A 72,089-nucleotide genomic window follows, 5' to 3' on the forward strand; every position below is an offset into this window, starting at 1 on the left:
ATTAATCATCCTATCAAAAGATTCATACATTTTGAGAATCGCGCTGTACGTGATACAAACAGACAAGCAATGTAGCGTATAAAGGTAAAAATAAAAACTCCCATCACTCAAAATCATATTTTTAATTATTAAAAAAGTTATTAAAAAACGAAATTGCTCCACTCCTATGGTTCGAGCTGCCTTTTTGAACGATGATGAAGAGGAGCAAACCTCTTGAAAAAGGTCTGGGTTGGAACAAGGTCTAATACGACTTGTGCTGAGGTTTAGCCTAGTTCAGGTCCCAGATTTAAAAAATAGCCCATTAGTGAGCGCAGTGCTCCAGATACCTGGCGTCCTCCGGTTCTATCTTGCCTTATCTGTGTACTCAGAACTTTGTGCACGTTGACCTCTTTTTTCCGACACACGTGGGGCCAAAAATGAGTGAAAAACAAAAAAAAAATTAAAAAAAATGGAGGTCGGTTTGCCAAACAAACTAACGGAGGTGGCTTTCGACCACTGCTTCACCATCGAGCGCACCTCTACTGCGCTCCACCAGTGACAAGAGGAAGAGGAGGCTTCAGCGATAGGGCTGGTCCCAGCACGAGTGGGAGCTGTGGGTCAATTCTGTAAACCCCACTCCGCACCAACATCAGTCAGAAGGGGGTGGCACCTGCTTTAAGATTTAACCGGCAGGTGTCTGTTGAGAAACCAGGAAGCTCAAAACAGATTGCAAATATAGGTGAAGAGGGACTCTCTAATCATGTCCGTCCGTCGAAGCAGTCCTTTTATGAAAAGAAGGCGGATAAATTTTGCCTATGTCATCCTCTTCAATTTGAAAATCAATCAAAATGTAATGGTCACGCTTACCTTTGATTGTATTATTATTATTAGAAGGCCATTGCGCACTGCGGCCAGAGCTGATCTATTGTGAAAGGCCTATTTTTGTAACCCTAGAGTTTTAGGCTTTTTAAAAATTTTAGCACAATTTTAGGTTTGTTGTTCCAAAGATTGCATGGATATACTACGATACCACCAAGGTGATGAAGTCTCTGTCTGCCCAACGCAGGACATTGACAAAGCACATGCACTGAGCTTTCTATGTCCATTTCGCAAAAGCGGCAGACATTGGTCTCAGGTAGACCAATATTATTTGGATGATACCTCAGGCTGCAGTGACCTGTAAGATATCCTGTTAAAAGACGCAGATCTACTCTGCTTAGTGAGAGTAGCGTGTCAGATATTCCTTTGTTGGGACTTAGAAACAGTTTGGCTTGACGCTAACCGGCACAGTTTAGCCAGTGTGCAGCAAATTTCCTTTCTTCCCATTTCCCAAGGAATTCCTTAAAGTGGCTTTTTGTGAGTCCACAGAAAGGCTCAGGACCAGTAAGTTGTATATTTGCTCCTTGTTTTGCAAGGTCATCAGCCATTTCCTTTCCCTCATGTCCTTCATGTTCCGGAATCCAGCCTAGTGTTACTATGTTGAGGTTTGCTAACGTGTTGAGAAGGTTTAGACAATCATTTACCAATTTAGAGGTGATGGTTGTTGATAGAAGGGCTTTTAAAGCCGCTTGGCTATCTGAAAGTATGTAGATGTGAGTACCTCTCATTTTCCTGCTAAGGCATTCTCTCACACATATTTCAATGGCATGTATTTCTGCCTGGAATATTGTTGGGAAGAGTCCCATCGGAATCGATTTTTTGCGTTTAGGCCCATCGATTCCTGCCCCTGTTCTACCATTTTCCAAATTGGACCCATCAGTAAACTATAGCTGAGAGCCAGGTTTGAAGGTGATAGAATTAGTTCTCCAGTCTGTGCGTTCATTAATTACAACTTGGAAGTACCTGAAGAGTATTGGTTTGGGTGATAGTATAATAATATATATCATCCCTATAAAGAATGGGACTATGTAGGAAGTCTTCTAAGATCTTTAAATGTCCTTTCATATCCCCACTTTTAAGTTCAGATATACCTTTTAATCTTAAGGCACTCGAGCGAGCTTCCCGGCGATGCAGTTTGTTTAATTCGTTTACTGCGTTTCTTTGCTTGACCTTGGGCCACCATGCTAAGGATGCATCAGTGCCTAAGCGTTTCACAACTGTGGTGAATGTCCAGAAGGTCATTCTAGGTCCCCATGTCTTACCAAAAAGCCTTGTGCAGGCAAAGAATGCCCTTGTGGCTTTTGAAGTAACCCTCTCAATATGGGAATTCCACGTCAGCGTTTTGTCAAGACTGACGCCAAGATAGTTCGCTTCTGTCGAGAGTTGAAAAACAAACTTATCCAATGTTGCTACCCAATAAAGCACTCACTCGTTGTGAATGCGTCGGCTTCTCCAAGATGATGCGCGGATTTTTCGATCCTCAAATGCAATATTATGTTGGTTAGAGTGGCCGCCTTCTTGAAAATTATGAAAGTTTCTGACAGCTTGCATTGAAGGTACCAGATTATCTGCCTGTGAAGTTTGCTATTGTCTGAAGCTAATGGTGAATCACACAAATTTGTAAGTCGAGTTTGTCATCATATTTTTAGATACTCTGATATTTTGTCTCCTATGCTTTTCACAACCAAGTACAGGCTAATTAAGCTAAGTCAAACTTAACTGAATACGAGGTCTTCTTTTATTTAGACAGTGAATTTTCTTTGATGATCTCGATTAACGATGAACACCAGCACTGGAAAGATTGATGAAAGAAAACAACAAAATAGCAAAAGTAACAGAAGTCGTCAGGTTGCAGAATTACCAAATTTATATGGCCTGAATATAACTCATATTAGGTGAAATCCCATCTGGCAGCGGGATAAAGCAACGAAGAAAATGGGAGTGTTAGTGGGCGAGCTATAATTTTAAAGTAGTAAGTGACTTGGAATATTTGGGAAGCACCGATAATAATATCAGCCTTGAAATTTAACAGAGAAGCTCGCTACTTTGGGCTGAGTAGGCAATTGAATAGTAAAGTTTTCTCTCGATGAACAAAACTAACGCTTTATAAGACTTTCATTATGCCCGTCGTACTGTATGGCTTAAAAGCTTCGATGATGAGGACATGCAATGAGACGTCCCTTGGAGTATTTTAGATGAAGATTCTGCGATAGATTTTTGAAACTTTGCACTTTGGCGATGACGAATATCACAGAGGATAAAACAATGAGCTCTATGAATTTTACGGTGTCATAGATAGATATAGTGCAGCAAATAAAGATCCAGCGGCATAGTTGGTTGGGAAGAAGAAGAGAATGACCTCCTGTGCTTAGGAAGAATCAGATGGAGAAGAACTTGGCTTCACTTGGTGTGTCCAACTGGCGCCTATCAAAAAGAAGAAAATCTGTTAGCAAAGTCTTAATCTGGAGTTGCAAGGCTGCCATTCTTACTCGACGCTAAAGTAACTATGCCAGAAGGCTGGGCATTTCTTACACTTATTTTGCAAAAGTTTTATTAATGAGACTGAATCAGTTGACCATAATATTTACAGATGCCCACTCTAAGAGCATTAATAATATTGTAATAATAATAATTGGCGCTTACATCCTTTGTTGGCTGTTTGACCGAGCTTCTCCTCCAATTTCTGGCGCGCATCTTAATGTTTTTTCGACAAATGGAAAGGTTTACAGTTCTAGGCCGCCCTCGAATGGCAGCTGGTTTTTTATGAGATCTTTTTCACGCCAAAAATACTCTCAAAGAAATACCTTTTTCTCTATCAGTGTATGACTACCATTCGGTTGCCTCGAGTTCGTACCTACAGTGGGTTTTGAACCCATTCGGGTACATAGCTCAATTTAATATTGTGAATTTATCTCAGGCGGTCGCGGTAGTCAATTGAGATGATGTGTGACTACCATTCGATGGTGCCCGGGTTGGAAAAGTTTTCAAGATTTGATAGAAAAAGTTGATAGGGAGCAAAAAAGGTTTGGTAAAAAAAGTTAGAGTCCCCCTTTGGTAGTCCTTAAGATATCTCTGAGTGTATTTCTGTCATGAAATATATATATATATACATATATAATTGGCGCGTATACCCTTTTTGGGTGTTTGGCCGAGCTCCTCCTCCTATTTGTGTGTGCGTCTTGATGTTGTTCTACAAATGGAGGGACCTACAGTTTTAAGCCGACTCCGAATGGCAGATATTTTTTATGAGGAGCTTTTTCATGGCAGAAATACACTCGGAGATTTGCTATTGCCTGCCGAGGTGCGACCGTTATTAGAAATTTTTTTTTCTTAATTTTGGTGTTTTCACCGATATTCGAACCAACGTTCTCTCTGTGAATGCCGAATGGTAGTCACGCACTAACTCATTCGGCTACGGCGGCCGCCTCCCGACTAGAAATTTTGGTAAGGCGGTGATTAGGCTCAAATAAGGCAGACCGCCTTCCAAATATGCGCCTCATAAGGCAGCCAAACTAGGCCCAAGTCCCGAAAGGTATCGCCACACATCTGCCTCATTAGGCGCAGGTTCGAAAAACCGAACTTCGGTAATACTCCGGATGCCCTTCTACAAATCAGTTAGGGATTCCAATTTATGCCTAAGTGAGACACTGCCACAGATTTTTGTGACCACAACCAAATTTGGTATTGTTCTGGCATGCGAATCTTTGCCTTGCCTAACGTGGGCCTGGTAAGGTAATAGTGAGGCGTGCCTCAGTAAGGCCTGCCTAATTCGGGCCTAACTGATTCTTCGGCATGCCTCACTGTAATTCTAGTCGAACTGATGAAAAAGTTTCACTTAAAAAAGTTTATGCCGCTTGGAAGTGGAATAAAACTGTAGGTCTCTTTAGTTGTGGCTTCTCTCTCTCTACCTGCCACAGATTGGAGAAATAAAACAGGCGCAATCTTAATCTGGAGGCACACAACACAATCGTGAATTTTTGTATGAGAAAATCAAATATTACATTTATTAATTTAAAAATTTAAAAATTAGTTCGTAAAAGCTTTAATTTTTATAATAATTTTCCCATTTCACTCTCTAAACTAACTTAGGCCAACTGGCCTAGTCAAAACTCAGATCAAATACACCCGCTGCATATTTCGTCTCACTCATACATACATACAATCTTCCAATAATTTACAGTTACACACTGTAACACTCACACACATACACGCACATCCCATATAATTGTAAACACCAATTTAAGTGTGATTTGTAGTAGTAGTAGTGCGTAAATGCGATTGATTTCCACTTGACGAGGGCGGCAAGGGCGCGTAAAATTCTTTTGTTTCTTATTGGAGCACCGGCTTTACGGCACAAACAACAACGATACTACATTAAAAACGTTACAGTTATAAGGTAGGCAGGAAGGCAACAAAAAAAAAGCGCTTACACTACCAACAAAAACAACAAGCAACAGCCTTTATATGCGCGCGAATATTTGCTTACATTATACCAACAATTTGCCAAAGTTGAAACAAAAAGGGATGCAACACAACCGTGCCACAGACACAACCATGCCACGCAAAAACTGCCCCAAAATTACAAACACACAGCTGTAGCCTAGTCGCGTTGAGCAGAAGTAGAGTTGGGGTTGGGAGTTTGGCGCCTGCGCACTTGCGCCCTTACGCTGTCGTTCCTTCAATCGTTGCTTTAGTCGTCTGTTGTCGGTAAGTGCGATTTACGTTTACACATGACCACTAGTGCTTGTTGCTTGTGTTGCTTCAAGCTTACGCATGCTTGCTAATTTTTTTTCTAACCATCATTACGTGGCAAGTGCTACGCGGCAGCAATGCTCCATTTTGTTAGCCAATTCGGCGCGTTGAACACTCGCAGGCAAGTGAATTTTCAATGAGTTCAATTCAGCGCACTTTCCTCCGCCAGTTATGACCGTCGAGGTGGCGAAGAGTGAAATAGTGGAAAATGTGCAAAATATTCATTATGTGCAAATATTGCCGCGAAATATTTATTTTACTAGCGGATATTTTCGATGAATTAAAGAAATTTAAAAAAGTATAGATTTCACTTCTCCCACCCTACAAACATACATACCTACGTACCGTTAGAATAATGGGGAGCAAAAAGAATTCTATTAACTTTTACTGCTGCCAATGCATGCGTCATTGCATCGCATTTCCGTTGCTAATCGATAGTTGGTTGCATGTGGCAAACACAGCCGCTCCCACCCATGAGTTCAATAATACGACACATACATAGGCACATATATGTCGCTGCTTTGTGTAGAACACGTGCAACTCGCCACCACTATTGCGCAACTGGAACAACACTAACAAAACAAGCCGCTCACTTGCCACCTTCATATGTACGTACGTGCCACTTGCCACAAGCTAACACAAAAGCTTGCAACTATATTTTTTTATGATGCCCGCCAGTCTAGTGAGTCTGCCTATATTATTTCTAAACGCCTGTGGGTAGCTCAACTTAGCAGTTTGCGGTCACGCAGTGGTGTGTGTGTTTGTTATTGCTGCTGGTTGCATAAAAAATCATCAGAAATTAATTCCACTTCATAAAAATGTCAGTCGCCGTGACGCGTTGATTCATTCCTCATTTCCATTTCCATTTTTTTTCTTCTACTTACATTTTATGCTTTGTTTGTTTACGTCGCCTCTATTGAAATTGTCATTTTTTACATGTCCGACATCCGGTTGTGATTTTTGCTGCAAGATTGAATCACAGCGTGACCACCAATCATCCATTGAAAATGGCCAAGCACAGCAATTCATTGATTTATTTAACCACGAGGGTCGTTTAAAAAGTACTACTGTGGACAAAAAGTAAGGTGAATTTGGTTGTAAAATGAAAAATCTTTATTTATTCTTGTAAATCAATTTCGACTCGAAACGCGTTCCCCGGAGTGGTCTCTTGAGTTTTGGGAATAGCCAGAAGTCACACGGAGCCAAATCAGGCGAATACGGTGGTTGCGGAACGATATACGTGGAATTTTTGGCGAAATGGTCACGAAGAACGAGTGCAGTGTGAGACGGTGCATTATCGTGATGCAAAAACCAAGAGTTGTTGGCCCATAATTCTGGTCTTTTTAGTCGAATTGCTTCACGTAAATGACGCATAACGCTCAAATAATATTCCTAACAGTTTGTCCAGGTGTTCATAGTGCACCACACCACGAAAATCGAAAAAAACTGTCATCATGACCTTTATTTTTGAACGACTTTGACGTGCTCTTTTCGGTCTGGCCTCGCCTTTAGCACGATATTCGTTTGATTGGTCGGTTGTTTTAGGGTCGTAAGCATAAATCCAAGTCTCATCTCCCGTAATGATGCATTTGAGCTTGTCCTGATAGTCTGAAAGCATTGTTTCACACACATCAATGCGACGACTTTTTTCCAAGAAATTGAGAGTTTTCGGTACCAAACGAGATTTGACCTTTCGTAGGCCCAAATGGTCTTTCAAAATGGTTTTCACAGATCCTTCTGATATTCCGATCATATCAGTAAAGTCTTTAACAGTCAACCGACGATTTTTGAGCACTAACTCCTTCACTTTATTGACGTGTTGGTCATCTGTTGACGTCGATGGTCGTCCGGAGCGCTCCAAGTCATCAACACGTTCTCGACCCTCTTTGAAGTCTTTGTACCACTTATAAACATTTTTCTGCGATATGGTCGAATCACCAAATGCCTTCTGCAACTTTCTAAACGTTTCCGCAGCCGAAATTTCATTCCGCAAACAAAATTTGATGGCACTTCTCTGCTCAATCAAATCAGACATTGTAAAAATCGAAAAATGCTCTCTTGGTCGTTTGGTAAACACAAGCGTAAATATATTACTGATATTGACATTCACATGAAAGTTGGCCCATATGTTATTAACAGTGATGCCAACTCATGAAAAAAATAACTAGAGCAAAATTTTAATCCCGCGAAGTTTGACAAATAAATTCACCTTACTTTTTGCCCACATGCGCTAAAATAAAATCCACCTAATTCTTTGGAGTAAACAATTTTCATTTTTCGACAAAGCCTCCTTTTAGCTTATACACTTCGTGCAACGCTGTTCTAGTTTTTTGATCCCTACCGAATAATAGATTTGTGAAAAGTTTGTAAAATAGCCATTCGTCTCTTCGACAGTCAACTCCTCGGTTGAATAAAATCTTTTTCCCGCCAGCAATTTCTGCAATTTGGAGGGTATCGGAGCAAGCCAAGTCTGGATGGTTGGAGGGAGTGTCAAACAAAACGGAACCTTATTCCCATTAATTTTGCGGCCACAACTGGTGCGTTGTCGTGGTGGGAAAGGAAAATCACTCGACTTCCTCCATTCAAACGAATGCCAAACGCAAAGAAGTATACCGGTCTGGCTGAAACTTGGTGTGTGCTCTTCGAAGAGATTTTTGTTTGTTTTTGTTCTTCCTTGTTCACTCCTCTCGTAAGCATAGGGCCTCGACAAGTCTCTTCCATCGTACACGGTTCTGTGCTGTTGTTTTCGCAGCGCCCCATGAGATGTCGACATCTGCTAGTTCGCGCAACATCGACCTTCTCCAATTGTTTTTTAGTCAACCTTAACCTCTGCTCCCTTTCGGGTTCCAGTCCAGAGCTATTCTCGTGATGATATCTAATGGTTTTCTAAGCGTGTGAGGTATACATTGCCACTTTCTGTATTTGATTTGCCTAAGGATGGGTTCCTCATTCGTTAATCTCCACAGTGTGTCGTTACGGATGGTGTTTGGCCAGAATATTCTGCAGATGATGCGGAGGCATTTGTTGACAAAGGATTACAGTCTCTGTGTGATGGTGTTAGAGACCAGCCATGTTTCAATACGGACGTACAACACAACAAACTTCATGCATGAGCCGAATATTCATTCGTAGTTTAGTGCGCCTGGAGATTTGCGAACGCCCCCATAAAGTATGCATTCGCCCGAATGCCGCCCTTGCTTTATTCAGTCTGCACTTGCCATCTTCATCTGCTCCACCATCTGCCATGATGATACAGCCGAGGTAGCAGAAGCTTTCGACGAATTCCATCGGGTATCCGTCAACAAATATCTGTCTTGCGTTCTTGTGATTAACTCTCATAGCCTTGGTCTTGGCTATGTTGACCTTCCGTCTGACAGTGCGTGCCAGCACAACTAGTCTGTCCGCCTTCGCTTACATGTCAGAGAGTTTGTGAGAGAGGAGGCAGATTTCATCGGCGAAGTTCAGGTCCTCAAGATGTCTGTTTGCTCATGACGTCATCAAGAACGATGGCGAAGAGAGGAGGGGACAACCTTGCCTTAAGCTTGCGTTGGTAGTAAATGGATCGCTGATATCGCCTTTGTGAAGCAGTAGTTCGGAGTTCTCGTAGAGGGCTTTGATGAGGCGGATTATCTTGGCGGAAACTCCCTTTCTACTCAGAGCCAGCCATATAGTGTCTCGGGGGATAGTGTCCAACGCCTTCTTGAAGTCTACGAACAGCATGTAGAGCGGGGAGCGCCACTCAACTGATTGTTCTACTATAATCCGAAGTATGTTGGCTTGGTTGACACAGCTTTGGTGAGGGCGAAAACCGTCTCGCTCGTCTCTCAAGGAGCGTTCGATATCCTTGAGCCTGCTTTGTATGATCACAGCTACAATTTTGTAGATGATGTTAAGTAGGGTTATTCCTCGCCAGCCGCAGTCACGCAGGTCGCCTTTCTTGGGCAGCTTCACTATGATGCCTTTTGTCCAGGACGGAGGCAGCTTTTCATTGCTCCAGAAGGCGGTGATGAGTGGATGAAGAATTTCCGATGAAATTTGCTGGTCGACAATCATTAGTTCAGGCTATACGCCATTTTTGCCCGCAGCTTAGTTGAGCTTCAGCTTCCTAGAGATGCCATTAACTAAACATAGTCTCGACACACGCCAGTATTGCCATCTCTTTGACCTTGCACGGACTTTTCAAACGACCGTCGTATATGCAGTAAAACAGTGTGTAGTGTGAAACATAAGCAGCTTCTCGAATTTTTTCGGATGATTCATTTTCGACACTTCAACTTTTCATCCTCAAATTGTATTCAGAGAACTATAAATAAAATATAAATAATTGGCGCATACAATACAAATACAGAAATACACTCGGAGGTTTGCCATTGCCTGCCGAGGGCCGAATGAACTGAGTGTCTATGAACTATGATGGTCTTCTAGTTGAATTTCTCATAATTAATAATAATAAATAAACAAAGAAGCCTTTAGTAGAGCAGGATCCGGCCTTCTGGCATAGGTAATTCTAGGTAAGTCTAGTAAAGAATGCAACGAGTCTTGAAATGAGTGCGCAGCGTGAACATATTTGATCTTCCCAGCCCTATGATGGTGCTATTTTCGCATGACATTTTGCTGGGATCCAATTCTTGTTTGAGCCGATTATCGTTCTCGTGGATATTTCGTTGACCGGAAAGGCGAGTTGAGTTTAACGAGAGTTGATTGTAGACGCTATTTAATGGAGTTCTGCATTGCTTGGTTAGATTTCGAAGGACACTGGAGCCGCATGGTTACCCAAATGTCTGAATAAATAGTGACGCAATCAGCTTGAGAGACTTTCAATGCTCCCCGAACGACATTCTTCGCCAGTACCAACCAATAACTTCTATCTGGAAATCACTTGGAAAATCAGGCAGATGGAAGGTTTGCTTTTAATACAAGGGAGTTAAAGAAAACCCCAGCAATTACCAGACGGTCCATATTGAAGCCGTCAAAATATGTTATGAAAAATTTTACGTTTGAAAAAGAATCGCAAAGCGAATGTGAAACTCTCTTTCGGTACACTTAATCGGCGAGAGATCAGAATCCAAAGATCTTGGGACTGATTAAATTCATGCAGAGCTCGATGTATAAGAGCGTAGGATGCATAAATAATTGTAACTCGCTCCAGGAAGAACATATCCTGGCTCTGAAAACTTCTTTGAATATAGAAGTAAATGCCTTTAAAAATATATGGGCAGCCGAGCACTTACAAATGGCCAAACTACTTTACAAAGATTTTAGGCTCAAGTGCGGAATAAAACTAAACAATGGTGTAATCCAAGTGACGCTGAAACAAAAATTTCGAGCCAAAGATAACAAATAGAACAAAAATTTTATTCACAGTGCTAAGACGCGAGTTACTAATGAAATACGAGCTGAGAATTACTGGCCGAGATTTTGAAAATGGGAACATTTTTTATATATTTCAATTGACACAATACAATCACATTCCGTGAGTTCTAACTGCAGCTGAATTGATTCAGAACGGGTCGAAGTAGGGTTAAAGATTTGCAGATTGTAAGCAAACAAAAGAAAATGTTTAAGGTAGTTAGTGGGTTAAAATATTCTTGATGACTATTTTCCGGAAAAAATCTTGGAGTATTTTTGGACAGCAGCTACGTGGAGCGTACAATTCTACAGAAAAAACAAATACTTTTAACATTAAAAATAAGGTGGCAGCTCTATTCATTCCCAACGCAAATGCAAATAAGATAAAGTAAGAAAATATGTTGCATATTTTTAGGAGAACCATCTGTTTATATATATTTTCTGTATACTTCTAAAAAGACTCCCAGAGAAATTTTCTGGTCATCAATTCTCTAGAACATGTTAACCCTTTAGCGACCTTTTCGTCCTTAGCGTCTAATTTGATTTTTTGGTATTATAAAAAAGTTTTCGATATAACACTTTTGGGAGAGTGAAGGGGTTTTAACCCTCTGGCGACTTCTTCATAGAGTATAATTCAATCTTTCGGAATTAACAAAAAAACAAAAATGTGGCCAATATGACTATTTTTTATTTTATTCTCAGAAGGTTTCTAAAAAGACTCTTAGTGAAGTCTTCTGGCCAACAATTCTGTAGACCAATTAAACCATTTAGCGACCTCTTCTTAGCGTCTAATTCGATTTTTTGGAATTAAAAAAAATTTTCTATATAAAAATTTTGGGAGAATTAATGGGGTTTAACCCTTTAGCGAGCTCTTGACGTCTAATTCAATTATAATTTAAAAAAAAAAGAAAAAAAAAACGCGGCTCATACGATCCTTTTGGGAAAATTATAGGGTCGAAACATTTAGAAATTTTTTTATTTTTTTTATTTTTAAACTTTATTTTGTATTCTGTCTAACTTACAATTCTTAGAAGACATTTTACAAATGTTTGGTTACATATAAGAGTGGCTTTGATTTTAGTATTAGAGGAATATTTCCAGTGAAATATCCTTTCTAATAAATAAATTCAGTATTTTATAGATGGCTCTTGGACGAGCTGAATTGGTGTTTTTCTTTTCAACCTTAAAAAGACACATGATTGTGACTTGAGGGTAGAGGCCAGTTCATTTGGCCTCGATTGGCCTCGATTGAAGTCGATTTCGGTATTTACTGGTTACATTTTGTATTTTCTCTTTTATTGAAGGGATGTCTAAGTCCCGATGAATTTGGGCATTTGTCCCGTACCACTGAGCGTTGACTAGGATGCGTAGGAAACAGGATTTCCAAGTTTGAATTTGACGCAGTCCCCCACAGTTGGATTCCGTAAGTCCAGACTGGTGTTATCACAGATTTGTAGAGGATAAGTTTGTTGTCCATTGAGAGGGTGGATTTGCGGTTTAGCAGCCAGTACATATTACGAAATATTAAACCTAGAGCTTTCCTTTTTGCAAAGATATGCGTTTTCCACGTAAGCCGCTTATCCAAATGAATGCCTAGATATTTAGCACTATCACATTGCGGAATTGGAATACGGTTTAAGTTGATTTGTGAGCAGGTGGTTCTTTTTGTGGTAAAGGTTACGTGTTGGGATTTATGTTCGTTTACTTTCAACAGCCAGCTCCGGAGCCATTTGGAGATTTTATTTATGCTTATTTGGAGCATATAAGAGGCTTCTACGGGATCCACTGCTGTCGCCATAATAGCAGTGTCATCGGCAAAAGTGCCAGTTAGTACACCTTTTGTGGTTGGCAGATCGTGTGTAAAAATTAAGTACAGGATTGGACCTAATATACTGCCTTGTGGGACCCCAGCTTTAATTTGTTGGAAATTGGAAATTTCATTTTCGTAATTTACGTAGAACATTCGTTGGTTTAGGTATGATTTAAGGAGCAAATAGGCGTTTAGTGGTAATTTCTTTTTTATTAGGCCTTGGTGCCACACTCGGTCGAAGGCTTGTGATATGTCCAGGAAAACTGCTGAACAGATTTGTTTTCGGTCGAGCGCTGTTTGTATTTTTTCGACAAGTCTATGGACTTGCTCAATTGCCGAATGCTCATTCCTGAAACCAAACTGATGTTTCGGAATTATTTGTTTGCGTTCGATAAAAACCATTAAACGTCTAAGGAAGATCTTTTCAAAAACTTTTGACACTATTGGTAGAAGACTGATAGGGCGATAGGAGTTCACTTCATCGCCTGGTTTTCCCGTCTTGAGCACCATTTTAATTTCTGCTACCTTCCATTGAGCTGGGAAAATGTTTCTGGCTAAGCACGCATTAAACAAATGAGTAATGAAATTATAGGGCTCAGGAGGTAGTTTTTTGAGAATTTCGGCCGTGATGCGATCATAGAAATAATAAAAAATAATATCCATTTAATTTTACGAAATATGCCCGAGCTAAATATTTTTGTGTCGGATACGCCTAAAATACGTTTTTTCCATTTCACTCGAAGCTGAGGTAAAAAAAACTTAATTGGATCATAAAAAATGTTGGTTTGACGGTGGTGGTGGCGGTTGGTGGTTCTATATCGGTTTTGTACCTTCAAACTGAATTCGAATCATTGTGACCTCAAAAAGACTGTTTCAATGTGTAGATATGTATTCCTGGTGTCGTTGAAGCTCTACACCTCTGCTCACTACAGAAGTTTCAATTAAGTTTTGATAAATTTTGTGTCCTTCTTTATTTAATGCAGTGAAAAAAATTGTGTGCTCTATCTTCTTTTAAAGACACATGAAATCGTAAAATAAATTCCATTAAATAAATCGTTACCAGATTCCTATCATTGCGATCAGCCAAATTGAAATCCAATTAAAAATAAAATTCTCAAAAAAGTTTCTTTTACGAAAATTTTCCTCATTCTTCTTATACCATACAATGCAATATGGATTTCCACAGATTTTCACAGTAATGCCCATGAATTTATTTATCTAATTAATCATTTAATTGCATACATTAAATTGCACAAATAATGGCTTGCACGCAACACAAAAGCACTGTTGCTGCAACATGAGGTCAGAGGAGTACAAACATGCCACAATGTGAACACTACAGTGCTTACATAGCTTACGAGTAGATTTTAACAAGCCAAAGGATACATCGCACGCCGTGCAGCCGAAATGTAACGGCAATGTTGAGGTGGCAGCAGGCGAATTTTCCCAAGAAAATCTTTGAATCTGGGCATTTTCTCAGGGCAATCGACGTGCAGATTAAACGATTGTAATTTCTCTGTAACATCCACATACATGTACACACACATGAGCGTATGTTGCATGCAAACTGCCTGCGGTTTAAATGCCCCTTGCCTGTGGCATGCTGCTGTAGCAGAGGAGTGCGCAGAGTCGTAGAGGGGCGAACGAATATCTTGAGGAACAAAGCGCAGTTTGCGACTTTTGTCTGAACAAATGAATCAATGAATGAATGCATGAATGGGATTCTCGTAATGGGACTTCACAGCTTCAGTTTCAGTTGCGTATTTCGATATTCCTTTTGTGCAAACGTTTGTAATCGGTGGCATTTGCAACACCACAATGCCACAATAATCTGTCATTTTCATTTAATTGCATTTAATGCTTCCTTAAAATCGTATTTATCATGCAACAACCATAACAACAACAACAACTACAGTAGGAATAGCAATGACATTAGCAAAGACTCCATCGCAAAGCCCAGCTCAGCTGAAAGCGACAACGACAACGACAACGCCAACGGCGAAGAAGTCGCTGCGGCGCTCTCATTCACTAATTTATGTACAACAAATAAATAGGCAAATGATGGTCAGCCGCAGTGAAAATAATCGTAAATTCAACAACTAATTGCAGAGGAAATACTCATAAGTAGTTTTGTCTGAATTTGTGTGTTAAATGTGTGGCATGTTTCATGTTGCATGTTGCATGTGGTATGCCTAGCCACACCAAAGGCTATTCGATACAGAGGGATGCCTGTTGCGGTGGTGGTGGTTAAGTTTTTGTTATTGTTGTTGTTATTAATTTTGGTTATTTGTAAACAATTAAAATATATGCAGGACCCGAAATTTGATTTTGCGGCAATAAAAGGTTGACATTTCTGTAGTAGTTAAATGCGGGGATTGCGTTAGGTCAGTCGGCGGAGATGATGGGAATGATGAGCCTTTGTGTTTGCTATCTTTATGGCTGCCCATTAATACTGCCTCGCATGCATATGTTCCGTAAATATGTACATATATGTATGTATGCGTGTGTTTATGCAACCGCATTTGGAACAACTTGACCTTTGTTGGCTATTTTTGTTTATGCACTCACTTACATACTCACGTACATATGATAGGGATCGTTGCTCATCAAATGTGGGATAATTCTGTAACTGTGTAACTGCTGCTGCTGTGCTAATGATACTGGAAATCATTGTAAAAACAGGAAATTAACATAAATTGACTTACATGCAGTTATTTTTGTATTGTTGTTGTGTTTGTACGAGTGCATGCATGTACACCTTGCGACAAAACGATAGCATCAAAGAATCATCCTTGTTATCATCCTCATTACCAGACTTGCTATTTAGCTATGGTGAAAAAGAAAATTGTGAGAGGAACTTTGGCTGCCATGTCACTTATTAGTCCGGGAGCCAGTGGTAATTTTGACCTTATCATTTCATGCCGACTGATTTTAATACTAAAGGCAGACGCCATCCAATGGATGACGAAACCAACCGTCAGCTGGTCCAGTAGCGGTGGGTACGTGCACGGCCGTAGAGAGCATATCCGAGCCCCGGTGGAAAATTGCAAATGCGGGCCCTTTCCAATTGCGTCTAATTCATATAAATACGTATAATCTCGAGCCCGGGCCCCTTTGAGAACTTCGGGCCCGGGGTAAAAAGTCCTCCATCCCCCCCTCCCTCGTCGGGCCTGGGTATGTGTGTAGGATGCTGCGAAACTTGTCGAAAAAAAATTCTTAACAACTTAACAGGCGAACTTGTAAAATAAATTAAAAAGTAAAACTACTTTATGCCGATTGAAATTTTTTTACATAATTTTGTACACATATGAAAATATAATAATGATGATCAGCTGCGTTTATAGCGGTGGGAAGACCGTCAGCCGAAGCAAGAATGTATCATTGCGTTCAGCTGACGTATTTTCCCCCTTTACGGCGCAGCTGACTATTTTTTTTATTCAACTAAATGTCAACAATACATGAAAAAAATTTCAGCCGGTATAAAAGGAGTTGGTAGAAATTTTTTTTCGACACGTTTCGTACCCTCCCACAATCACACCCACTGCGGGTGCGCCAGCTGATGTTCACTTTCGTTATTCATGAAAGCTAAGTCACAAGTATAGTCAAGAATTTAGCGGTATAAAAACGCAGTCCAAAATCGACCCCTGGCTCCCGGACTATATGGATGCGGCAGCTGAATTCTGTATGATCATTTCACACATATTCACACACTTGCCCAATCAGTCGTTGTACTCGTACAGATGGCAACGAAATGTGTACTACTTCGCGCGATTAAAATGTCGCTCTAGTTATTTTTTTCATGAGTTGGCAGCATTGTTTATAACATCTGGGCCAACTTTCATGTGAATGTCATTATTAGTAATATATTTACGCTTGTGTTTACCAAACGACCAAGAGTGAATTTTTCGATTTTTACAATGTCTGATTTGATTGAGCAGAGAAGTGCCATCAAATTTTGTTTGCGGAATGAAATTTCGGCTGCGGAAACGTTTAGCATGTTGCAGAAGGCATTTGGTGATTCGACTATGTCGCAGAAAAATGTTTATAAGTGATACTAAGTCTTCACAGAGGGTCGAGAATGTCTTGATGACTTGGAGCGCTCCGGACGACCATCGACGTCAACAGATGACCAACAAGTCAATAAAGTGAAGGAGTTAGTGCTCAAAAATCGTCGGTTGACTGTTAAAGACCTTACTGATATGATCGGAATATCAGAAGGATCTGTGAAAACCATTTTGAAACCCCTTTTGGGCCTACGAAAAGTCAAATCTCGTTTGGTACCGAAAACTCTCAATTTCTTGAGAAAATGTCGTTGCGTTTATGTGCGTGAAACAATGCTTTCAGACTATCAGGACAAGCTCAAATGCATCATTACGGGAGATGAGACTTGGATTTATGCTTACGACCCTGAAACAACCGACCAATCAAGCGAATATCGTTACCATTTCGCCAAAAATTCCACGCATATCGTTCCGCAACCACCGTATTCGCCTGATTTGGCTCCGAGTGACTTCTGGCTATTCCCAAAACTCAAGAGACCACTCCGGGGAACGCGTTTCGAGTCGATTGAGGAGATAAAAGCTGAATCGAAGAAGGTGCTGATGGCTATACCGGAAATGGACTATTTGGCATGTTTCGGGGATTGGAAAAATCATTGGCATAAGTGTATTTAATCGAGAGGGGATTATTTTGAAGGGGATGAAATTGATTTACAAGAATAAATAAAGATTTTTCATTTTACAACCAAATTCACCTTACTTTATTGGTATATCACTGACACAACCTTAGTTTTTTCGTAAATGAACCGCTTCGTGTGCACAAGCGACGTCAGCCCATCAGCCGGTTCCGTCAAATTCGCTCAGAGCCGAATAATGGTCTGTTAAATAACTCACCTTTGAAATCTTTTCACCATGAATTCTTTGTACCATCATTTTGACTAGTTTTGACAATTTGTTTTTAATGTTCTTTTTTTTTTTTAAATATAGGTCATTTTCGAACAAAAACCATATAAATATGAGTTTCAAACTTTATGCACAAAACAAAAACACAAAAATTCCAAAAATTGTTCATTACAATTTCAAGTTTTTTTTTTAGTATTTCTAGAAAAGTTTTTGGTACGAAGTTTTATAGCTTATTAAATTTTAGTATGATAAAGAAGAGAGAATCGCCCCAGTTCTCATCAACATATTGCGCACCGAACAGAATGGTTTTCGCCCCAAAAGATCGTGTGTAGATCATATTAACACGCTGCCTATAATTATAGAGCAGTCAGCAGAATGGCGGTCGCCACTGTACCTACTCTTTGTGGATTTTGAGCGAGCTTTTCACACCTTGAACAGGCGCGCAATTTGGTCTTCCTTGAGGACTAATGGAGTGCCGGAAAAAATCGCCACCATCATTCAAGAACTTTATGAGGGAGCAGTGTGCAGTGTACTCTTCAAAGGCAAAAAGAGGGAGTTGTTTAGTATTTACAATGGTGGGCGTCAAGTTTGTGTGTTGTCGCCGCTGCGGTTTATCACTGTACTTGATGACATTATAAGAAAAACAAATATCGATACTCTATCGGGCATTCGTTGGCGCCCATATCAGAAGCTCTGCGATCAGGATTATGCTGATGATATATGCTTTTTGACACATAAATTATCTGAAGCACACGCTAAGCTCACTGCCTTAATACGATATGCAAGCCAAGTTGGATTGCGAGTCAACTTAAAAAAAAAAACGAAGCTTATACGTATCGAAACTCCAAACCAGGACGCACTGACGCTTGAAGTGGGTGGCACGCTGATTACAATTGAGGGCATCGAAAACTTCTGCTACCTTGGCAGCATAGTGTCAAAAAATGGTGGAGCGGAAGCTGATGTAAGTTCCCGCATAAACAAAGCTCGCCACGCTTTCCACAGTGTGAGTACAAACTGTTTATTGTTAAATATAAACATAGTTCCTAATACTAATACATTCTCTGTTAGCACTTACCTTTCTCACATACACACCTCTGTTAATTTTATGCTATTTTTTCGTACTTTCTTCTGTTAATGTTAATGTTACTATCAATTCCAATTTTACATATGTACCTTTGTTAATGTTAATGGATATTTATACTCACATATATATGTCTGTGTTTCCGCTTATTCTGACGAAAAACTTTGCATGCGAAGGTAACAACAAAGTTATCGAGCAAGATTCGCCGCTAGCGAGTATAGTTATATCTCATAATTCCTCATACCACCTATGTAATTTTAGGCAGCTCTTTACCCGCGTATTTTCATTTTTACCAGTTGCTTTATCTATTCGCCACTTGCTAACGCTTGGTGAAAAGAAGATACCTTCTATACAAAATAAATGTCGCGCATATGTTGAGGGCTATTACTTTGTCGCGAGCTGTATGTACTATATCTTGTCACATTGGGTTCGAAATTTATTTGTACTAACAGCTGAAGCAGCTATAATGAATGTTAACGAAGATGAGTCCGAGTCAAGGGTAATCAATTCTTTTGTCAAGGTTAAGTTATGGTTAATCCAATCGGGCGCGGTTGATATTCATTAATTTGGATATAAGACAAAAAAATATAATGCAAAAAAAAAAAAAGAATAATAAATAAATAAAAACCAATGAAATATACAAGAACATTTTTCTATGCATTCTTGTTACAAAAATCTATTGGAAATTTATGGTTGAAAAGAAAATTAAACAATTGTTTTTACCCAACCGAAAGTATTTTACGTTCAAAAGCGGGCAGTCAAAAAATTCGCAAAGTGAAGAGTAGGTGAGCGAAATTAAATATGAAAATTATATTATATTATATTTTCAATTTCGATACATCCTTTGTGAAGAATAATACACTTCTCTGATCTTTCAGAAACTTTTATAGATATCACAAAGAAATTATGTTTAGGAAAATCCTACTTCATCAAAAAATTTTTTTTTAATGTTCGTAATTTTTGTACATATTTTGCATTATGTTATGAAGGAAATTAGTGAACTATTTCGATGGCACAAAAGACCATGAGCTCGAAGTACGAACCTCGAAGTAATACAGGGTTTTATTAAACCGGTTGGCTTATAAAGGGTCCGCCATATAACTATACGGAATTAAAAATGCTATAAAAAAGAAACTACTCAATATTTTTCCAAACTGTTTTCTTTTTATTTTGAAGTACAATCCTTCCGGTTAATGATGAAACACAACTTCATTCATATGGCTGCCTCGGCTAGTCATGCACCATCCCATACGATCGGTGCAATTTTTCAACACATTTTCGATTGTATGCGGCTGTATTTCAGCTATGACATCTCGTATGTTGGTCTTCAGTGCATCAATTGTTGCTGGTTTGTTGACATAACACTGGTCCTTGAGTAACAGCAATATTTTCGGGTGTACGCACGGTTTTTGGTCGGTCGCGCGTTGGTTTGTCAATAAGCAACCCAGTTTCTTTAACTTTTTTCGCAAAGTAACGCACATACGCTTCATTCGGTGCTTTTCTTCTTCCCATTGCCGTACGTAATTTTCGTACACATTCTGCAACATTACCATGATTTTCAAAGTAATGTCGCAATATTTCCCAGCGTTCTTTGAGCGTATACACCATTTTCGTTCAGCGGAAGAATAAAACTAATTTTTTGTCAAATCAGATGACAGCTAAGTGTTACCATTCTTCAAATAATACCTAGTTCAAATCCGTAACGATAGATGGCGGGCCCTGTACAATTATTATTCTTCAAAATTGGACCCTTGAGCGTCAATATACCGCTGGTAGCGGTCGTTCCACTGCAGGAAACATTTTTTAAACTCATTCGCCGGAATCGCGGTCAAACGCCTCCCTATCAGAGCTTTCTTTTCAGGCGCGGGAACAAGAAGAAGTCCGTAGGGGACAGGTCTGGGCTGTAGGGGGGTGGGGAAGCATCGGAACCCCCATCTTGGCCAATGCAGAGGCTCGTCACTTTCCAATACTTCATCAGTCAAAACCTTTGGAACCAATTTGGCACACACTGTGCGCATTTTAAGTTTTCCGGTCACGATTTCCCGCGCATTGTAATAAGTTAAATTTAACTCTTCACTGATCTCACCTAGACTAGCACGACGGTCAATGTTCAAAAATTCACGAACCCGGTTCACATTTTCGTCTGTTTGCGTCGTCGAAGGCCTTCCAGATCGCTGTTCGTCTTCGACGTCCTCCCGGCCTTCCTTGAACGTCTTGTGCCACCGTTTTACCTGGACTGCATGTTGACACACTGTCCGGCGTAGTTTTAAACTTTGTTATCATCGGCATCGACCCTGGAGCGACTATTTTCTCATTTTCTCTAGGAGCGTTCAGATCAGTGGCTATGCTGACGATTTTGCTATCATCGCAAGAAAATAACACGTCTTTGCCGACACCGCGTTAAATCTAATTGACAAAGCAAAGCTAGTTCGTCTCGAAGTGAATACCGAAAAAATTAATTACTTCAAATGCACTAAAAGTCGGTCGTCACGTTTTTCAAAAGGTCAAAACCTTCGAATACCTGGAAGTAAACTTAAGTAGGAGAGAATATCCGGTTATCGGCATAAACCACAGGCTACAGACTGCTTAAAAAACTCGGATGTAGGCAATCTATATCAAGAGCGATGGTCCGGTCTAGAACGCTGCAGAACTGCAAAGTGTTTTGTGACAAGTCCGAACAGAAAACTGTCAAACTTTCTACTAAAACTTGGAAGGAAAGACGTTCGGTTGATGGTCGGTATCATTACAGGACACAACCCATGGGGTCAACATATGACCACCATTGGAATCATTGAGGACAATATGCCTGTCTTGCTTGGAGGAGGCGGATAGGACGGAGGACTTTCTTTGTGAGTGTCCTGCCTTTGCTTAAGCACGGCTACGAGTTTCGGGTTGCGATGTCATGAGAAAAAGTAATATTCGTTATTTAAAACTATTTACAGATTTGCCAAAGAATCTGGAAAATTCTCACAGGTCTAACTATCTCTATCTCTGTCTCTATACTTTCCTATCTCTTTCTCTGATACTTTTCTCCTTCCCTCCTTTACTATCTACCCTCTTTCCAGAGCTTTAAATACAATAGGCTTTTTAGCCTCAATTTCATGTCACGAGGCAAAATTAGGACTGCTGCAAAGTAAAATCTACAATACATGGCAGGTAATGAGCGTGGAACACTTACTGTGCCACTGCAGATTAGGAATTAGTAGCTTCATAAAGGGACATTGCGTGATCGAGGGACAGTAATTAACTACAACTCGCTAAACAGCGCATCACAAATAGGGTGTCAAGCTTATGCCTTCATGCAATCGCTTGAAATACTAGGGACCACATCTGGTCTGGTTGATGGTTGATCAGTCGGGTTTGACCTAACCTAAATTATTGAATATAATTTCTTAAAAATATTTTATACTTACTTTTTGGATCGTCTTAGAATTAGGCGTTTAACCTATCATTTGGCATTGATATTAATAAAATTAGTAAATTAATTTTAATAATTTTTTTATGAAAATATAATTAATTCTACTAAAAAGTTCATACAAATTAAGCTTCAAACTTTCTGAAAATTAAACATTAAATTCAACAAAGTTTCAAACATTTTAATCAGAATTTTTAGTAAAATTTCGAGTATGCAATTTTATTGCTTATTAAAGTTTGGTGCAACAAATTAGAAGTTTAAGGCGCTTCGAAAATCCGGTTTATTTTTGACATTTTTTTTTGGTGCGGGTGTGAGTATTTCCGTCAAAAAAAAAAAGTTAGGAAAAAAAAGGTGGAGCATTCATTGTATGGAAAAAATGTGCTAGAGTTATTTAACGCATATATACATATACACATATTTCTGTCTAATTTTCCGTCAAGGCATTTTACGATTTATATATCTATCGCGAGGAATCACACAAACTGCCAAAAGACCTCAAGAAAAAAGAAAAAAATTCCATTAATAAAAAATTCCGCCAATGTTCCAATTTAAAGAGTGGCATTGCATTTCCAATATGCAATTATTTCTTAGTCATATTAATACATCTACATACATATATTTGCCTACCTTTCCCCCTCAGAGCATGCCGTGAAGTACATAAACTTATTGGTTTTTTTTTTACCAATTTGCTATGTCTCGCCTTGCACGCCACATTAATATGTGTGGCACATAAATTTTACCTACATCGAACAGTTATTGCAGTAACGCCCACTTTTTATTATTAAATTTTTTCTTGTAGGAAAATTGTGAGCTTCAAAATGTATTAAATCACTCAAGGGCGCCTTAAGGTATGCTATGCTGAAGGGAAGGATGGCCCTTTAAATATTATATGTGGTTATGCAGACGTACGCACTGACGCAAGTTTCATTTAAGTATGTGTGTGTATGAGTAAGAGCACACTTTTTTTATAGTAAAAATAAAAGTAAGAATATTTCTTAGTGAATATTAACATGAAATACTTGCAGCTAATTTTTGCGCCCTTCATTTTGTTGAAGAAAACCCATTTTTCAGCGGAGCATAAATACTAACCAAAAAACAAACAAATGACAACAACACCCAACAAAATTAATATCTACAGAGGTAAGTTTAATCTTCCACCGTTCATCGCAATCTTCACATCCGTTAGCGCAACAAATTACCCATCGCGTGGCTATCAACAAACGCATTTCATGTGGACAACCGAGCATTTGTCCTGCCTAATGAACACTCAAACTCGCAAAAAGGATCCAATGAGAGAGAGTGAGAGAGAAAAAAAAATAATATTGTAGAAAAAATTACTTAGGAAAAAATAGGCAAAGTAAAATAAAACGCAATAATCTTTACGAGATCCGCATGCCAAGATAATCAATTCTATCAAAACTTGCCGCACGCGGAAAGTCGCTTATCCCCAAGGCAACAAATAAACATCCATTCATACATACATATAAGTATACTCATATATAAGTATATGCTTGTGTATTGCAGTAGTCGAAGTACGGCTGCGACATACAGCCACAACTGTCCTATCGCGCCGCCATTGAGTATCCACAACAACTTCCTTCCTTAATCATTGCTGGGAGTCGCCCAGTAAAATCACAAATGTTGCTTGCTGCCCTTGGTCCTATTTTTATTTTAGGTTGAGGTCAGCGGACAACAAAATAAATGGGAAAAACTAATTGTTAAAGATAAGCAGAGAAACAACAAAAATGTGCGGATTTTTTTGAAATACTGATGGCAATAACATTTTGCGGAGCGGTGCAAGATTTGGTGGAGTTTGAGAGATTGGAGTCTACTTCAATGACAAATAATGTATTGATCTAATAATGCAGACAAGTTTGTGATTTTATTTAAATAAAATTTAATTAGTTGTCCGTAGTAGATATTTTTGATATGAATTCCAATAATTTTAATTCAGACAGAAATTTTTAAGAGGAGCTTTTTCATGGCAGAAATACACTCGGAGGTTTGCCATTGCCTGCCGAGGGGCGACCGCTATTAGAAAAATGTTTTTATTAATTTTGGCGAATTGCAATACCTAAATAACGAAACGCCCAATGTGAAATACCCTAAGCAAGAAGTTTATAAGAACCTCTCCGTTAAATCATAGCAAGTGGCTTAATTTTGTCCTACAGGTGGAAGACCTTAAAAATTGATGCCGGCTCTGAACGCCAAATTGACTTCATATGAAGTTTCAAGTAGGAAATGGCTGAAATATACTCAAAGTTTTACCATTGCTTGTCTACAGTGGGTCTCTCTTAGAAACATGTTCTTGTTTCCATTTGACATTTACGTCTATGGTCCTCTACGACCGCAAGACAACCGATTAATAGTCACGTAAAAGCCTAATCGGCAAGTCGTTTGATGCAAGCTTGACGATAATATTGGCTCTCGTGTCTACTGTATGAAGCCAAGAGTAAACGTTTCGGCTCGTCTTCTTAATCACTGTAGCGTATTTCATCCTGAAATTCTAGTCATTAATGAGTTAACTGTCTGGTTACGCAAAAATGTGAATGACTACCTTTTGAGAAGGCTGTATCTACTCCGATAGCCAAGAGACGATTAAATCTCTTGGTGGGGTTGTAACTAATACCATCATTACTCGCAAATGTCGGGCGCATCGCGTTAGGCTGCACATTTCCGCATGCTTTTAATATGAGTGAACGGGCATAGTGACCTTCCAGGGAATTATTAGTCGGAAAAATTAGCCAGAGAAGGTATTACCACTCACCTCGCTCGTGATGTGAAGGTTGTAGGTATACCCTCTCATCTTACAAACTGCGTGGTGCAAGTAGCACAGTCACTTCAACCAGCACGAGATGGATTGATAGTCTGATATTTAACGTTATCAAAAAGGATTTGACCAAAATGAGGCTCAAAAGCGGTACCGTTACGGTCGAGAAAAACTTTTCCATGTTAGTTGCTTTAATCACTGGCTAAGTTCTCCTAAGTTCACATGTTCAAAAATTGAACGTACCTCATTTCGACTATTGCATACGCTGCGAATATGAGGAGGAGGGAGAGTCTGCCCGACATTTTCTCTGTTACTGTCCTGCGTGGGATTAGACTAGGTTTAGATACTTTGGCTCGTCGTTCTTGATTGATACTGCTGATCTTAGGGATATATAAGTGTCAGCTAGATCAATGGGGTTGCACTTAAAAACAAAATGGTTAAACGAGGAGTAGCAGGTAAACAGCTGCTGATGTATCACAATGGATGAGCAAAGGTCTAAGTGAGTTGGTTTAGAGACCGACTGCCACTTCCACCTACCTACCTACCTGCATAGGCAAGTCGTTCAGCACATCGGGGAAGAGAATACATACGCGGTAAGGCACGTCAGTCGTAAGAGGCGACTAAAATACGGCAGGAGAGGAAGGAGCTCGGCTCAAAAGGCCTCATATACCCCGAAAATCTCAAGCGGCAACTGCACATACGTTTTTTAATTGTCCATCTGTGACGTAGAAAGATATGCTCTGAGGAAGCAGATTGGCGACATCGCGTCGAACAACATAATTAGCAAAGTGCACGAACTCGCGGTCAGCTGGAACACGATGAAGAAATACATCGAGAAGGTACTACGCAAAAAACCTCGATACTGTGCAGCGAAGTCGTACATATAGATATACAAGAAGGCGAGCCTATAGCATGAAAACTGGCTGTAAATATGGTGGACCTAGACGTGGGTGAATAGAATTGGTGCTTTACGAGTGCCATTCTGGGCCCTTCCGAAGTAATACAGAAATTAGTACCGGAAGGGGGTGTTTCCCCAGAAGGAGAGAGGGAATTGATTTAGTGGTCACACCACTTGACGCACGACGGTCGCTGTAAGTGCGAAGACACTTTGAACCCCACCTCACCCACCAAAAATAAAACCAAAGGAAAGTCGCTCATTAAACCAAAAATAATGTTCCCAGGGAGTTCTGATCCAAGTAACTGCATGTAAATACTCAATCCATAAGGGAAATGTACTTCTATACTCGAGACCTTCATGCAAATACTCAGCTGGGTATCAAGCAAGCGGTTTAAGTATTTTCTTGCTTTTCTTACAAGACTTTTGGTTTTGAAATTACGTAAACCATGTTGTGGTGAGGCAATACGTGCGCATTAGAGCTGGAAAAACGATTCGGTCAAGTAGAGTTCCATAGAACCATTGCTGTAATTATTACTTTGGCCTTTAAGTTTAAACGCATTATTTTCAGAGATTCCGCATTCCATCGCAGAGATCCAAAACAGTCCAAAAGATTAAAGAGCTTGCTTCAGCACTGAAGTTCGTGCTTGGGTAAAAATATATAAAAAAGGTTTTGGCGAATTTTCAAAAATATTTATAGGTATCAAATTCGGTCTTAAAGGGTAATCTGTCTTAAAGTGCTTTAATACACATTTCTCACCCTTTATAAAACAGTAGAGAGGTCTCTCTGAGTGAATTTTAGAATGAGTCCGATTGGAGTAAGTTTCGAGTACTTCTATCCGATACTTTTGTAGCATCGATGGGTTGATGATGCACTTGAATATTAGTGACTATTATCACGATGTCTAGAATCCAGAGGTGTGGCCAACATCAGACCGTTAGCCAGCTCTCAGTGATTTTGAAGGAATCAACTGATTGGCTGACGTAACCAGTTTCATGACAGAGAAAAACTGATAAAAAACTATAAACTTTCGCTTATATTGCTTCGTTGACATCTGAACAACAACTGATTGAACGAGTGTGTGAAATGAGCGGATAGAATTCTGCTGCCGAATCCCCAACGTTACTCTTACAATTTCACTTCGGATGGTCAAACCTTGTAATCGATCTGTTATGAGAGTATTCAGCTTCTAGCAGACAGCAATATTGGTACAAATAGGCGTATGTGTAAGAATATTTATGCTATGCTAAGTTCTTGGTCATTGCGGGTCCGAAGACAATGTGTGCTCTGACGAGTTGGCAAGAAAAGGATGGGCAACCGTACCTAAGAGTACGTAACTATGGGGTGGATAAACTTCGAGCGTAGAAGAAGGTACTGGGGAACGATGCGGATGCTCAGACAGTTGAGAAATTTGGTATATAAAATTGTTAGGTGACATTTGGTTGTCAATGATTACTTAATTAAACACAAATCACTTTGTTTTCATGTGAACCGGTCAGGTGTGCCAACTGAGACAGATTTTCTGTTCTGTCTTGCAAATTATCAGAAATCTGAAGAAATAAAAAATCAAAACTCCTCAAATCCATAGTTCAGTTCTCCACCAAGAAGTTTTTTGGAAAGTTGATAGTATATTAGTAAACTAGTTTAATGGATATAGGAATACAAAATTCTCTTTAGGTCATATATGATTTATTTTTTTAGAAACTTACAAGAAAAGTGTAGGCTTGCGGTAACTAAATTTCCTTATTTTCATCTCAAAAATAGGTTAACTCCGAACTCTCTAAAATTTACTGCAGACTGAAAGCTGTAAAGCTCTTTAAAAAGCGACACTAAATTACAGTTATTTGCCAGCTAAAAAATAACGAGAGCACAAAAAAGGAAAACAAATTACATAGAATAAACAAAACACCAGAAACAAAAAGATGAAACTGATAGCGGAATCTTGCAAAGAAATGAAAAGATAAATTAGAATGAATGTAGCCAACTGGCAGAGACAAAATTCCAAGTGGTGAGTTTCATTTGCGATGGGGTCAAAATAGTCAATGCTAATATTTCGGGGTAGATATTTACAAATGGACATACGTAGATATGGAGTTACGTACATTAGGGTGGGTCGCTTTTTGGCACTGACTATCTGATCTTCATCTTTGATGTTCAATATTTTACCTGTAAAGCCAAAAGAAAAAAAATATATTGGGAATTAGCGAATTAAATATCAAAAAACCCTTCTGAATACGAAATCAATTAGAAAAAAAAAGACAAAATAATTATTAAAAAAATAAGAACAAATATAAGAGTGCGTAGTGACCGATCCATTGTAATACGACAGTGGCAATTTATATGCTACTCCTCGTTAAGCCATTTTGTTTAAAGAGTAAATCCATTGATCTAGCTGATACTTAGGTCCTCAGTATTATTCAAGAACGATGGACTAAAGAATCTAAACTTATTGGCATATCACGCAGGACATTGACAGAGAAAATGTCTGAAAGACTCTTCGTCCTTCTCATTCTAGCAGCTTCTGCAATAGTCGAAATGAGGTAAGTTCAATCTTTGAACATGTCGACTTAGGAGAACTTAGCCAGTGCTCAAAGCAACTAACATAGAGACGTTTTTCCTAACCGAAAGGCTTTTGAGCCTCATTTTGGCCAAATCCGTTTTGTAGCGTTACATATCAGACTATCAACCCATCTCGTGCTGGTTCAAGTGACTGTGCTACTTGTACCACAATCTGCTACTTTTACTACAATCTCGATACCAAGAGGGAGGCGAGTGGTAGTGGCCTCTGTCGCTAATTTGTCTGCCTTACAATTCCCTGGTATGTCACTATGCCCTTTCACTCATATCAAAGGGATGCGGAAATATTTCTCCATCTCGTTAAAAGACAGCAGGCATTTGCGTGCAGTGATGGAATTAGTGACAATCCCACCAAAATATTTAAGCGTCAGTTGGTTCGCAGAATAAACATATACTTCTCTAAGGGTAGTGACTTTTTTGCTTCACCAGCCCTCATTAACAAGAATATCAGCCTGAAATCAACTACAGTGATTGGGAAGACAAGCCGAAACGCTTAGTTTTAGCTTCTTAAGTAGACTCCAAATACAACTTTATAGCCAAGTTTTGAGGCATCAATAAAGAACCGTGTGCAGCTTTTCGGACCAGGTATATTTTCAACCCAACCACGTCTAGCTGGAATTCTTAAATAAATTATTAAAATATGGTTCCTCCAAGCAATGATCAACAGGATTAGTTTCACCCAGTCCGAGTATTATGACCGAGTGTCCAACATCTAAATCGCGCCATTGTCATTGATTAGTTGCGACAAGCCGTGCAGCATTATTACCTGCGTTCGGTTTACCAACCAAATCTAGGGAAGGTAAGAAGAAAAGAGTATTCAGAGCATCAGATGCATACGATGAACTTTAGAATTTATAGGATTCCGATTCTTTATAGAAATAGATAAAGGAAATATGATAAATTGAGCAAGAAAATAAGCATTTTTTCTGTCCACTGCTTGACGGTAATAGAAAATATCTGAGTATTGTCGGCATACAATGACAAACCTCCTCATAAGCAACCATCGTCGTTCAGAAGCGGCGGAAGCCTGTAGATTTTACATTTGTGGAAAGGAATTAAGACGCACATCACAAATTGGAGAGGAGCTCAGCCAAAGGCTCAAAAAGGAGCCAAGGCATCACTTGCACGCTATCGCACCAACTACATGACCTGGACTATGCGGACGATATCTGCCGGCTTTCATACAGACATTCCGACTTGCAGGCGAAAATCGATCTTCTAGTCATTACTGCACGAAACGTTGGCCTGGAAATAAGCAGCTAGAAAACGGTGAAAGTTTCTGCTATCTCGGTAGCAGAGTATCGACTGACGGAGGAGCTGAACAAGACGTGGAAAATCGTCTGCGTAAAGCTAGGAATTTCATAGAAAACTAAAATGAGAATATTTAACGCATGTATAAAATCCATACTCTTATATGGTAGTGAAACGTGGCTGGTGTCGAGAAGCATTGCTTAGAAATTGCAAAGCTTTACAAACCTTCGGTTTATATGTAAAGGTTTTTGGGCTAACACTACCCGAAAAGCGGGCATGTGGCAGATCCCCGAGCAAGAACTAATCCAAAAGGTGATAAGAGGTCATAAACGTCTATGGATCGGCCACACTTTGAGAAAGGATAGGGAAACCATCTCTCAAAGACACCGACGAACCGGTCGTCCACGAAATACCTGGAGGCGTTTTAACTTTTGTGATTTAGAAGCTGTTAACCAAACGTGAGATGTCGCAAAAAGAACAGCAGTAAATAGAATAAGATATAAATGTTTTGCTGAAAAAAAAATGTATAGGTATAAAGAGTTTTCCAATAACAGGTGTTACAGGTGAATGGATTGCGCTATCGAGAAATGATTAACGATTTTTTATGGCCGGAATTGGAAGGTATTGATCTGGACAACGTTTATTTTCAACAAGACGGCGCTACGTGCCACACAAGCAACGTAACCATTGATCTTTTACGGGAAAAGTTTCCGGTCTGTGTTATCTCTCGAAGAGTTGATCACAATTGGCCGGCGAGATCTTCTGATTTAACACCTTGTGACTTTTTTCTTTGGAACCACGTGAAAGAGAAGGTTTACGCCAACAGCCCAGGGTCGATTCAAGATCTTAAAGATAGAATTCATGAGGCTATCGAAGGCACAGGGCAGCCACTTTGCAATTCGGTTATGGAAAAATTTCATGAAAAGGATATTATCCTGTAAGCGTGGTCGTGGTGGTCATTTGCCTGATGTTATTTTCCACTATTAACGGTATATTTTCGTCTTTATAATGAAATAAACATCCGATCATTTATGGTAGTAGTCCGGTGTGACGACCGAAATTTCGACGTTTTTTCATGAATCTTTTTTAAAAAGAAAATAAAATGCGATCGTTTTAAAGTTTTTACATGTTTTTATTGGTGTTTTGAAGTACATGAAAAACAAATTTTTAAGTTAATTTTATATTAATTTGCTTAAAATTTTTGACCTCAAAGTGGAGTCCTTAAAAAAAAGATGAGTTGGTTCGGCGAAACACACAGCCTTCCAAAGTCATCTAAAATAAAAAATTCAAAAATATTATTATTCTGTAGACCTTATTTTAGGTCCCGAACTTAAAGCATACATAAAAATAAAAAACAAAACACAAATTGGCAGACTTGTGGAAAAAGTTTTCAAAATCTAATTTTTTTTCTTCATAAATTGTTTAAAGTAAATACTTTATTCATAAAAAATTAAATGTTTTAAAGGCCTGGGATCTAGATATGTGTGTCTAGAAGAACGGGTTAAATTTTTAGCCAAATCGGTTGAACAGTTTTGAGTCAGTGATTCCCCGAAATTTCGAAAACATGGTTTTGAGAAAAACGGGTTTAAAGATGGTCAGAGCAGCTATTGCTGGCGGGTCACACGCTTTCATACATATTACGGCGCGCTCTCTTATTTTAGCTATAACTTTAAAAATAATTAAAATTTGTGTTTGAAATTTTTATAGTATATTTTTAAGATGTTTTTCTTCCGAAAAATGTAAAAAAAAATCGATATTTTTAACTCGTCCCACCTTATATTAAAAAATAGCATTTTTCGTTGAATATCAAAATAACACCTCTTATGAAAAACCCCTTTGTATATAAAGTTCAGTCTAGACCGAATTTAGCACTTACTTTCTTATTTTATTATTGTGGTATTTCCTTCTCTATTGAGGCAGCCGGTGGCTTAAGCTTGTTATTGGATAAATCTCTGTTAGGATCTCCATCAATGCCACAGTAATCTGTGAAGCTCTTTCTTTCTCTTTCGATCCCCGCCGTCCGGTGGCACAGCGTTCGCTTAGTTGTCTTGAAGTCCATCTGTCCTAGAGCAGCACGCAGTTAGCTACACAAACCCCCCACAAGCTCTTCCCTCGAATCAACCGTTGCTTAACTAGTACCTAAGCCTTTCTGTGAAGCCACTGGTCTCACTTACAAATCGAACCTCCCTAATGTAGATATGCGCTTGCATATATAAATTCTATCTGTGCCCCACAATTTCGACTAGAGCGAGCGCACACAAACTTTGTTGACACATTTGTTGTAATTGCTGAGTGTTTGTTGTTAAAAATGTTGTTTACAAATGTTGCGTATATGTTTAGATCCATTAGATATGGCAGAAATAAGAAACAACAACAACAGTAATAAAAAAAAACACAAACAATGGCCACAATTGCAAGTTAAGCGTACATACCGGTGTTGGTATGTGTGAGTGTGTGTGTGTGTATGTATGTACATTTGCCACAATCTGGCAAGTTGCTAGGTACTTTAGGGTTGGCATTTGGCATCCTTGTAGCGGGGTGGTGGCGGTTAGGTAATCGCCTGCTGATAAAATTGCTAAAAAACAGATTTTCAAGTGTTTGCTTGGCTGCCGCTTCAAGGGCGCGATAGCTGTGTGAATTGCGGTGCACATGTAATACTTATACACATATTTATATATCGTATGTGTGTGTGTGTATGTATGTGTGTACATATATATACACATACTTGTATGTGGGTATGTGTTTGTTAGCTTAGAACTTGATTGCCTCTCGAGTTTTTGGCACAGCTTGTGAAGTGCTTTGCGTGTTGCGACATTGTTGCAACTTAGATGAGCGGAGAGAAGTCCCAAAATAATAATAGCAACAAAGTTATTTTGATACAGTTTGCTTTCAAATGTTTTCCTGTATCGATGACATTCAGCCGCAGTGACAGCGCGCCCTTTTTCGAATTGTGCCACCATCTACCGACCCACTACTACCACTACTACTACACCAAAAATTTGCGTATGCCAAATTTGAAATTGCGCTACGAGTGAAGTGCACTCTCCGCAAGTTTTTGGCTTTCCTGTGCACACAAACATGCATAAGTGTGTGTTGCTAGTTTTCTTTGGTAGTGGTTTTGCTGCACAAACTCCACTTCAGTCCGCCCGCCAGCCTGTTTGCCTGCTCAGCGTGCAACTCTTTGAAGTTGCCACATGCAAATGTCGAAATTTTCCATAATCACACACACACACACTCGTTTACTTATGTTTGTTGTATTTCTTTTTCTCTATAGGTACGCATATCCTTCAATCAGTTTTCATTTGCATCCGCTTGTCCATCGTTTAGATTTGATGTTATCCGTCGTTGAACAGCTGTGCTTGCCGCTGTACTGACCGACGAGTATTCTTGCAATGCTTTACCCCTTCGCCCATGGCATCGCTATCGTGTTTAGCATCTCGTCTGTTGGCTCGTTGATTCGCTTGTCCTGTGCGTGTACGTACACCTTTAGTCTACGGATTATGCTTGTTAACTTGATTGCTGCCACACATTCGCTTTGGCTCGCATTCAATTAATTTCTTTTTTTTTCAAAAACTTAAATACTTGTTTTTGTATTTCGTAGCATTAGTCTTGTAAAGCGTCACTTTAAAGGCGATTACAACTCAACTCTTCAGCGCACCAAACACCCACCATCAACCATATGCCCGTCTGCTCGGAACTACTTCGGCGCGTACTACCCCAAACGTATTTATATGTAAATACCACGCACACATACAGGGTGTCCGGTGGCAGAATTAGGAATTAAATTAGCTAAATTAAAAAAGAACTTCCACTGATAAAAATTTATTTCAATAATTATTACAAAGAAACAGGCAGGTGTCTGCTTTCTTCTCTGTACTTTGTACAGATCTCTCAATCCGCCAACCGGGTTTTGAGGGTTGTGCTAGCGCTTTCTTTCTAAGCAGGCTGCATTGGATGGAGGGGAGCATATTCACGACGTATCTTTGTTTTCACCGATGGATTCAAGATGGAATCTGTACTTGGAGCAGGGTTTTTTTTCTAGATCAGCCAATATTTTAATCTCCTTTACACCCACGAAAACTAGTAGTGTTTTTCAAACAGAAGTCTTCGCGATTCTGCAGGCATGCAAAGTGCAGGAAACATTTCTCTTATCTGGGTTCCAGAACATAGGAACATAGAGTGAAATGAAATTGTAGATGAGCTTGTCTGGAAAGGGTCGACTGAACCGGTTTCAGTTGTCTCCAAGTAGTCGTAGTAGTAGTTGTTGTTGTTGTTTTTGTTGTTTAGCAGCTTACTAAACCCTGTCAGTGCGCCCTGTGGGTCGTCTTCTATAGTTATCGTCGTCGGCTCATCTAACGGTAGGCCCAGGAAACGTACTATTTAGACAGGTTGGTGCCAGAGGGAGGGGTGTTTTAGGTGAGTAGGTTTGATGGGTCATGTGAAAAGGTGGTGAGTATTCTGGTTAGGTAGGAGTTTAGTCTGTTACAGTGACAATAGAGCCAAAGTCGCGCGGGTCTCTCAGGGTAGCTGAAGCTCTGCATCTGCAATAGATTGTGGTTGGTCGCCGTTAACGGCATTCAGAGGTGGGCAGCTTAGGAAGGTGGTAAGTGTCTCCCGATAAATGTCATTTAGCGTCTGTCTAAATACAGTCCGGTCCAGTAGTTGTCGGTTCGTTTTGTCCTGGATCTCGTCAGAATAGTTGAAGAGATGCGGATAAGGTGTCTACAGTTTAGTAGCAATTGCGGTTGTGTGCGCGGAAAAGGAGAGCAAACTGTGTAAGGTAACTCTCAAAATTCTGGGGTTGTTTAAAGTTGGTATTGGTGTGTCACCGATTTTGACCGTAAGCTGTAGTTTGACCGCTTTTGTCCAGATGGTAAAGAGGGTTGCCGTGGATTTAGTGGGGAAAAGTTGAAGATTCCTCTCAGTGAAAAAGTGAGAAAAACTGGTGAGATAATCGTGTACTTTGTGGCATAGGCCATAGATATCATTGCCCGACGGCATTATCGAACAATCGTCAGCATAGAAGACCAGCTGATACCTGGGGAGCTGTTATCTCAGATATCGGTGTCTCTTAACCATTTTCAAAGTGAAACTGCACAATTTCTTTCTTAAAAGCTGAAGACGGATGGAGTTCTATCTTTTCGTGTGCTATCTCAAAAACGCTTTGGCCTCAGTACGACAGAAGTACTGGGTGATTGTAACTCATGCGGAGAAGCTTGGACTTCCTCAAAATGTTGATCGAATACATTCTTGGAATCTGGCCTCCGTATTCGGTGTCACTCGCTGGCAAAGTGATATGGGGATGCCCTTAACCTTGCGATCGATATGTTCTTTTAGTGCTAAGATGGTCACTGGATTTGTGTCATAGACTTTACTTTCGAAGTACACCCACAGAAACAGGTCTGTAGGGGTAAGATCGGACGACCTGGGTGGCCAGGATGTGTCACCGAAAGGGCTTATTAGTTGAAATCACGCAGTATCACCATGATATCTCTGGCCGTATGTGGCGTGGCGACATCTGGCCGAAGCCGAGTGTGAAGTGAAGAAAAGATGTTCTCTTATTATTGACAGAAAATTATCGTTGAATAAGCGCCGATAATAGACACCGTTCACAGCAATTGCTTGCCCTCGACGGTTTTCAAAACGAGATGGTCCAATTATTCCACTACTTGACAATGCATTCCGTCACTATAGGACTATGAAGTGGGCTTTGCCGTAGTGCTGCCCAGGGTAGGCACTCTCTTGTACACGAACTGACCCGGATGTCGTCGACTTAACGAGTTCAATATTTTCATTTTTTATCGATATTCTTCAGGGCCACGGTCGTACTATGTTTGCCGCCGAACTTGCTGCCCGGAACCTTTGCTGTTGATCCGTCCACTGCGACATAGTGCCCTCGCTCATACGCTCAGCAGTTAAGGAGAAGCTTTGAACTTAAAACCTTATTCTGTCACTAAACACCCTGTATGCACATACAGACGTCCCTACTCCATCCCTTTTTTTCATAACAAACATCAAATTAGGCAGCTAAGTTTGCGGTTGCTGTGGTTTCATCGCACCGCATTAGCATTCACGCTGCCTCTCGTGTCATCTTAGTTACCAACAACCAACTCAACCATTCAACCAAATGCGTCGTCCAACTACTCATAAATACATAAACAGACACACTGTTGGTAGCTAAGCTATGCGCCTAACAGCGCATCAGTAGTCAACACCCTCATCTCGCTTGCCTTGCCTTCCTTGCCCCCCTTCTTACGATTTTCAGCATTTTGTTGGGCATGAAAAATTAATTTGATTTGGTGGTTGAAAATAATTATGTCGCATTAATAATCACAATAATAATAATGCCGGAATATGCAGTGCATTTGGAGGGGGTGGTAAAGGTGGACGGTGTCGGTGGGATAACGTGGACAAACCACCCTTTCGTCTGGAGGCAGGGTAGGCTGCATACAGATATGTCACTGCCGTCGGTGGGTAGAGGAAAGGTACACGGAAATGTTTCAAAAATTTTAATTAGAGGTTTTGAATAAAATAAAATAAAGAGCAGGTTTATTTCAGGCACCAAACATGACGAGCTGGCCAGTGGAAGGTGTATCTGAGAAAACCATCGGTGTCTATTAACTGTGGCTATTAACTAACGATACCAAGATTTTATTTTGATTTCGTGTATTTTTCGTCTTTAATGCACATCGCTTCTTTATCGCTGAAACTCTACAAGCGAGCCTTCCATTGATCGAAACAGTCCTGCATGTATTACTCCGCCTCACGTAGATTCAAAGTACACAGATCTTGCTCCTCTTAACTCAAATTTTTCCTTAAATAAAAGATGGGAGTGCATGGCACAACATTTATTGAAAAATGCTGATGGCTCAACACTGGGATGCTGTAGTTGAAAGGCAACTTCTTGGCAGATTTTACGCAATGAATCGCTCCACTACAGTAGTTGATGATCATTTGGAATACCGCAAACTTCCACAGAATAGAAATTAGGTGAGTTTAGCGAGCGTTGATTAGAGGACCTGTCCCTTGATACAACTTAAAAGCAGAATACCTTTTTCTGTCTCCAAGCAAGTAACTAAAGTCTGGCTATTCCGGACTATCTTCAAATTAGGGTAATACTTTGTCGAATAGCCGTATTCGTGGCATGCAGTCAGTACTGATTTACAATCTCCTCCAAGCGGAAATCTATGGCATAAAAATCTGAGCAGAGAATGCCTTCGAATAGGCACCATTCCAAAGCGCATCTGCATTTTACCAGACAGTCGACCAAAGCTGCCTTTAAGTAGAGCAAAGAACACCTTTTTTGGTCTGGATAGCAGAATATGAAGGTTGTAATGGCAACGAACGGGCGGATTGTATGGCGAAATTAGGTGCTCCATCAAAATCCCATGGACCAAAATCCTTTTGTGGGCTCACCAAAGACCACAGAAAGGAAAAGCATAGCAAAAACTGGGAAGGCAGGGAATGTACATGAAAGTTTCAAGACAAAGGTAGTTTATTCTTCCCTCCAGAAGTGCATCAAAAGGGGACCTTTGAGCTCAAGAAAATATGTGCGGCTATTGTATACGAGGGAAAAAATGTGTACCAGTACTTGTACCAGGAGTTCATTTATATTGGCGGGTAGGTATGTGAAATGGTTCAAGTCCCACTCTGGCAGTCCCCGAGTAGCACTAGCGCGCCGTTTTGATACCAGTTTGAGACCTCCAACAGGCAGATATCTACAGCCAGCCAGAGCTGTTGTTGTAATGGAGAAGATTCACGGGATTAAGGCTGTCGAAGAAATGAGCACCGAGTGTTCTTAAGTGTCTAACTATCAACTCCTGACATTTACACAGTAAATGGTCAACAGTCTCCTTCTCTGAAAGATCCTCACAGCTTCCGCAATGAGGGTTAAATGGTAAGCCTAGCTGCTCCGTGTGTGTGCCGATCGTCCAGTGACCGATAAACACAGCTACAAGTTTGGAAATTGAATGGCATAGAGTTACCAGGACTTTCTCAGTCCTTCGTTTATTGTATTGAGGCCAAAGGATTTTCGAAATAGTACTTGAAGAAATGGAGCTCCATCTCTTCTGCGCTTTCTTGAGAAATAAGTTGTGCAATTCCTCTTAACAACAGTCAAGCGGATGGCGATGGTCGGGTAGGAGGTTTCTATATTGGTTATTTAAACGATTTTTAAACGCGGTGATTTAATCAAAAAAGGCTACTGATGCCGCCCCTAAGACCATACAAATTTATGTTGAACAAAATCTGAATAGGCATAGCATAGGTCATACTGTTTTGGATGAAGTCCTTGCGAAAATATTAGCAGCCTAACAAAGATTTTTTTTCCCAAGCTCGCATGTGAACTTTATTAATAAAAATATTTCAGCAAATTTTTTCAAGTGTTCTTACAATTATGCGTTTTGCGCTTCTTTATTGCCGACATGCCAGCAGAATTGGTTCACCCATGCAAATCGCAAATTTGGATTTTTTTGCCCTTTTTATTGTAACGATAAGTTTCAGGTCGCCGGCGCTGGCAACATCGTCGCTATTCAGCGTTAATTGCTGCTCGTTTGCACCGCATACAAACAGGCTTTTTGCTACCGACCCTGTGGGCAAGTTAACGACAGGCAGGTCGACACACAGGCACCCTTGACAATCGTCACAACTCTTCAAGTCCAATTCGAATGATTTTTGCGACCCTTGAGTAATAAAATAAAATGGTTACATATACAAAAACAAAAAAATGATGTGTTGTTGTAAGTAAAAGAGAAAAATGATGGCAGAAAAAATAGTTAATTGAAGGGTTATAGTGGAAATGTGATTGCAACTGGAACAGTTGGACACTTTAAATGGCAAATAAAAAATTGCATTTAAGGCCACTTAGAAAAAAAAAAAAAAATAGTTTGTTAGCAAATGTTTATAGCTGTTTTAGGGAATGGAAAAAATTTTATATACATAATTTAACATAAAGAAACATATAAAAAATATATTAAGAAAAATATTAAGTTTGAAGCTTTACAAGCAGATAAAAAGGATCTTAAGGGTGTTGCTCTAGATATTGCGGAAGCAGCCAAGGAAACGTTCAGTCAAAGAAAATGTTTCAGAAATTCAGTTGTACTTTGGGTAGCCTTTCATCCAAAAACAAACAAATCTTATACAAACAGCTGATTTCTTATTTCGTTATTTTTTTACAATTACACTCAAAAGTAGACTACAATTGACTTCAGAAAAAGCAAATAAAGTCGGACGAAAAGAAAGAGAAAATTATTAAAATTTATCGAACTCTCTTAAAATTTGTTCTCTGGAAACTGTTACTCTTGAAAGTTGTTACTCAGCATCGCAGGTCGCTAATTGTGAATCTGACATATGATTTTGGTACACGATACGAATTCAAATTGGCGAGGATTTTTTAGAAATTAATCAGATACGATAAATTTGCCTTACTCAGCTGTTTTAATAGCAGATCACAGTAGCTGAATGGGTTGATGCGTGACTATGGTAGAACCCGGGTTCGAATCTTCGGGCCACCAAATAATAGAAAATTTTCTTTTTAATAGCGGTCGTCACCCGGCAGACAAAAGCAAACCTCAAGTGTATGGAACACGACCATCTGAGGTTCGAAGGCGGCACAAAACTGTAGCACCCCCGATTTGTAGAACAACATCAAGACGCACACCGCAAATTAGAAGAGGAGCTTTGCCAAATATCTAAGGATTACACTCTACCTTTGCCAATAATATACAGGTGCATAATTATGAAAACTTTGGGAAAACTTTATTAATGCCCATATTTTACTTTTCGAATGTTAAATAAATTTCGTATTATTTAAAAACATGCGGCAACCCTGTTTTATTAAAACCCGGTTGACCCTCACTTTAGTTTTTAATTATTTAAAAAATTATAAAAAGCTGTTTTTATTGAAACCTTTAGAAAATAATTTGTTCATACCCATATTTTATCTTTTGATTGTTTAATAAATTTTGTTCTATTTAAAAAAAAAAGATGTGGCAACCCTATTTTATTGAGCACTTTAGAAAATAAAAGTGTTCATACCCACAGTTTACTTTTATTATTAAAACAATTTCGTATTATTTTAAAAAACTATATGGCAACCCTATTTTATTGAAATCTTTAGAAAAGCATTTGTTCTGACGCTCATTTTAGTTTTTAATTATTTTAAAAATTATAAAAATATTTATTAAACAAATTTAATTTCGTATTATTTTAAAACATGCGGTAACCCTGTTTTATTAAAATCCGTTTGACTATCATTTTAGTTTTTTATTATTTAAAAATTGCTTTTATTGATACCTTTAGAAGAGAAGATGTTCATAAATTCATAAATAAATTTTGTTCTAAATATTTAAAAAAAAAGATGTGGCAACCCTATTTTATTGAGACCTTTAGAAAAGAATTTGTTCATTTCCATATTTTACTTTTTGATTGTTAAATAAATTTCGTACGGTTATAAAAATATATGGCAACCCTGTTTTATTAAAGCCTTTAAAAACATTTATTCATACCCATGTTTTGCTCTTTGACTGTTGCACAATTTTCGTATGATTTTAAAAAACTATATGGCAACCTTATTTTACTAAAATCCTTAGAAAAGCATTTCTTTAGAGCCGGATTTTAGTTTTTGATTATTTAACAAATTATTAAAAAAATGTATTAAAAAAATAATTAAAGAACATTAATTTAAAACATTCGATATTGCAGGGCTCTACTTGTATTCTGAAGAATAATTATGATAGTAAGTATATATTAAACTTTAGATGGCAATTTGATACAATACTTACCTTGTTGCTGCACGGAGATAACTTGGAGGTAAGCCATATAAGATATTAAAAATTGAATGATGATTGAAATCTAATATAAGTCACTAAGCATCAATCTGCTCTGTTACATCAACAGCTCTGGCTACCTGTAGATATCAGTCTGTTGGAGGTCTTATAATGGTATCAAAACGGTGCTTTAGTGCTACTTGGGGAGTGCCAGAGTGGTACTTCAACCATTTACCTACCTACCTGCCAAGCATAAAAGTAGAGAAAAATTACTAATTCCTTTCCGTCCCATAATTTTACAAGCATGAAATTTAACTTATTTTTCTATCTCACTATCAGACCGACTTTGACAAAAGACTCCTATTAGTTGTTTAATGGCATAATGAACAAATTTATTGAAAAAGACTACCTCAGCAGTCAGATTTGCTGGCTGATGTAAGCATGCAATGGGTTTGATGTAATAATCCATCACAAATGATACATTTCACAGCACCACCAGTTACTTAAGAGTGTCATGAAAAAAGTTAATCAAACAAAAATATTTTTCTACCCTAATTAAAATAAAAAATCTTATCCATCAACTATGATTTAAGAATAAAAAGTCATTGATTTAAATATGTAACAAAACTTATTCATTTGTAAATATTTTTATGTAATTTATTTAAGGCTCCTTTAGGCAACTTATTCGCCTTTCTCTGCATTATTTTCAACGAAATTCCGCTACATCTACACCTCACTAAGTACTTTCTCCACTTATCGATGCATATCACTTATAGCTTCCAAATAGTAGGACATCTCCCCAACTATTACTAAATCTCCATCGGCGGCACGTGGACTCGACAGCAGCTTCATTGTAAGGCCTTCTACTTTTAGGCTATATTTAGCATCACCTTTTCTCTACCTCACCTCACTTCATCCCAACGCTGACTGGTCTGACATTAGCGGCGCGGCATACGGAAGCCTTTTCGAATTTGTTTGATTGGATTTCTTTGTACTCGATAAAATGTACGCAGTTTGCAATTTAATTTCCGAGCGCGTCTTTCCATTCTTCTTTGCAGCGCACATTTCTCCGTCCATCATTTCACCTCAACTCACTGCAGTCGCCCAAGTCTGCTTGCTTGCAAAGCAGCCTCATACGTATTTTCCAAATAAAGCCGACCTTAAAAATATGGGAGGTATTGAGCACCAGTAACAAAAACAACATGAACAACAAAAAAAAAAAAAAAATGGCATCAACAGCCGCGTCAGCAATGGAGATTGATTTTGCTTTATTTTATTACTACTATTATTATTTCCTTTATTTCCTTGGAGACCTGTTCGATGACTTCAAAGCAAGCGCTCACTACCACCGCTCTACATTTCCAACGAGTGGCTTCAGTGTGTCGCGTGTTTTTTTTTTTTTTGTGTGTTTTTTGTATTCTCTATTGCCTACGCAGCAGCTTTGTTGACTATTAAGCGACAGCTTTCCAATGCTCGGCCCTCCACCCATACACCTGCCATGAAGCGCTTGATTATTGCAGGGCTTCTCATTTGTGTTGGTGACTGGTGACCAGCTAACTGCTTTGAAGAGGTGTGCAGTTTGTGTGCATGTGTTTGTGAAAATTGTGACATTATAATATGGCACTCATAGGCCTACCCACCCACTCGGCTGATATCCGCTTGTGCATTTGTGCGGCTGCTTTTTTCACTTTGAATGAATGAATTCGTCGAGGCGGCAGTTTTCGTCGAGTTTATTATTATTATTTTCGTAGTAATGCATTTTGTTTTTTAATAAGAGTTCCAATCATTCAAAGCAACTTAAATTGAGATTTCAAATGTGCATTTATGTAGATATGTCAGTTTGTACAAAATTTAAGTAGATCACGTGTGCTTTTTATTTATGCGAATTGACCGTTTTAATACTTTTGTGACACTTCAAAGGAAAACGCGACCATTTTAAACCGTTTAGCCTTTAATGACCACAACGCGCTTCTCACACCCAGCGCAGCAGGCAATGCAATTGTTTGGTAGCGCTTAGAATAACGCGCAGGTACTTTTTATGACCAGATTCTAATTGAATATTAAGCATGACTAAACAATTTGCCGGACAATGGATAGTAGTAGTAGTAAGATGTGAGGCATGTCCGCTGAGTATTCAAATTCTGACTTTGAGAGTATTGCAGAAATTATTCACCTAGCGCTGATTCCGCTCTTTTGTTATGCATTTTTAATTGTTTATACGAATTTATCAAGACTAAAAGCTGCATTCTAAAGAAATCATCAATAAAGAGTCTGAGAAGTAGGATTGTCTCTCCTGCACACAAAAATAATGACATGTAAAATGCAATTCAACTTCTTTCCATCTTTCAAAATAATCAAAGCTCATTTTTTCATAGGCCGCGCTACCCTCAAGAGACCTTTTGAAATCACACTAAGCCTGTTTATTTGAATCTCCTCTAACCGCGGTTGTACCGTCCAGTATTACATCGCGAGAGGTTGAAGGCGATTAGCCGCAGCTGCAGTGTTTCACTCTTTCCAAACACCTCAGCTTAGCTTTTTCATAGTCTCGGCCAGCATATCGCATGCAGAGTGCAGCATTTGTTGCACGAATGCTTCCGGCAAACGAGCTTCTTCACAGGCCCGCATATGAAGAATGTGTCGTAAATATTTTCTGGAACTTCTGCAATGCATTAGTCGCAATAGGGATTGGCTTCGTGATTGCGCCTATGTAGATATGCTTGTAAACAAATCTGTTCACTCAAGAACTGGATCAGAAAATAGTCAGTTTCACTGTGAGACCTTATTAGTCAGCCTATTTAGCCCTCCGTTGGGTACCCGCGTCTGGCCAGATTTTTCTGGCGAGACTTTTTCAACTTTGGACGTGAATTTGACATATTTCTGTTATAGCCAACGACTTGAGCTTCCAGGTAGCTTCCTAATATTTAATTATCTATCGATTTATGGGTATAACCTTTTAAAAAGGATCCACAAACAGAACGAAAAAACGCTAGACTCGGATGCCCACCCGAAGGTTTAAAAAAATCGTGTCCAACAGAGAGTTAAATTGGTGATGCATTTGCTTGTCTAACGCTTCCAACAACAAGGCTTCGCCAAGGGAATGTGATAAATAGAGACAAGTAGTACAGACCGTTTTCAAAGTTTATTTCTAGATTTTTTTCGGGATAAATTTTGCACCTTATGAGGTTGAATTGTAAAGCCCTCTCTTGACGAATAAAAACCACATTTTATAAGTGCCTCATCATGCATCTTCTATTGCATAGCGCAGAATCCTAGATATTGACAACATCCGGTGAGACGGCTCTTGAAGTGGTTGAACAAAATATTCGACGAAAGATTTCATGACCTCAATTTTATGACCATGAACTTTCCTTGCTAGGGCAAATGCTCCCTTTTGAGTACTGGGCCTCAGCGCTGTGTGACCACTGATGTAATCCGAGGTGGTGGTCCGATGAATGCGATGTTTTTTATGATGTTGAGCCCTTTCTAAGAATGTTTGCTCCATATCTTTCCTGAGCTGCACACTCGCAGAGAATGTGGCCTGGTGTTTCATCGCCCAGCTCATAAAATATGACAGACGCTTGCATCTACTTGATCTTGAGCAAAGGAACCAAAGGAACTTCAGGAAAGTGAATTACTTCTTAACTCAGTTTCTCTTGGACCACGTATACTTCCGGAGATACCTATAGCGCATGGACAAGGCAAGTCAACCCCAAGTACATATATTGCGAAGCGTCGAGCGTTGACCCAAAACACACGTTTTCTAGTTGTGACAGATGGCTCGCGGAAAGAGATGCTCTGAGGAAGCAGATTGGCGGCATTGCGTCAAGCAACATAATTAGCAAGATGCTCGAACGCTTTGGCAGCTGGAACGCGGTAAAGAGATACCTAGAGGATGCATTACGGAAACAAAATATCGAGCAGAACAAAGCGAAGCCTCACACATATAGAGACACAAGAATACGAGCTCATAGCATAAAAGCTGCCTACAAATATGGTGGGCACAGACGTGGGTGAATAGAATTGGTGTTTTATGAGTGCTGTTATGAGCCTTTCCGAACAAATGCAGAAAGTAGTCCCAGGAAGGGTGTTTCCTCAGATGGAAAGGAGGGATTCTTCTAATGGCCACGCCACCCGATGAAGTAGGTGACGGTCGCTGTAAGTGCGAAGGCATTTGGAACCCTACCACACCAACAAAAAAAAATGCGCCTTATATTATCCAGTGAGAGTTCGTAAGGTCTCTCTATCCATGCTTAGAAGAATGCTTGATGCTCTTCTAGAAAGAAGGATACATTGTTTTACCTGCCTCTGTCCTGGACTTCCCTTCCAGTATCCCAGTCTTTGATTATTTTCCGTGTAGTCCGTGTATTCCAAGTCATTGATAACTTCCTTTATTTGGGCTCACAAAAGTGTTCTGATTCACGGAATTTGATGTGGTACCTAATTTCGAGAGACATCTAAGGAAAGTGAGACAACGACCCTTTCTGCTTAATTGGCGCAGTAACTTCCACAGACCACAACGGTTTTTACCGAGTTCAACAAAGTGCGCCAGTGGTTACTTTGTCATTCTAACTGCATAGTTAGATGTAGAGAGGACCCTTCTTTTCTCTGTCATCACCAATATATGCCGCCTCGACTACTTTTAAGGCTGGAACACACTATACCTATTTCACTGTAAGGGGCACGAAGCTCATGTAAATCTAAATTTTTATTCGGTGAATGATTTTGTCTGTAGCTGGAGGAGCTTTCCTTACTTGTCCAAGCGTCAAAACAAAAATGATCGTACGGACTGTGATTCTCTCGTGTTGGTTGAGCTGAAGGAGGTCAATCGTTGCGCTTATTACTTCTTCCTCTTAATTGGGGCGATAACCGCTTAACCGAATTTAACAAAGCGCGTCAGTCTTTTCTTTCTTGTGCTAACCGGCGCCACTTGAAAACACCAAGTGGAGTCAAGTCCTTCTCCACCTGATCTTTCCAACCCAGAGGAGGCCTTACTCCTCTTTAGCTACCACCAGATAGTGCCATATCGAATACGAGGAGTGTTCAAAAAGTATCGCGAATTTTGTGTCTTTTCAAAAATTATTTATTTATTTATTAATATTAATTTTGACCCCTTCAAAGTAATCCCCATGAGATATTATGCACAATATGTGACAACGTTTTTTCTAATCTTCGAAGCACTTCAAAAAATCATTTTGTTTTATCTTGTTCAGCTCCTTCTTCGATGCCGTCTTTATCTCATCAATCGTAGCGTAGCGTCGTCCTTTCATGGGCCTCTTCAGTTTCGGGAACAAGAAAAAGTCACAGGGGGCAGATCTGGGAAATACGGTGGCTGTGGCATCATTAGTGTGTTGTTTTTGGCCAAAAAGTCGCGCACAAGCAACGATGTGTGAGCAGGGGAGTTATCGCAATGCAAGCGTCAATTTTTGTTCTTCCACAAATCCGGACGTTTCTGGCGGATTGCTTCGCGCAAATTGCGCATAACTTGCAGGTAATATTTCTTATTGACCGTTTTACCCTGTGGCAAGAACTTATGATGCACAACGCCCCTACAATCGAAGAAAATGGTAAGCAAAACTTTTACATTCGACCGAACTTCGCGCGCTTTTTTCGCTCTTGGTTCGTGCGGCAGCTTCCATTGAGATGATTGAGCTTTGGTTTCCCCGTCATAAGCATAAACCCACGATTCGTCAGGAGTTATGACCCTCTGGAGCAAATTTGGGTCGTCGCGGACAGAGTCCAACATCTCATTAGCGATGTTCACGCGATGCTGCTTTTGGTCGAAATTGAGCAATTTTGGTACGAATTTTGCGGCGACCGGTCTCATGCCTAAATCATTGAAAAACTCGAATAGCACGAGCCAATCGATATGCCTGGGTCGTCCTCAGCAACTTCTCTAACGCTGATTTGACGATTGGCCAATACTATATTCTTCACTTCATCAATTTTTGGCGTCTGTTGTTGAAGTGCTCGGGCGTCCGGCACGCTTTTCGTCGTTCACATCTTTTCGGCCTTCTGAGAACATTTTGTACCACCGATAAACGTTGTTGTGGTCCAAAGTAGCTTCTCCGTATGGCAACATTCGGAATGCATCACACAAAATTTGATACAGGTTCTTTGATTCATCTTTTTGAATAGGTAAAAATCGAAGACGAGCCGAAACACGTGCAAGCAAAGTAGCTGTCATTCAAAATGGCCGAACTCGTCGGCAAGAATGAAAGACATGAGTACCAACATATCGCCACAAAAAACACACCTCGTACTTTCAGAGTCGAAGCGTTTGCATCTATTCGGAAGTAAAGCTCATACATCTCATTGTTCTATCGCCTACGATACTTGCGGTCGCTAATGTACAAAGGTCCAAAAATCTTCCGCAGTTTCTCTCAAACACTCCAAGGGATGTCTCATCGCCAAGCCACAGTCCCATTCCCTTTGCTTCTTTATCCAGTTTTTTGCCCCATCGGATCTTTATAATGTATTTGTATAATGGTAACGCGCCATCGCTCCGAGCCCAAATTTTTCTGGATTATTTGATCAAACACCAAGTATTATAAATACCATCGTGCAAGCACCGTATTCACCTGATATGGCAACGTGCGTCTTCTTTTTGTTTCCCAAGTTGAAGTTACCACTATACCACCATAGAGGAGATCAAAAAGAATCCCTTCGTCGGCCTACCAGGGGTGCATGGAGGACTGGGTTAAACGTTGGCACATATGTGTTGCTTCAGACGGATCATATTTTGAAGGAGATAAAATAAATTTGGCTGTAATTAAACTCTGTTTTGTTTTATTTAAACATTCCCGGTACTTTCAGATTATAGGGTGTACTATGAAAATTTTCCGAGTGAACAGAAATATTTTGACTTTCACTTTTAGTCAAGTTTCCTCTGGGAAGCAACTAATCGTCCGTTTAGGAGCGAGCTAAAATTAGCAGGTAAAGCCTGGTCGAGCTGGAGTGTCGGTCTTAGAACAGGCGGCTTTTTATACAGCGCGTTCTCAATTAAAGGAGTCCAGAATCTGGTTGCGTGCTCAACCTAGAACATGAAACAGGTGAAAACAACGTCTAAACAAAGCCCCGAATGAGTTATCTGCTTTATGATGACGGCTCCAGCTAACATCTCAAGAGCCCGAATGTATTAACTCTTTTAAAATGACGGCTCCAGCAAAGATTTCTAAGAAACAGCTGAAGTCGCTCATGACTTCGTGGATCTTAATAAAGTTGGAGCTTCTGTGCGACTTCTTGGTTGATAATCCCGTTAAGGGCTCGTCATACGCAGTAGTAGTTCGTATGCTTGCTAGGAATAGGGAAGTTGGATTAAGAGAGCAAGAAAACTCCATATGAAAACTGGCTTCCAGAGCTAACTACTGGTTGTTAAAGAAACTTGTACACTAAATTTCTTGGCTAAAATGAAATAAACTTAAAGACACACATTTCGGCATTCAATAGTTAGCAACAAAAGCTACCCACTCTGTCACTTTAACCAGCTATTAGTCAAACGCATATCTCAACTCCACCCAAATAATCTGCTGGCCGAAGAATGCCGCCGGACGTTGGGAAATCGCAACAAATAATTTGGAAAATATCCCATAAGAATGCAGAGCCATAAATTACCCAAAAAGGAAAACAGAAACAAAAAAGTGCGACTGATAGAAATTCCTTTTTTCTAAATTGCGCTTCCAGTTTTGGCAAAGCGGGAGTTATGAGGCGCAATTTCAATTTTGTCGTCGACTGTTTTTATTGCCTTCGATTTTATGAATGCTCGGGCAAGCATTTTCCTGTTTTTTTTACCCTGTTTGATTTCAATTGCTACGCTGCATTGACGACGACGATGGCCAAATCGACTGCCGGATGCAATTCCTACAAAATGATAATTTATGATAATGACATTTCCGGTTACTACTCGCTTTTGCACTGTCCACTACTCCACTCTCATCTCATCTCGTCCACTCAACTGCCCAACAGCGTCTCGTACATTTGCGCCGTTTGTCTGTCCGTTCAACTGATGATGCGTAACATTGCGTAGCCACTTCAACTCCACAATTTGTCTCATTTTCAAATTTATTCGCAATTTACTTGTTGTTGTTATTGCCAATGAGGCGGTGGATTGTCGAAATTTTTGCGCGCGTGCAATGCGGCGGGTATTTATTGATAATTTCCGTAGGACGCGCAAGTGATAGAGGAAGATCAACAATAGCGCAGGAGGGCGGTAGGCGCGCGCGTTCAAAACATAAACGGAAGTTCTGCCATTTTGCGAAACTCCAACACACCGACATGTTGCTGTTGCTGTTGTTGTTATTGTAACTATTGTTATTGCAGTGGACAGCGTTAATAGTTGGAGAATAATAGGCGGCATCGCAAGCGACTGATGGACGCGCCAATGTTGCCCGCAACAAATGAATTTGAATTTACTGGCTGCGCCATTGTCGATGCCGACGCCGTCGCCTATTGTTTCGCGCCACGCTGTTGCATTTGTTTGTGTCCTGCTCGATTGTTTTCGGCAATTTATGAGATGCGCGGATGCCGGCTATTGCGCGTAGCGCTCACGTTTCGCGGCCGCTTGACATCCACACGCATATTTACGTATTTATGTACGTACGTTCGTATTTCTGTATTGCTGTATTTATGCGAACGTACGAGACACTGCCATGAATGACTAGTTGCGCGCTGCGTGTTGTTGCAAGCGTAGTGTTTTGGCGCCTAGCTCTAATGACCTTGAAAATTAGTAGTTCCTTTCAAAAGTTGCCAAAAGCGTGCTGCCACACATACATATTTATGCTGTATGTGTGTATATGTGTGCAATTGTGTAGTGTCAATTGTTATTGTTACCCACTTTGTTTGCAGTGAATGGCCAAGCACGTGCCCTATTTGTTCAACAATCAGATGCAACAACAAATAGGCGCGCCACAATACAAATAGTAAATGGTGCCGTTACACGCCCTCGCCTACATTTATTTATTTATTATTTGTGCAATAATTTATGTTAATATTTTATTGTTTAAAATAATAGCTTTTGAATTAATTGCGAATGCCAAACGCATTACGGCGACCATATTTGTCTTGCATCCGTTAGGCAGCAAGCTGGGCGAGTGGCTGCCTGGTTGACAAGCTGACAGGCGGCATGTGGCTGCAAGATTTGTAGCATTAGCGGAATTTACGCACACACAGCACGAAATCAATGCAGTTGAGCGCGTTGAGAGTAACGCAAAAAGTTAACGATTTTTCGAAAATTCCAGAATATCTAGAAACTCTGTGACTATGTTTCATTTTAAAGGTCGACAAGAAGCATTAGCTATTGCTATACTAGTGAAAGATATATGTAGATACTTTATTATTATGAAAATATATATACAGGGTTTGATTGAAAAGTAATGAGCCTTCCCGCGCGGAGCGTCTGCCAAGCGATCAACCGAATCGGCTGGTAGGGGAAAATGATCGTTGGACCTTCCCCTTCCACTAGAAGCCGGCCCCAGTTCGCTGGCAACAGCGACGCAGTCAACATCGCTCCGCGCGTGAAAGCTGTTTTAAAAGTGTGTTAGGATTTTGGAGTGGCGAAAATTCAGCGATCGTTGGAGCAACGTTACTCGATCAAATTTTGCGTAAAGCTAAACAGTTTGTATTTCCAGGAAGCACTGTAAACGTGGCGTTTAACAAAGAAGTGCTCCTTCGGCTGAAAAACCGCATCGCCCGGGTTCGCCCCGACCCCGTCAACAATTGGACCCTTCATCACGACAATGCGCCGGCGCACACCGCCTTCCTTTGCACCTCTGCATTGGTCAAGATGGGGGTTCCGGTGCTTTCCCACCTTCCCTACAGCCCAGACCTGTCCCCTCCGGACTTCCTCTTGTTCCCGCGCCTGAACAGAAAGAGGGAGAGAAAGAGGCGATCCAAAAAACTGTGGCAGCCGAATTGAACGCGATTCCGGCGGATGAGTTTAAAAAATGCTTCCTGCAATGGAAGGACCGCTACCAGCGGTGTATTGACGCTCAAGGGTCCTATTTTGAAGAATATTAGTTGTATAAGCCAAAAGGTTTAATAAAACTGTTTAAAAAAATAAGGCTCATTACTTTTCAACCAAACCCTATATATGTATATATATCGTCCTATGGCTCCGCGGGGGCGCAAAGTGCCTCGACAAGGTTCCTCAATTTCCCTCTGTCATGCGCCAACCTCTTAGTTTCGTTCCAGGCTTTGCTGGTTTTGAATACACGTCAACTTCCAAATTCCTCCTCCAGGTCAGTGCTGGTCTGCCCCTACAACGGCTGCCCTGAGGGTTCCAGTCGATAGCGCTGCGGGTGATATCGGTTTGGTATTCCTCAATATGTGCCCGAGCCAGCCTCATTTCGGGTGCATTGATGTCTGCTTACAACGATTTTACTGGCCAGTGTTTGAAATCCTGTCGAGTCAGGAGCTTCAGTATTTTGCGGAGACAACGATTGGTGACAACCTGCAGCGTTTGGAAGTCAGAGCGGATTTCACGTTGGAGTTAAATTTTTTTATTATTGTGCGCCGTGTGATAATCGTGGCGTAACACTGAGCATTTAAAACACCGAAAGCTTGATCCGCTTTTTTATACGATTTTCGATGTCTTCTCTCGAGCCACCATTAGCAGAACAAAAGGAGCGTTACTAATTTGGAATTTTTGCGTGTAGTTAATGTTTGTTTTGGCAATGTTTATTTATATCTGCAAAAGTGTGAGTCATGAGACAAATATCGTCGGCGTAATCAGATCTTTGACCCATCCATTTAGTTCCCATGCTATCCCTTTTGTTTCGCGAGTAGCTTTGTTTATCACGACGTCCAAAACAATGAGCGGAGGTGAGGGGACTTTGCCTTGTCGGACTCCAGTAGAGATTGGTAGACGACTACTTAGTTCCTTTTTATGCAAGATGCGACAGCTAGCGCGTGTATATAATGCTAGGATTAACTCGATCAGCTCGACAGCATTCCAAATCGATTGATGTTGGAGAATATCAAAAGCTGAGTGGTCTATCTGATTGGTGATTATAGCAGCCATTCGCCAGTTTATTTGCTGTTTTATACAGATCCTTGATGCGGTGTGTGTTTGTAGCTGACTGGACTTCTGATGCGAGTGCATCTGCCATTTCACGTTTGTCTCGACGAACGCTGGCTTTTGCTTCTTTGTTCAGAGAACTGTAAGAGTAATGTCTTTGAGCTTTATCTCGCCATATTCTAGCTGTATTCAATTGGGCTTTCGCTTGCTTACCTCGCTGTATGAGGTTCGATGTTGTATCAGATAACCAACACTTCCGATTCCATTGCGAATACCCAACGCGCCGTTTAATAGACTCGCAACAGATGTTTCTCGACATTGTTCGGCGTTTTATAGCGTTTGCGGCTACTTGCAATGATTGGACATAATTTTGGCGTACCACGAGGTTTTGAAGATTTTGCATGTTGTGTTCTCTATGAACCTGCCATTGGTGTGATTTGTTGACAGCGGCAACTTTAATGCGTGCTATTCCTATTAACAGCTATTCCTCTCCAAGTGGTTAGGTTACGTGCTCTGGTGATACCCACGTTATCTTATGGTTGGGCCTTTGCGGGAATATTATGTTTCCAATGATTTGATTATTACCACTCAATTAGAACTTGCTTAAATAACAAGAACCCAACCCCACTCGACCGTGGTTAGCCGCTAGGCTTGCCGGAGTACACTAAGGTCAAACCATCTTTTGTTGTTCCTTCTTCAAAGTCTGGCCGTCTAGTTTCGTTTAGGCCTAAGAAAAATAGATGGTTGCTTACAAACTCTTCGCTTATCTGGGCCTGTCGTGAGGCTTCTTAAAGCTTTTGGACGTTTCATGATCCAAATCTAGTTCTGTTTTTCATGCCAAAGGTCGTTAACTTTGAAAGGGTTTGATTTATCCGAGTCTTATTTGTTGTAGTCTCGTTGTTAAGATGATATTTAAGATTAGCAGGTTATCAGCTTACCTTTCCGATTCTGGTGTCGATGCGACGACTTTGGCCACCAGACTTGCTGCCAATTTTGGCTTACTTTGCTTATGGTGGACATTTAAATTATGTCATTTTTCGAAAATAATTGTTAAGAGTCGTATTTTTAATAAAAATAGTGAAACCTGAAAGAATCTAAATGTTTGCATGTTTTTTTTTAAATTTGAATCGCTTGATATGGAATCGAAAGGTTGGTGTGATTTTAAGTTTTAGCAGAAATTACTCCTTAGGGTGTAAATTCATAGCGTTCTTGCCCCACATGGTAATAATGATAAGACATAAAGTATGATACCTAGTAGCGCATTAAAAATTTGATAAAACTCAAATTTGAAAGTGAGAAAAGTTATTATATTCCACCCGGTTACTGCAACAAAGTAAATAGTTTGAGTGGTATGTGCAACTTTTGAGTCATGAAATATTACCTATTCCATATTTATTTCTATTCCTATTGCGATTTCTTTTTCTGAAATAAAAAAAGTTAATTTCTCTATCTCTATCTTTATCTTTATCTTTATCTCTATCGCTATCTCTATCTCTATCTCTATCACTATCTATATCTCTCTCTCTATCTCTATCTCTATCTCTATCTCTACCTCTATCTCAATCTCTATCTCTTTCCCTATCTCAATCCGTTTTCCTATCCCTTTATCTTATACCCACACCCGATTTCTATTACCATATACAAATATCTAAGTCAATCTCTTCCCTCTGCCACCCACTTTAAACGGCAACAACACCTCAAGGCATTCGCATCTACGCCACATTTCCTTTATTTTTAATTTTTCCAAAGTTTCTGACTCAAATGCGACGTGATTGAGGCTGCCTGACGTCTCTAAAGAAATATAATAACTCGCACTACTCATTTTTTGTTGCCGCTTTTTCTGAAGCGTATCTTCCCGCATTAGCATTCAACGCGTGCGCACAATTTTTATTGGAATTACTTATTATTTATGGCAAAAATGCAGGCCTCGCGTGCTCGCACGTCTGCCGATTGAAGTGTTGGCCATTTGCGGCCTGGCGCTGCCGTTGCTGTTGCGCTGATTCATGATTTCACACATCATCATCGCCCGTCACCCGTCATCATTGGCGTTCGTATTCGGGGAGAAATTATATGATGATACATTGATACGATTGCTAAATGTGCTCAGGTGCATGTGAAGCACTTTTGGCACAAAAATCCGGTAGCTCGATTCGTCGTTAAATGTGAACATAATTTTTCGCAGAACGCACAAATCATTTCGTGAATAACTTTTATCGATAATTGTAGTGACACCGCCCATAAATGAGGTATAAATCAGGATTGTCTGATGTGTTAGAGTGAATTGAATGGACAAAAAAATTTACGAACATGTGTTTTATGCGCCAGTTTCGAATAGCGGTGACCTTTTCTTGAATGACGCGAAAGTCGCTTAAGCGATTATAGTCAAGTTTGACAAAGGCGCCAGTTCAATATACTATGTGTATCTATTGGACGTCATTATCTAACCAGCGGAGGCGCTAAATCTTTATTCGCTATACTATGCCTATGTCGCCGACAAGCTTATACAGCTCATTATTCCATCGAATACGATACTCGCCGTCGCCAACTTGCAAAAGGTCCAAAAATCTACCGCAAAATCTTTCGCTCAAACTTTCCAATGCTATGCTATACAATAAGACGGGTTTAATGAGACACCCACAAAGTGTTAGTTTTGTTTGTCGGGAGAAAACTTTACTATTAAATTGCCTACTTAGTCCAAAGAAGCACTTGTTGGCCAGCGAGATTCTCCATTGGACTTCAAGGTTGAGATTATCATTGGTATTAATGCTGGTTCCTAAATAATAATAAATAATAATTTATATGTTGAATAAAATTTCAGAATATGTAAATTTGGTTTGCAAATAAATAGAAATTCGAGGCCCGATTATAATTCTAATATAATTTTGAATTATAATTTTCGAGAATATTTTAGTTTTTCAATAAATACAAACATATGCCCAGAATATAATTTTCATGAACACTTAACTCCTCTTAATTTGTTTTTGAGAGGTTTATTGAAGTAAGGGTAAAAACGACCTTTTTAAGTGGGAGCATTCACTTGAGATGTTCTACGAAATTGTTTCCCGTGAAATTTTATAGTATGTCTTAACCTTCCTTTTCCCTTAGACATATATTTTAGCCATTTTTTCCACTTTTTTCAGAAAAACTTAGTCCGAGACATGAAAACTTTAGTTGGCCGCAAAAAAAAAATTTCTGCTAATTTTTGCGAACCCATCGAGTGTTTTAGGCTGGGTAGACCTACTTTTAACATTCCAATTTAGGACTTCTGCGCAGGTACATTGGCTTCGTGACACAGATTAGTTTTCTCCGTGATGGGCTTTACTTCAAATTGATCTCAAATCGATCAAACAACTTTGCAAAATATACGTCGGTGATAGTTTTACCCTTTTCAAGTTGAGCCATGTGCAGTGCACCGTATTCCAAAATTTGTTGCCTGACCTTTCTGGTTGATAGATTGGGCATTCCCCAATTAGGATTCGCCATGAGAACTACACTGCATCGACTATCCCGTGTTTTTGGAGGTGTGTTGTGATGCACCCATCGATCGGCCATTATTACGAGATGTTGCAAATTTTTTTATCTTTGATTTCAAATCAAGTTCATAGTGGACTTAAAATACATGAGTGTTACTGGTGCATACGTTGGCTTTGGCGTCCACCGCTTAGCTTAACTCAATGCTACTGACCTTCTCAGAATAAAGCAAATGTTGGAAGGAATACAAAGCTCAGATATTGCCAACCTCATTTTGAAATGAAAAGGCTGTGTGAAACTCGCTTGTCATGAACTGTTTGGCATTTTTTTCTTCTTCTATAAATTTATATAGTTTAAAGTTACCTCTACCAACTAACAGTGGCGTAGATAGCTTTTTGTGATGCGGGGGATATAATTTGGCAATATCTTTCTTTTACATACAATATATTTTTATCGGTTTTATTTTTCCATAATCATGGGAATCACTTACCATACTCTATATAAACAAACAAAAAATTACGGATACATTTTTTCACTTGGATGCCCTCAATATGCAAAAAATTCTTGCATCAATTATAGAAGAAAATCAAGTTTTCGGGATTTTTTCGATAACTCATCTATGACTTCATCAGCTGTGATTGGAATATCATGATGAATAGCTAGAGCAGTCAATCCGTTCAAGCGATCCTACAATAAAAAAAAGAGACAAAAATAAATGTCTAATTTTGTAATAAAATTTATAGATCTTAGAGAAAAGATTAAGATCTTACTTCTTTTGTCGTGTTTTTCAAAATCGTCTTTATCCGTTTCAAACTAGAGAAAGTGCGTTCCGCAGTAGATGTTGATACTGGTAAAGTAGCTAATATCCTTAGCAACACATTGATATTCGGAAAATTTTACGAATTAAATATCTCTTCCACACTTTTAATTCGACAAGAACAGCATGTGGCCCCGCAAAAAAAAAATTCCCCGTGAAAAATTCCTGGTAAAACTCGACTGTTTTGATGAATTTATCAGCTACTTTGTCGATTTCGTTCAAATCATGCTTGAATAGGGCCGAAAATCCTTTTAATATATTTTCATGTTTGGTAAATCTTTCTCCAAGATCCATGATGTAAAAATCTAGAAAAGGATTGAACGCTGTCACACGAAAATAATCTTCCGGAACTTCAGGATTTGCTCGATTTTTTTGTCTGCGCGCTATTCTTTTGAGTTTGATCTCAATGTCAAGATTTTCAGCAATTTTTTTCGAAGCTTCGTAAATTGCAGAAAAAGCGTCTTCTTTTGCGCGAATCTTTTTTACTTCCTCGCGCAAATCTTTGGCGAGATCCATGGCTTGGGCCAAATCTAAATTAACCTTTTGCAATTCACGACTCAAAGGCAACGAAATTGAAAAATTACATTTATAATATGTAAACATATTAAAAATTCGAAATCCATGGCGTTTTTCAGATTTTTGGCGTCTTTTCCCGAGGCTCTCATTGCATCTAGAGTTTCGTAAACAAACGGGAATAACTCGAAAAAGTCGTTGACGGCCTCATACTTCGAAACCCATCGAGTCAGATTCAATCTTTTCAAAGATTTCGTTCGTAGAGTTTCATCAGGTTCTTCAATCGTGTTTTCCAAAATGGCTTTTCTTTTAGGGGTATGCAAGAAATTGTAGACATGACCCAAAGTTTGCGATCCCTTGCCACCACTTTTAGCAAATGCTACACACGAAATACAAAATGTAATTCTGAGTAGGCAAGCCAGAAAAATTCTTCCAGCCATTTATAACAAAACTTTAATCCTCGAGCTTCAAACTTTTGCAGCAACGGAAACACACAATTTTGAGATGGGACCCAAACATTTTTTAATAAATCGAACCTTTGGGAATCATTCAAACGTGTGTCGACAAAATTTCCGATGTCATTTTTATTTACATCGAGAGCATTTTCTTCGACTGTATTTTCACTGCCTGACGCTTCAGAACGAAGATTCTTCGCAGTCGTTTCAGCAGATAATTCTGCATTTTCTTCATTTTCGCTATTCTTAGCAAAGGGTGTTCTTGCCACTAAAAATCTTTTCATCATGAGATGATAAACAAATAACAATGCAAACGTGATTATGGAATAGGTTATAAATCCGCAATATTGACTCTATGTTCGATTATCGAACTTCAATACGTCCTTATCGATGACAGCGCCATTTCATGCCTTTCAATTTGTAAGCCCGTTTAGGCGCGGGAATTCCATTGTGTTCAAATTCAAAACTATTATAAAAAGATTTTTTCTTTCTCATTTTAAAGTGGTTTAAATGATGTCATACTGCAAAAAGGTTTAAGGCATTTCGAGAAATGGACGCATATACATGTATAAGTACAATTTTCAAAAATTTTAGTTTCAATTTCTCATGGGAGGGGGCGGGGGGAGGGGGGATTGATCCCCTTGATCCTCCCCTATCTACGCCACTGCCAACTAATAGACTTTCCTTGGTTGCTGCTTATTCGAGTTTGTCAAACCAGGATCCAATTATTACGCAAATAAAGCACGAGTTTGTTACATTTCTCCTTGAGTCTGTGATACTGTGCACTCTCTTCTTCAAGCTTTACGCAGGGTTCCATTCATGCCTTTTGTGTTTTCTTTCTTAGAGATTCCTGGCTCGGTAACAATTACTGAACGGGAGACTTATTCGCATCACTCGTTCGTCCAAGGCTCCATGACTCTCGGTCGCCAGTTGGGAGATAACTTTCTCAGCCTTCTAAATAGGTCACATATTCTTGAATATATTTATACCAGCTACTGAGTCTTTAGACATATTCTTCAGTCTCTGGCCAAGAATGTATGCTCTTTTTCTTTCCTAAAGTTTATAGCTCCGATAGCAACTGCGTGATTCCCAAAAATCACCAATGTCCCGTCGGAAAATGGGAGTTATCATTTATACTATATATTTTTAATCTACCAAGCGAGTGCTTGTATTTCTTGATATGTTGTAATTGTGTCAAACCTGTCATAAACATAGACGAGTAAGTCTGCGTACCTTTTCTATATGGTTTCTCAGTAGCGAGCAGAGGTATCACAAGTAACTGGAAGCCAAATATCGCTCTAAGCAATGGCGAGATTCCAATCTTCACAGAGGATGACAAAACAAATAAATAAAATTAAATGTGCTTTGTTTTGTATTCCTGTTTTTCCTAGTAACTTACGTGGGGACGCGTCAGCTACTAAGCGTGAGGTTCCTCATCTCACCGAAGCTACAATCAGTGTCAGAAGATTTTTCCGATTTTTTTCTTGTAACTTCAAGATATATTTCATTCTGCTTTTTGCTGCGTAATAGTCCCACTCAAGGGCTACGACGCCAGTGCTAACTCAGGTTAGTGTCGTTCACTAAAAATGAGTGAGAAGTACGCGAAGTGTTTTGAGGCGGTATTTTTACGCACGCATTCGAAAGGGAAGAAATTATTTTACGCCGCGGCTACAAAAGTGATTAAAAAATCAAAAAAAGTTTATTGTGATGTGGAATCAGCGATATAAAGTGTACAAAAATATTTATAACTTTTGCGAGCGCGGCTTGAAGCGAGTGACGACAAAAAAGCAAAGATCGTCGAACTTTTTAAGAGGGACCCTTCTTTGCGACGACGCGAAGCACGCACAACTCTTGCTAAAAAGAGAATATATGTGAGTATCAACACCATCGAACGACGACTGAAGGAGGCGAACATATCCTACCGTCTCACATCGTCAAAACCACTGCTCTTAGAAAAACACATTGAGAAACAGCAAAACAAGAAAATGGCGTCACAATAATGAACTGGCCTTCTCAGTCCCCAGACGCCAACCCCATTGAAAATGTGTGGGAAATTATGAAAACGCATGTTGCCAGAAAGCCCTTCCACGATCTAATGCAACTGGTGCGTCAAGTTTGCAAAATCTAGTCCTGTTTGTCGACGAGCTACACAGAAAAGATAGCTCGAAGCAAGCCGAGAAGATGCCAGCCTACTCGACAAGGATGGAGGCTACACGGCTTATTGAGTAATTGCGGCTCGTAGTTTTGTACATGATTTCATGTTAAAAATTTTGAATATATATCCTTAATACTTCATGAATAATCGCGGTTCCTTTTTTCTGACACAGACTATAGACTTTCTTATACAATATATAGTAAGGCCGTAATCAAAACCCTCCGGTGAGTAAATGACTAACTTGAAATGTGGAGAGTAACTAAAATCTCCTCAACTGAATGTCGACAACTTGTACTGTGTTCCGCAAAATAGTATTGTAGTTAAATACGCACCGAAGGGTTTAAAAAAAAGCTTTGGAAATCAAATCCAAATTTAGAAGTCTTCCTGAGAACAGGAAGTCAGTTACTAAAAGTATGAGAACTAATCGGACAATTGCAGCATATCACATTCACTTTGGCCAACATTCGATGAACGAAGAATAGAGAACTAATTGTTGCTCGCAAAAACCGAAATGTTCCAGATGAAAAAGCGGTATCTGGGCGCAGGTACACAAGCATAGACCTACCTCTGAAGAAATACGTAAGCGGCTTTCGGGTTGGCTACGGTTCCAAGCGAGGGGGACTTTTGTAGCCTCCGAACATACCATTACTGCGATGGTAGATTTGATGATGCTTTAGGAATCTTAAACCTCCGCATCTGCAAAAAAAACCAATATGTCGGCTCACAGAGAATACTTCCAGGCACAGAGCTATTGTCAGTACATATACCCGGCACTGGTTCGGCAACCCGCATAACGATTCATCCAGGAACTGTATTAACGGGTAAGATACAGAATCCATTCAACACTCATTGGAATTATGACTCAAACTTCAAGAAATGAGCCTCGGAATCTATTTCTGGATCGAATTCAACAATTTCAGCAGAGTCTCTCCTGAGAAGCTGATTGAATTCAACAAAAAATAAATAAAAATGTGTATACTTTAAGGGTATGCTGGGATAGAGCTGAGAGAATCTTTTATGGGAGCGAGTGATCTCAAGCTTTTAAAGCATGAGAAAGAGAACATGAAGGTTCTTGAATGATATCTACACCTGGCAAAATGTCATCGACGTAAAATTACATCTTATCCACTTCGCTTACTTTACATCTTCTCCAATCAAATTTTAAAGAAAACCTCACTTGAAAGTTTTCGTTGGCTTCGAAGGTAAAGGAAACGGGATTTCAGTAGAACTGACTGTGCCTCTTTCTGACAGCTTTTGAGAGACTACCGCGGAAAGCCCTGAAGTTTAAGAATCTCTTATTTGTGACCTCGCTTGATGTTAAAACACCCTTAAAGGCAGCGCGCAAATCTCTTTCGTTGGATTAAACATTTTACCTTTAAATTCCAATTCCTTTTCACGAAAATATTATTTACTCGCATTTTTTAAAAGCTCAATAAATTTTTCCAGTTCACTGCATAAAAAGCGCCTCAATTGTTGATTTTAACTGCGTCGAGCAGATTGAAGTTATTCGAAAGTTGTTTTTTGGTGATGCGCTCATTTGCAAGAATTTAAAGTACACTTTCAAGTTGGAGCTTTGAGTTTTTTCGCTGCGTACGCCGCGACCAACCAAATCAGAGCCTTAACGGTGTATAGCTAAGTGAAGAACGAATTGGTAAAAAACTGACAGCAGAGAGTAGGTGGCAAGCCGTGGAAAATAGGAGAAGCGCTACCGGAAGCAAGGAAGTGGGAGAGGGTGCGAACAAACGAAGCGCCAAACTTTTTCGTTAACTTTTGCTTAAGAAATAAACTTGCGCTATTCAACAGCGAAACGTCACTAGCTACAAATGCGAAAGGCAACTCTAATAGGTAGAGCAACAAAAAAGTAACGCGAGCGCCAGCAGTAGCAACAGCAAATATGATAATGCCATCAATAGCAACAACAATTATACATTTTTCGTGAACGCAAAACTAATGCAAAGCTGCTGGCTGAGATTGGTAAAGTGGCTGCTAGAGGAGCGACGTGGCGCTTATTTGAAAATGTGAAGCTTGAACGGGGCATTAGAAAAGCAACGCACCTTGTTAGGGTTACATAGCGGCAGTGTAGGGCGGTGCGGGCATGAGCGCGGAAAAGATGCTGAAAGTTTTGGACTCCAACAACAGTGCGCCACAGAATATCGAAAGTTTTTGCAAACTAGAAAACGCGCGCACACAAAGGCTACGCTGAAACTTATAACGAGAAAACTTTGCCACTTGGTAAATGCGCGATAAAGAAGTTATACATACACACACACACACACACAAGTATACATGCATAACAGCTGCAACAACAGTAGCAACGGTTACAAAGAAAAAGTAAGAAATAAGAGCAGGCAGAACAACAGCGAAGTGCTAACAATGCGACAAGAAAAACGCGCGCGCACAGCAAGGCGTTGGGCGGCAGGATGGCAAGAAGGGTGCGCAAAGTGTTGTGGTAGGCGATAAGACGTAAAAGACGTTGGCGCGCGGTTGCCGCTTCGTTGGCGGCTGTATGGCAGCAAACTTTTCAACCTTCGCGCGCACTGCTAAAGAAAAGTTTGCGAAGATTTCCTGCAAGAAACCAAATCGAAACTAGAAGTTAACGGTGGTGAAGGAAAAAAAATGTAAAAACAAAAAGGAAATACTTATATATATAGAGAGAGAAAACCAGCAACGGTAACAGTTAAAGTAAGGCGCGGAGGCGCGGCGTGCCCAGTGTAAGAAAAATGTGGAGAAGAAAGCAGCGCGGCGCAGCGCGGCCTAGGTAAAGGACTATGTAAAAGAATGTGCGGCGACACTCAAACAACGCGCTTTAAGCAGCCAACCAGCCAACCGACCAACCAACCAGCCAACTTATGCAATGCGCCTTGCCGAGCGTATGCGTATGTGCGGTTTGAGGCGCACATTATTTACGCGCGGATGGTGTCATCTAATTATGAATTCATTTACTATAAAATACTATCACCAAGGCTGTGTGCGCCAAAGTAAAGACATCGCAAAATGGCGGCCAGTGTATTGCTACAGCAGGTGAGGGGCGTGCGCGCGCGCATATAATACAAACAGCGGCAAAGTTAAGACACCCGCATTGACGACGCGCCGCAAAAGGTGAAAGCGGGGTAGAAAAACGAATTTTCTGCTAAAAATTAACGCGCCTTCTACAAAAGCGCGCAATAGCGTTTTAAGTAATTCAACTTAGGCGGACGCGTCCTGCAAATTGGGCATAATGCGCAAAGTAAGTCATCGTAAGGAAAATAAGTGGGAAAAAACTGCAAAGCGCGCACCTTTAACGCTTTTGACATTTACTGCGCGCGCGTTCTGTGCAAAGCATGCAAGCGCCTTGATAAAAACTTTTGCCGCGGCGGCATAGTATTTTGCATTTTCTTGGCGCTTTTGTTATTATTGTTAAGGTGGTTAGTTATCGCGAGCTGCCTTAGAAATTGTTTGCGTCGCGCCATAAAGAAGCTAAAGAAATTTTATGCTTTTTAAAAACTTATTAAAAGATGATAACCACAACGGTCACCTGCAAGCGGTAGCGGTGCCTAACCAGCGCTCGCACATCGCACCCACATCGGCAGCGCGACTCTGCCATTTTACTTGCCGCATTTTATATATTTGAATATTGTGTGCGGTGTTGTAACCCATTAATGCAGCCGAAATAATGGCTAAAAATGCTGAATGCTAAAAATGTTAACAAGCAAAAAATTGCATTACAGCTGTGCACAAATTTGCACACAAATCTTCTTTAACTTTTCGCTTTTCGTTTTTCGTTTTTGTGTATTTAACTTTTCTTTCTTTCACTGCCGCTTTCTAAGTTGTGTACGTAGATGGCTGCAGTTTGCGGCGCTTCTTCCATCGATGCATGTAATTTTCCTTATTCTTGCAGGCGTTTTCATGTTTCACGTTCATGTTGCTGCCGCTTTTGTGTGAGTTGTGGCAAGCTTTCCGGACTCGCGATTTTCGCAAAACATTTAATTGCGAATTTATGCACCGCAGGAAAATCATTAAGAAATTTGTTCGAAATAAGAAAAAAAATCTGTGTCTATATAATGGACTTGAGGTACTTTTAATTATATAAAATTTAGTTCTCATCACTTAGTCCAATTAAAGAAAGTAATGTGATTTGTGGAACAACATCTAGACGCACGCCACAAATAGGAGGAGGAGCGTGGCCAAGCGCATAACAGAAGTGTGCGCGCCAATTATTTCTTTATTTTATTTTATTGTGATTTGGAGCTTAAGGGGATCCGGTGGTCTAGAAATTTCATAAAATCGATGTTTTGTTTTTTCGATATTTCGAAATTGTAGTATCTTGAGAATATACTGTGAAATTTTCATGCGGAAATTCCTAATATTATAGCTTCTACAGCCCATTAACCAGGTAGAGAGCGGTCAGCGCGCTCCTGTACCTCAAACTTTAAACTCATTTTTCTCGAAACGACTGTTTTCGGCCTGGTGTTGTCAAAAAAACAAAAAAACTATTCAACCGAATCGTCTGAAATTTGATCTATCTTCCGTACTAGAATCATATTCTTGTCGATTTCTTTTTTTTTATTCTAGTACGGGACTACACTTCTACGGGCTTTGGATAGCGGCTTCGAGTGGGGACCCACTTAATATAAACATGAACACCAACGCAACAAACACAACAAAACAAACGAAAAAAACCTTGGATGGCAGCGGGAACTCGGAACCGAGTCCTAAAACCATCTCTCGTAGGACAGGAGGGGCGAAATCGCCTCCCCGTAAATTCTCCCGGGGTGTTACCCTGAGGGCTGAAGTTCCCAGTGGCAGCAAAATGTCGGAAGCGACTAGCAGAGCAGAACACGAGGGGGGCCCTGAGGGGAAGTCGGAACCGACTTCCAGCAAGAACGTGGGGGTCACAAGCGGGAACCCGCTTATGGTAGGTAGGAGGCCGCAGGCGGAACCGACTGCGTCTCCTAATCTAGCAGTACTGGACGGGGTGGCCAGTACCAGCAAGGGGTCCTCCATCAGTTTTCCGGGGGCTTCGGGGTTGCCTCTTCGGGGACCCCCTGTTAAGCCTACATGGCAGAGAGGGCAAAGCAAGCGGTCCTTCTCCGACCTCCGTCTCGCGACCAAAATCCTGGAGCGCTACGGCGACCAAAATGCTTCCCAGCTATCTGAGAAACATTCCCAGACGCTTGAGTGGGCCAGGAAGGTTCTACGGAGGGCGGAAGAGGACAGAGGAAAGGGAGTGAGTGCGCCACAAGGGGATTCGGGGGTAAAAAGACAACGATCCCAGGAGGAGGATGTCTCCCTCGAAAAGAGACCCAGGACTGACGGCGGCATACCCAAATCATTTAGCGAAGTCGCTAAACAGGCAGGCCGTATCACTCTTGGAGTCATGGACAGCGCTAGAGAGGACGGCGCCATCTCAAGGGAGGAATGGAAGAGAGTAGCGTCCGCCATCTCCGCTGTCTTCATGAGGGTAGTAAGGGAAAACCCTTTCTTGCTGAAAACCCTTGAGAGGTTGATCGACCTACACATAAGAAGCGAAATTCCTCGGGGGCGTTTGTCGCACACCCAACATGCTTACTGTAAGGGCAGATCAGTGGAATCTGCTCTGCACACAACTGTTAAAGATATTGAGGAATCTCTATATCAGAAAGAACTCGCAGTTGGCGCCTTCCTCGACATTGAGGGGGCTTTTAATAACGTTCTCCCGGAGGCAATCACGAAAGCTCTGGGTAGGCTGGGGGTCGGAGCCGACCTTTCCAGATTTATCTACAGAATGCTCAGCGACAGAACGGTCGTGGCAGAGTGGGGTGGTGTCTCTCTCCGCCGGCAGGTGAGCAGAGGCACGCCGCAAGGCGGGGTTCTCTCACCATTCCTCTGGATCATTGTTATCAATGACTTGCTGGAGGAGCTGGTGAGGAGGGGCTGTAGGGTGATTGCCTACGCGGATGATGTGGCATTAATTATTAGAGGAAAGTTTATAGATACCCTGTATGATTTAATGCAGGGATATCTGAACGTAAGAGCTGCAAAGAGCTCCCCATCAAACTCAAATTCAGGCTACCGGATCACTGCAGTGTGTTCCAAGCAGAGGTGGCCGCAATTAAAGAAGCAGCTGACTGGCTACTTACTTGCGTAACAACTGTTAAGAGGGTAAATATTTACTCCGATAGCCAAGCGGCCATCAGGGCCCTAGGCTCTATTATGGTGCATTCGAAGCTGGTCAGGGAATGCCTGGTCTCACTCTCGATTGCATCAGAATTCTTCGACATAAAGATAATTTGGGTACCTGGTCACAGTGACATTGCAGGAAACTGCGAAGCCGACGAGCTGGCCAGACAGGGGACCTGTGAGGCAATGTGCCCGCGAAAGGAGAGGATCGGGATCCCCTTGACAACCTGCGCTCTACTCCTGGAAGGATGGGCTATGCACCAACTCAGCGAACGCTGGGCAAGTACACGAACGTGTAGGGTCGCGAAGTCCTTCTGGCCACGTTTGGATAGGAGGCGTTCGAGGGATATCCTGGGAATGACAAAATGTCATCTCTCAAACTTCGTGGGCATCATCACGGGGCACTGTCCGCGAGGTACACATGCCGTGAGACTCGGAATCACTTCGAGTCCTTTTTGCGACAGCTGCATGGAGGATGAGGTGGAATCATCTCAGCATATGCTCCTTAGCTGCCCAGCCTTCGCAGGACTAAGATTCAAGTATCTTGGTTCTCATTTCTTTTCTGTGCCTGCTGATATAGCAGGTGTTGATAACAAAAATCTGATGAACTACATCAGCAGCATAATGAGGTTAACACAACCGCGGACTAGTCACCGTTCGTAGTCCACAATCACTCACCACTCCCCCATCCCTTCCCTTCCTCCCCCTTCTCTGTCCTTAAATGGTATCACAATGGACGAACCAAACTATTTCGTCCAAGTGGGCCCTACTCTCTGGGCAACCATTATAACCTAACCTAACCTAACGGGACAAAGCTACAGTCATACTGATCAATAATTTTTTTGGTTTTTGTGAAATAGAAGAGCCAAAATGGACAACACCAATTATACGGGGGCGTCAACTTTCAGCGCCATTTTTTAAATTATTAAAATTAAAAAAAAATTAATTTTTGTATGTAAAAGAAGAAAAAATAAAAATTTTAAATATCCTTTTCCATTTTTTTTCTTTTTCTTGAAAATACCCTAAATATTCGAGCTCTTGACCACCGGGACCCCTTAAGTAGGTAGCAAAAAAAAAAAAAAAATGCCAAAGTCGATTTAAGAAAAAATTTTGAAATAAACCCACCCTTGATATTATTTTGATAGCGACATGCATTTCGCCGTATCTGAAAGATCTAAGTTAAAATTATTTTTGCGCTTCTGTCGATTCGAAGCAACATCAGTCAATAAAGTAAACATCCCTAAACATAAGTAAGCTTGTTCCAACGAGATTCCAATTCATGAATTCCATCCCTGAAATGAGAATCTGGAAGGGCTACAAAAAACGCCTCCACAGCTATTGAAATTGGAATTCATCATTTGATGAAAAACGTTTTCTACGCAAGAATTTTTTTAAGTCTGGAAACAGATGGAAGTCGCTAGGGCCAAATCTGGTGAAGCCGGTGGATGATCCAACAATTCGAATATTAATTCATGGATTTTAGCCATTCTCAAATGGTTGTTGTTGTTGTAGCAGCATAAACATTGCCCATAAATGTGCAGGGAATGCTGCTGTAGTGACATTCCTTGGCCGGATATAAATCCTAGTCGTTCCGGTAACGTAAAGGAATAACACGTGTTATTTAAATATATAAAAGGCTATCGAGAGATGGTTAACGATTTTTTATGGCCGGAATTGGATGGTATTGATCTGGACAAGGTTTATTTTTAACAAGAAGGCGCTACGTGCCACACAAGCAACGAAACCATTGATCTTTTACGGGAAAAGTTTCCGGATCGTGGTGCAACAATTTACCATTTTTACGAGTATGATATATAATAATTTAGACTAATTTATTAACATATATGCGGTCTTTCGTAGATTTTCTCTTGAGTCTGGTGAAGGTGATGGGATTTGTAATTATTTCTGTGATGAGAGGGTTTGAGTGCGATTGGAGTCGTGCGTTGTGTGATGTGGCATATTTTCGTATTTCTTCAATTCTTGTGGGTACTTTGAGATCACGATGAATTTGTGTATTTGTGATATAATAAGGGGTATTTCGATGTTGGAGTTAGCTGCAGTATCACAAAGTTGAATGTCCGTATCGGTTTCAAGTTAGTTGAGTAAAGTGAGACCTTACTTTCGTAAGAAACATCAGGATTTCGGTGTAGTAACCAATTGAGTTATATTTCTAGAGCCTTCTGTTTGGTGAAAATATGGGTTTTCCATGTAAGTTTGCTATCAAAATGGAGTGCTTGGACATTTTCTGGTATCGAAAAATATGAATCAAAAAGTCTGAATTTATTTAGTCCAAAATAACACTGTATCTTTAACTCAACTACGTACTCACTGAATTTGACCATTTGCGACTTTTTCTTGTGCCTCAAACAAAAAATACCTATGAAAAGACTGAAATTTGCCATAATTCTGGAGATAAAGACTTTTTGGTCAGATGTGGTTCGAGGATTGTAAAAAGCGTTGGCACAAGTCAATTATGTACATATATGTGAGTGCGATTACTATGGAGGGTACAGACCAATAGTGCAATACCTGTCGAGCGAGCAGTGGTATGATGCTACATCCGTTGGACGCCACTAAGGCGTAGCCGTGCTGGACTGCAATGCTAAATTGCTATCGCATTGTATGGTTTCTAGACTAATAATAATAGAATGTAAAATAAAAGAATAAAAATATAAAATAAAAGAATAAAAATATTTTTTAATAATAATTTTAATAATCCTAATTTACCGTTGGGCATTCGATCGGAAAACCACTATCTCTAGCATACCTTTAAGAATGGTAGATTATTCCACCTGTAACGAATCAACTTCAACTAAAGCTCAGAGATCTGACTTCAACAAGAACTGAGAGGCTGTACCTGAAATATCCAGAGCCATTAATGCCACCATTTTATAAAAAGTTTCATTTTTTTGGAAAAGATGACAATGATTTTTTAAGGAGACACAAATTTGATATTTCTAAAGCACGAATTCAAACAAATAAACTGCGTCTATACTTGTTTTATTTTATTTCTTCCGTCTTACAGAGTTAAGAGTTGGCTATTTGGGTGTTTTTTTGTTTTGCTTTTGTAAGATAAGTAAAACTTTTAAGTAATTCAGATAATTTAGCAGTCACTATTATCGCAATATTTCCTTCACTGACAAAATGGAGTACGCATTAATGCAAGCTGCAGCAACAAAAACAACAATACAAACATTTTAGCATTTGGATTGCTCCAATTCCGGTCACACACTTATCTACACACATACACACACACGCGTACGATACATTTATAATTTTCCATACTTAAACCGTTTCGCATTAACGGTACTCGTGTGATTTTAACGCTGTTAAAGTAGGTATCCAGCTCCATTCAGTGTGAGCTGGGATTTTTTCTTTCTCACAATTTTTTGTTTCGTTGCTAATTTGAGCAGCTGCAATTATCCACATCCAACTGAGCGTGCATTATTTTTTCACACACTCAAATCCATGAAGAGTGATGAGCAGATGAGTATACGCGTATGTATGTAAATGCGTAGAAGAGTAGGAGAATAAGTGCGCTGGCATTTGAATTCGACGTCGCCAACGCCATCACCAGCGCGCCATCCTCAACAGCAATACGAGTACATAGCAGAAGCAGCAGCGGCAGCGGCAGAAGCGGAAGCATCATCTCAGTAATCGTTGAGCCGATTCGCCGAATCGCCTGTTCGCGCAGTAGAGCTGCATCGACAGCAACAAAGCCAAATACAACAGCAGCTCGAACAACATGAAATCCATTAGTGCATGGCTCATTAAATCAGGAATAGCCTCCATTTTGCTAATGGAAAATTCTCATCATCTTCTTCAGCTATTTTTTTTTTCTGCGTTTTTTTCCGGCAATGGCGTCGGCCTCATTGCCGTCATGGCGTTGGTGATGGTGGTGGTGGTGGTGGTGGTGGTCTCGACGACGACACGACGACGGCTATGACGACGACGCTTTAGCAGCCTTCAACGCTCAACTAATTCGGCAGAAAATAAGCCAAGCACTCAAACACAACAAAAACAACACACAATTTTCTACAGTAGTCTATAGGCGAGGCAGGCTTGCGGATGGGTATTCGCTTGGTAGGTGCCTGGACTCATTGGTCCGCACACCACACCGCACATCTCCTAACGTCTCGCCTCGATTCGTCTAGCTTACCACATGCCACATGGTGCTTGCCACACATACATACGTACGTGCAATGTGCGGTGGTTGTCATGGCCGCACAACCTCCCCACATGCCAGGTCTACTAACTGTTCTTCAGTGTGCCAACACAGCCAACAGCCAACTAGCGCCGTGTTGCCACAGCTCGTTTGTGGCAGCCTGAGGCACTCATCCTGCTGCTGTTGAGCGCCACAACAGCTAATAAGAAGAAATGCGCTGAATTTTAAAATTGGAAATAGCACACAATTTCCCTAATTGGCGAGTGAATGCTTAGGCCGTCGCGCTGTTGTTGCTCCACCTGCCTTGTCAGCCTTGTTGCATGTTGTGTTGTGTTTATATTTGCTATTTTGGAATGTAGCCGTTGCCAGCAGCTTTGATGGTGGTGGTAGTCGCAACGCGTTTTTGGTGGTTTAGGGGCAAACATTTTACTGCCGATGGCTGACTGTGGCACAGAGCGCCTTGTGAGGTCACACAAGCTGACTTGCGAATTTATTAGGTTTTTGAGTCGAAAATGTGTAGATAACTGTAAAACTAATTAAAATTTAACACTGAGGTCATCTAGAGCGGGTCTTCGGTGGACGGTGTTGTGTTATCTAACAGCCAGCGCTCTTTTTCCTTGTAACATCGGTTGTGGATGTTGTTCATGGAGCGGTAAAGATGGGGGGCGGTTTTGGATATAATTGGGTTGGAGAGAGTTGCCAAAATGAAAGCTTTCCGCAAGGAAGCCGTGACAGCTGCTTATTGTGTGTAAGAAAATTCTGAAAGGAAAAAAATTACGTAGAAAAACTAGGATAATTTCGCTTCTCTTCGCAAACTTTGCAGACTCTTTCATAGCCTTCAAAAACCTCTCGTGGTACGAAGAGTCTAAGTTGTGCAATATTCACTCAAATAACCCGGAAATATGCTGCTTTAAAACAGTGCCCGATTTTTTTTGTTAGTTCGCGCATCATCGACTGCGACCTCTGCTCCCTTGCGGGTTCCAGTCCAGTGCCACTCTCGTGATGCTGTCTGGTGGTTTGCTCAATGTGTGATCTATCCATCGCCACTGTCTGCGTTTGATTTGTCATGGGATGGGCTCCTCATTGTGTTTGGCCAGAATATTCTGCAGATGATGCGGAGGTATTTGTTGACGAAGGATTGTAGCCTCTGTGTGATGGTGTTAGAGACCAGCCATGTTTCAATACGTACGTGCAACAATACGGACTTTACGCATCAGGCGAATATTCGTAGTTTAGTGCGCCTGGAGATTTGCGAACTCCCCCATACTGTATGCATTTACCCGAATGTCGCTCTTGCTTTGTTTAGCCTGCATGTCTGAGAGTTTATAAGAAAGGAGGCGGATGTCATCGTCGAAGTCCAGGTCCTCAAGATCTCTGGTGAAATTCCATACGATGCTGTTTTTGTGCAGGGTCAGTTGACTCATGACGTCATCAAGAACGACGGGAAAGAGAAGGGGTGGCAGGGGACAACCTTGCCTTACGCCTGCGTTGGTAGTGAATGGATCGCTGACATCGCCTTTGTGAAGCACTGCCAGTTCGGAGTTCTCGTAGAGGGCTTTGATGAGGCGGATTATCTGCCAGATATACACAGAGAAAGCACCTTGCACACTTTCTAATCATATTGGGTAGTATATCATGATTGCGGTGGTCATGTGTTGAACTCAAGAGCCGTTACTTGATACAGTTCGACCAAGAATATAAGACTTATTTCTCCCCATTATGTGAAGGTCGAAAACATTTACTGTTTTGTGGTTACCTGAACAGCCTAAACGAAAAAAGTGTGGTGGGTTGCAGGCCAAAGAGATTCTACTTAAAATGTTTCATAGCAATTCCACAGAGCTTACATAGCACATAGTTAAATAACAACAACAAATTATTGTAACAAAGTCAGAAAAAGGTTGGCTCATATTTTGGTAATGTTGCAAGCATACAAATTAGTTAAAATGGCGGTTGTTTCAAGCGATAATTAGGCAGATAGACAGACCGCTAAAACGTGCAGACAGCAAAGTAGTGGAGAGCAGTGGGGTGGTGTGGTGAGCGAATTAAATTTGAGACACTGCTTATGAATGTTTAAACACACGGAAAGGCAAAGAAAAAACAAAAACAAAAAAAAATAAAAAATAATAATAATAATACATACTTACACACCCTCAATGTCGAAGCTCTTGAAAGGAGTGGCAGCAATGCTCGTACATTTTCACGTAAGTCATTTTTTTCTATTACAGTTTTTTCCCCATTAATATTTTTTCTTCTATTAAATTGAGTCCTTTAATCAAGAGCGATTTATTTTTTTATTAATACCGACTATTTTAGAGTAAAATTTCTTTCATGTGGCTGGCTTGGCCTTCACAGTAGTTCATCCTGCCATCAAGACCTAAGTGTGGGTTGCCAGCTCTATATCTTAAATAGCTCGGACGTTCTTATCGATTCACGATATGGATCAGTTCTGAACTGTGCGCATATATCAATCCTCCAGCGTAGTCTAAAGCGGAAAATCGACCGCACGACGACCGAGCCTGCGCTACTAGAGTATCCCAAACTTACATTTATTCGAAAAAGTACTATTATTTCGGTAACAAGAATCTTCAAATGTTATTCAGCAATGACAAAATCGGATACCTTTGTCCGAAATCCCATTACGAGTTATTTCCAAAATCTGCAAACTCATTGGATTCTCGATAATGGCGTAATGATTTTTCTATCATGAAATGTGGCAATTTTTTCCGATACACGAAGACTAGAAACAAGTTTTTCGATCAAAGCCATTGTCGAAATTGCAAATGGGAAAACGATAATGAAGCCGATGGTCGTTTATCTTTACGAAGATACGCCGATGAAACCGATATTGGGTTGAAATTCTTGGATTCAGGCATTCCTCTATGATAAACGGGATACCACCGTAGTGATTACGAGTAGGGAGTGATATTGGGCCGATTCC

This window comes from Anastrepha ludens, chromosome 5 (assembly GCF_028408465.1).
Source record: "Anastrepha ludens isolate Willacy chromosome 5, idAnaLude1.1, whole genome shotgun sequence".
Taxonomy (NCBI): domain Eukaryota; kingdom Metazoa; phylum Arthropoda; class Insecta; order Diptera; family Tephritidae; genus Anastrepha; species Anastrepha ludens.